Raw genomic sequence first — 72089 nt, 5'->3', positions numbered from 1 at the left:
GACATGATGCTAGAGATAATCACACTCAAGGTCATGAATCTCGTAAGTGCACCCATTGTGGTCGCATTAACCACTCAATAGACTATTATTGGGATCTACATGATAGACCATCTGGGTCCGCTTATCAAGCCACTTTCCAAGATGCTACATCACTGTTAATGAGCTCCAACCTAACTCCAGAGATGATTACCAAATCGAAAGATAATTATGATCAGTTTTTAGGTTGGACACAGGCGGCGGCTTCATCTTCCATAGCTACTTGAGCTCATTCAGGTATTGCGCCCGCATGTCTTATCTCATCTACTCAAGATCTATGGATCATCAATTCAGGAGCCAATGACTGATTTGTCTTATTTCTTATCTAAGTTAGATACTATAACATCTCCAAAGAGTGTTATTCTTGATAATAATTCACTTGCTAAAATTATAAGCATTGGATCCACTAAGCTCATTGATTATTTATCCTTGTCATCTATTTTATATGCTTCTAATTTTCCTTTAATTTGTTATCTATTAGTAAAATCAAAACTCTTGAATGTGCTGCCTACTGACACAAAATCATCCCCCATTTCTTTCTTATGCTTTTGGGGTTCATACAGGAGTTTAATGAGATGTGGGCCAATAATAGGGCCGCGAGTGTCACCTATCACCTGCCGCCAAGATAAATGTGCTACATTTCCGAACAAAATCAAATCTGCACAAACAAATAATACAAAATAATGAAGGTGCCTACTTTTGGTTGTTTAGATATAAAATCATCCGTAGCCTGCAGAACTGACGTGTTGTCAAGTCCGTGCCTTTGTGAATATTCTCCTGGCCAGGCCAACCTCTTGTTCTAGGAGAGCTTTCAATCCTTTCATCAAATGCTCCGATTCCACCACCTGTTGTTTGTTAAGCCGTGCTGCATCAACAGCACCAATAATTCCCTCCCATGCCATCTCGGTGAACTCGGACTGATTAGCCTGATAAAAAACCAAAAGATACATTAAAAAAGGGAAAAGTCTTTCATTGGTAATTTGGTAGCAAGCCATCTGTGACGTCAACTTGTACTAGACAAGAAGAACATAAAGTGACAACAACAAATTAAGAATTGAGTAAAATTTCTTCAATTGCCAGAATTAAAAATAATGTATAAATTAAGAGAAGAGATATTTGTATCTATGAATTATATAATTGTCACGTAATTATTTTGAAAAAAGTGAATAACATGAAATTTATATGAAAAATAATAATTTTTTAATAATAAATGCTACTCTTTTTCAAAATAATTATATGATGTTTACATGTTTCACAATTGCATATAAAATTAATCATAAATTAATAAACTTGACACTACCAAAAAACATATCTATCTATTTAATTATATAAAGCCCAAGTTTTAACGTCTAACTTGACATTTAGATCGCGTTAATCGGTAGTTATCCCACTCCCAAACGTCTACCGTAGTGATATGGCACAGAAATCGCATACGAATAACCGACTTTATGCAAGTTCATACGCCGTTTCAAGAGGATGGGAATAGATAGCTGCTGCGTCGAATGGAGGAGTGCTTTAGAGAAAATGGCGCCGAGTATTCGTACATTAATAGAACCGTAAACCACAATAATCGTCAGCCTCACCAACCCAGGTGAGTTTTCCAACTTATAATCTTGTATTGGAAAGCTTCTACACACACATGAGACATATATATATTGTTTAGTTTTTATTAAAAAGGTTGATGTTGATCAGCAATATTATCCAGTCGTTGCAGGTTTTACTCGTCCTTTTTTTGACTCTCACCATTGACTATGGATCAATGGGAATACTAGGCTACCTTATGTACGGAGAAAACTGCATGTCTCAAGTGACACTAAATCTTCCTCCCAGAAAAATAAGCTCAAAAATAGCAATTTATACCACACTGATGAATGCCCTCACAAAGTATGCAGTCATAACTACACCAATTGCCACCGCCATTGAGGCCAAGCTTCCTGTTCGAACAGCCGATTTATCAGCATCCTCATCAGAACGGCAATTGTGATCAGCACAGTAACTGTGGCCTGCACCGTACCATTTTTCGGCTACGTCATGGCATTTACTGGTGCCTTTTTGGGTGTTACAGTCTCGATACTTTTCCCTTGCTTGTGCTACCTAAAGATGCACAAACTGCTCAGAGTTTTGGGTATGAGTTGATAATAATTGTGGGGATTTCGCTTACGGGATCTTTTATTGGTGTATTTGGGTACCTATACTTCTCTTAAACAAATTGTGAACCATCTCTGATAATTCCTAGAGATGGCATGCATAAATATATGCAGTACCAGAACAATAACTTGTTAGTAAAAATAAAGAGTTTTGAGCAAATAATGAATATTCTTCGATCGATCGATCGATCCTACAAAACAAACGAATACCAGATTTAATTACAAATTAATATGATTAATTTTATGTGATACGCTAGCTAGATTTATTTTATATTAAAAATAACTTTATCATCTAACTTATATACCATATCAAACTACATGATTTTATTAATTTATTTTTATGAAATTTATTTGTGAGTAAAATACTTCGCATGATTCAATTTTTTTGATGAATAATATGAAACAGATTGAAGTAGGACTTATACACAATTCATGAGGAGGTGGGGCCGGCCGACGAAATTATGTCACTCCCCATAATATATATATATATCTATATGTAAGAGTGATCATTGATCACATTAATTGTATAGATGAAGTGTTAGCTAGTAGTGACCACATACTCACATCGCACTTCCTGGACATATATTATGGTATTGGCAATAATGAAGTGATACTATGCAAGCAAAAGTTGGAAAATGAGTGGTATTAATTGCCAATGATCATGTACATATATTCAAACCAAAAATAGTTATAAAAAATAAATAAATAAATAAATAAGGACAAATAAACATTGGCTAGCTTTGACCTTGGTACTGCATGCAAAGTATGATTTTCTAAATTCAAAGGAAGACTGGGGGAAAAGTAGTCTTATGATCATGCATGTCTGCACCTCAGTAGGTGAGTTGAATGTTCTGTCTGCAACATCTGCACCCACCCCGGCCCCAAACTCATTAATTAATGGAATTAGACGACTCCAATTAGTGCAAACACGTATATCGTAACTTTCACCATCCAATTAGACGACTCCCTTTGACCTATTAATTAATGGAATCTATAATTATTTGTTACTGTTTGCTGCCACCCGTTGATTCCTGTATTGTTCCTGTTATTGTCAAAAATGCATAACAAACTCGGAGGAAAAAGTCATCACCAACTTAGGATAATGATTCGGATATCAATATGGTGTTCTTTGTATTCATGTATAAAATAAATAATAAATAAATAATAAATGGAGAGATATAGAAATTTAAGTGGTTCAATATAAAAACTTATATTTACAGGTTGTTTGGGGAGCAAAATCTATTATGATAGGTGATTTCACATATCTCTCGTAACCTTACATGTCTCTCAATACAATAAATAAATTTAGAATTTCGAGTGGTTGAAGATGATGCCTCCCTTGAGAGAAGATTCTTTGGAGTTAATTGTGCGTGGTGAAATCTGTGCATAGAGAAGTTGTAGAGAGTCCCTTGATTTTTAGAGATCTCCTCCTTTTCTAGAGATCTATTTTCTTCTTTAGACTGATTGAGTCCAAGTTGTCTTGTAAACTCCTTTCCTTTTATGAGTCTGAGTTCACTGCCTTATCCCTTATTGGCTTTATCTCTAGGAAAAATTCTTACATTTATCTCTTTCCTTATTATTAGTGATGGACTGGATCCAATTGAATTTATCCCCAACAGATGCATATTCTTAAGGTCGATTTGCTCAACAAGAATACTTTGAGAATTTTTAAGTCAAGCTGTGCTAAAGATAGTCTGCAGGAAAATAAACTCTAGCAACTGGTCCCTGGTTTTCTGTTTGTTTGTAAAAAAACAATTAAGCTTCCTTAGTGAGGAGCTTGGTTTTAAAGATGTAAGCGGGAGATGAGCTCAACTGCGCTAGTTGTAAGTGTGGAGCTCAGCTTGGAGAGTTAGGTGGGAGATATTCTGGACTGCACTAGTCACAATTACGAAGCTCGGCTTGGAATTTTTTTATGAACGTTTGCCTGACATGCTACATGAAACTATTTATTGTTAGCAAAAAATGTGTATTTCTATTATTGTTTTTAGCTATTTGTTTGTAGTAGTATTTTTTTTTTATGCCCCTTGGTGTGAATTGCTGTTTGAAGTTACCTTGGTGTTAATATTAGAATTTATTTGCAGTAACCCATGCTTAAGTATTCAGAAAGCCCTAGACACCCAAGGTCCATCTTATGCAATTGCAAAACTTGTTCCCGAAGGTAACTCGAGAGAGGCAGTTGTGGAGTTTGGAGGCTTGTTCCTGAAGGTAACCCACTGGCGGCGGTTGTGGCACGAGTGTCATCACTCGTCACTTGCTAGAAAAGGCATTATGTTGTCTAAGTGTGAGTGTGGGAATACATGGTTGTAAGCTAAGAACTGAGTAAAATTTCTTCAATTGCCAGAATTAAAAATAATGTATAAATTAAGAGAAGAGATATTTGTATCTATGAATTGTGTAATTGACATGCAATCATTTTGAAAAAAGTGAATAACATGAAACCTAAATGAAAAATAATAATTTTTTAATAATGAATGCTACTTTTTTTCAAAATAATTATACGATGTTTACACGTTTCACAATTGCACATAAAATTAATCATAAATTAACAGACTTGACACGACCAAAAAACATATCTATCTATTTAATTATATAAAGCCCAAGTTTTAACATCTAATTTGACATTTAGATCGCATTAATCAGTAGTTATCCCACTCCCAAACGTCTACCGTAGTGATATGGCATATCACTTTTCACCTACTTTTACTACTATTTATTACTTTTTACCTACTTTTTATTACTATTCATTAATTTATTATTACTTTTCACCTACTTTTTACTATTATTCACAACTCTCTTCAACACTTCTCAACACTCAAACTCACCCAAGCTGCTGCGTCGAATGGAGGAGTGCTTTAGAGAAAATGGCGCCGAGTATTCGTACATTAATAGAATCGTAAACCACAATAATCGTCAGCCTCACCAACCCAGAAAAAGCCCATAATTTTCAACAATCAAGAAAAAAAAATCAAACCATTCTAGAAGAAAGACTGTAATGAACCGTTGTACCAATGGGACAAGACCTAGTTACGGAAACGAACGTACGGCGCGAATTGTTCTTCGTGTTCCAGAGTGAAGTGGAATCCGGGAAGACAGTGGTAAAGAAGAGGGAGAGGCAAATGGAAATCGGCGGGCCATGTGGAGCGGAAGGGAAGATTAATGTGAATGTTAAGGGCTAGGTTAAAGCCCAATAAGCTACTGTGCTTTTGGGAAACTGGGTACAAGTAGACAGGGGTGTAAAAATTAATTGAAAATTCAAAAAATCAGATCGCACCAGTTCGAATCGGTGAAAACGGTCCAGTTTTGGACCCATTCTGTTAGTTTCAAAACTAGCCAGTACCGATCTGATTCCGGTTCTATACTTTTAAATACTAGATTGAATCAGTTCGCTATATTATATATTTTAAATTAATTTTTTAATATTATATATAATATATAATAATATAAATTATAATTATATATAAGATAATGTTATTATAATTTATAACATAAAATTTTAATCTTAAACATAAAAAAATTATTTCATCATATGCTTTAATCATAAAATAATATATTAATAATATTTTATAGCCTAATAAATTCTTAATATATTCTTTTTTATAAGTACATTAGTAAATTAATAATACTAATATACATTAGTATATAATATATATTAATTACAATTTACATTTTATGGCCTAATACTAATAGTCTAATACTATATTACTATTAGTAATTTTAATTTAAGTCTATATATAAATTACTATATAAATCATATAATAAAATTATATATGAAATAATGATATAATAATACTAATACTAATACTAATACTATCACTATCAATGATATGTTATAATAAATTAAAATCATTATAATAAAAACTAATATATAGTTATTCTAATCACTATAACTAATATCAATATATATATTAATACTATTAAAACTAGAAAATCAAACCTAGCTAGAACTGGTAAAACTGGATGTACCAGTTTACGAGAGTAACCTATGCGTAATTGGTTTTTAAAAATGCAAAAACAATGTATACCGGTTCAGTCTCAAATTTTATCCAAAACTGAACCAAACATGACCGGTTACACCTTTAGATACGAGAAGATTGTAGAGGCGAAGTGCGTTGATTGATAGTCTCACAATTTTTTTATTATTCTTTTTTTTTATTGTTATTTCAATTAATAGTTATTTTTAACTTTATCATTTAATTATTACTTAATCATTACAACTAAATTTTCTAATTTTTAAATAAAACACAAAAAATAATTTAATATTTTTAAATTCTAAAATAAAATTATATTAAAATTTCATATTTTAATTTTAGAATATTTTTATTCAAACTTTTCTCTCTTATTATCAAAAATCTTATAAAAATCTTAATTCAATCATTTTTGTATTATTTATAAATTTTTCATTTTATCTCATATTACCCCAACATCCAAACGAGAGTTTTGAATATAAAGCTAGAGGTTTTTTTGGGTTTTTTTTTTTTTTTTCTTGTTTCTAATGTGCGTTCTTAGTTGCGTGTACTTATTAATAACGGCAATGACATTTGATCATTTTTATTGCTAAGACCCAATGCATTGACAACTATTCTTTTGTTGGGATGCCATGTTTCTGTGTTCATTTTGATGTCAAGCTTAATTGTAACAATTTTGCTACGTACAGTCGAGTACTGCAAGCGGCAGGGAGTTGGCTGACACCACATCAAAAAATAATAATAATAAGGAAAAAAAAAAGCAAAACGCTCAAAAAAAGGAAAAAGAAACCAAAACAGTGCATGCCTTGTCAGAGAGAAACTTCATTTCTTTTACAGTTTCATCCATCATATCTTCGTGTAGTTTCTTTTACAAATTTCATCTATCATCAATTCGATTGGTTTTTCACTTAATTTCGTTTCTTTTACACTTTTGTCTCTCTTGGTTTCGACTAAGAAGTTCAAAATTTCCTAGCTCCCAAAGCGAGATCCTCGTCCACCACAACAGCACAAGTGCACATCTCAAGGTTTAGCCTCAGGGACTCATCCGCGGCAATGGAAGGAGCAGCATCAAATTCTGCGATACTACCTCAACAAATCATTATTTCTAGTGGTCTCACCATCAAGATAGCACCTAGTTATAAAAGAGCAAGCGTAGAGACTAATGTTCCCTGTAGTTCTAATTTAGATTTGCCATCTCCAAACATAAAGAACTCCCATTACCCTTCCATCACAAGAAAACCCAACTCCCCTTACCCTTCCATCACCGCCGGTCTCATTTGGGGGCTCGCTGTCTGACGACATTCCAAGCAGCTTGTACACTCCCCCATTCGACCAATATGAGTATTCGGAGGACGCAACTAATGCAAAGCTCAAATTTTTGACCTATACCTAGCTCCCCCTCGCATCTCCTTCTCATTTCCAATCCCTCGAATCTCATTTGCCAAAGGACTCGTCTCTCTTGCTTCTAGTGCCAAACTCAGGAGCTGTGATGTTTTCATTGGCTTCCATGGCCAAAACCCCAACCTGGTGCGCTTCTCTAAGTGGCTTAAGTCGGAGCTTGAGCTTCAGGGAATTGCTTGTTGTGTTGCGAACAAAGTGAAATACTCTGATAATCAGAGCCACGAGATTGCTAACCAGGTTATCTGCTCCGTCACATATGGGGTTGTGGTTGTGACTAATTCTAGTTTTTTTAACCATCTTAGCTTAGAGGAGATGAGATTCTTTGCTCAGAAGAACCTGATCCCACTCTTCTTCCACACGAGACTGGCTCAGATCTGTGTCGCTTTCATCTCTCTTGGTTCTGTGTCGAAGAAAGAGATGGGAGGGAGGCTTCTACTGGGTCATCTTCGAGGAAAATAGAACTCGAGGGCTTTAGAAATGCAGAGAAGAAGGGAAATGGAAACTGAGGGTGGGAGGGAAATTTGGGGGCAAACATTGCGTTTCTATTTTCCAACTAAACGATGCGTTTGGATTTTGCCACATCAGCTACATTTGTCCCGCGCTTACCCCCAGGCGACTGTAAATAACTTTTTTCTAATTTTAATTACTGATTTTTTTGCTAATTTCTTTAAAGTTATAATTTAAGGTCCCATTCGGATAGTGAGATGAAATCAGATGATTTTAAATTAATGAAAGTTGAATAAAATATTATTATAACCAAGACTTTAGTAGGTACTCAATTTCATGCTTTGTTTTTTTTTTTTGAAGATAATTTCATGCTTTGTATGCAAGAAACAAATGCATGTTATTTTAATGCTTTTATTTGAGCTATTATGGTGAAAAAATAGCTCACCTATGGAAAATAGAGTAGGAAGTCATACCAATTCTCACTACTCTGTCTGAACCACTCATTATAGGCTTTTCCTATAGCGCATGATCTCCTATCATCAGCATGTCTCTCTGAATTCGATCTCGAAGGATATGATACACAACTAATTATTAAGTGACGCATATCTCCAATCTGAGCATGACCCTATGATTTTTTATTGGTAGGAGTAGAATTTCTGTTTGATTTACCCTGTCCAATTTTGTTTGCTGTTAAAATGAGTAGATGCATTGTGGATAGTACTATGTTTGCTAGATTTAACTCATGGTAAAGCTTCAATCACCAATATAGATCTTTATCCAAGCTAAGTTTGAATGTTGAGTTAAATTGAATTGAGTTTAGTTTTTTATAAATAGCAGTGAGTTGAGTAGGTAGAGTGATTTATGTGAGACCCATCTAAAATGAGTTTAAATGTATTTGAATATTAAGATGAATTTAATACTATTTATAAAAAATTGAAAAATGTTGTATGTCCCATGTATAAAGATGTGTTGAGTTGAAAAAGATTATAGGCCCCACGTATAATGAAGTTTAGAGTTAAGATGAGTTTAGTAATTTAAGAGTTTAGTATTTAGATGTTAGACTCAACTTAAAATTAGACTGAACTGAATTAATTTCGACTGAATATTGCAACCAAACGGGACCTAAGGCACTAAACGCCTTCCCCTATTGATCTGAGTTTTTTTTTATAGAACTTTAATGAAAGAAGGGAAGATTCTTTTGGAGCTTGAATCCAAACTACATCAGCAAGTCATACTAGCAGAAGTGTTGCTTGCTTCTTGGATCCTTGCCAAAGTTTTAGTTTACTTCTGGTCATTAAGGCCTCGGTATGCTGCTAATTATTGCTGCATTTGCTTAAGTGGCCCAGGTCGATGATGGTTGCATTTCTTCTACTTTTGAAGCTAAGAAATTTCTATCAAACACGTTACACTTTATAGGAGCTTTGTAAATATGACATGTTGTGGGGGTAGCAAAGCAATACCATTTTTGTTGAGGCAGCAAATTTTAATGCACCTGCCTAGGAAACCACCCAAATTCTTCAACAATGAGTTTAGGCACCCAAATTCTGTTATAACAGAAGCTCAAGTTACACTTGCTTTGTTACAAGAAGAGAACAGCAATTCAGTCACCAAGCCCACCCAGGTCTGCCCATCTCTTACTACTTGGAATCATCCCCCCCCCCCCCCCCCCCCCCCGCCGCCCACACACTAGTACAAGATCAACTGGGATTGCTCAATGAATAAGCAGAAAAGTCTAATAGGAGTTGGAGTGGTGTTAAGAGATTGTGAGGGGCATACTATAGCTACTACGAGACATAATAAGCATCTATTCTCAGACCCCTTGCTTGCCGAGTCATATGGGGCACTTCAAGCCATCAAATTTGGCATGGAATTAGGCCTGAGACAAGTCATACTGGAAGGTGGTTCTCTGTAAGTCATCAATACTCTCTATGATGATAAGGAAGGTGTTAGTAGTGGATCGATTTTCTTGTCTGAAACAATAACTTTGATAAAACAGTTTGCTAGATGGGAGGTTTCTCATGTTAGGAGAAATGGCAATATGTTAGCCCATATTTTAGCAAAAAATTATCTTTCCATTTCTAATCTAATTGTAACAATGCAGGATATTCCTCAATATATCTCCTCTTTAATTCAATGAAATGGTCCAAGGGTTTTCTTTTCAAAAAAACATTAAAAAAATGATTTTTTTTCATTAGCTCTTCGATTTAAGCACTTTTACAAGGTTATTATGTCAAATTTGAGACTGCAAATATCATATATACATATATATGTATGTATGTATGTTTACTTATAGACAAGTTCATGTAAAATGTGATGCAATGTTGACCGACTTTAACAATATATAAAAAAATAGAACTAAATCTTTCCTAAATTTTCAAGTACTAAATGAAAGTGACACATTGCAGTCCCCCCCGATACAAGTCACAAGACAAATTTACTCTCCACTTGATGGGAATAAAATAGTGGAGCATGTCTCTATCTAACTTTGCATGTGTGGACAAGAAAACATTTTATATACCTAAATGAATCCTGTTGATGTAGCCCGAATTGCTATTGAAGGAGGCAATTTTTTTTTTTTTAATTTTGTTGATTTTTTTCATTCATTTTTTTTATATATTCTTAAATAATTTTTTTTTTAAAAATTACAACATCATTAAAAAAACACTTCTTTAATCACTTAGAAAAAAAAAAAAAAAAAAAAAAAGCTTTCGGAACACTTTTTGGATCCCAAATTCGGGACCCAAATTATTTCTCTACCTAAATTATGACCACAAGTCTATCCAACTCATGGTCTTGCTTTTTCTTCTACTTTTTTGGTTTATCACTTCACATATTCTATATAATCACTTTGTTATTGGCCTTTGACGTTCCTCGAAGGTTTTCTCAATGGAGTGACAATTGCATAACATGTAAATCGCTTTCTTATTGGCCTTCGATTCTGTTGTCTCTTGAAACCTTTTGCATTATATAGTCTTAATTCTAAAACTGGGGTTGCACTCCGAACCACCGGTTCAGATTCGACTCGACCAGACCTGTAGGGAAAACAAAACGTGATTGCTCCAATCTGATCTGTGAAATTCGCGTCAGGTTGTACCCCTTCACTTTCTCCTCGTTTGTTCTGCCATATATATTGGAGGGCAAAAAGACCCTTTCTGCATCTCATGCCATAGTTTTAGCGAGAGGAAGAAGAATATGGGCTTGTATCTTAATCAATCTCAGAAATGGCTAATAATGCAATAATATATTCTTGAGAAAAAAAATAAAAAATAGAGAAAGGGAAATTGAAATAGAGGGTTTCTATCTCAATCAATCTCATATCTTCTCGTTGGTAGTTTTTATCTTAATCAATCTCAGAAATGGATAATAATGTAATGATATATTCCTGAGAACAAAAAAGAAAACAGAGAAAGGAAAATAGAAATAGAGGGGCAAACTTGTGTTTTAATACAAAAATCTGTGTTTTAATTCTACCATTTCATTGTTCCTTCACAAACCACTCTGATTCCATCAACCAAGTGTCATGCCGAAGAAATCTCTCTTCCTCCGGGAGTAGCAAGCTTGACTCGTTACTCTAGCAACACGATGCCACGTCATGATTTGAGCTAGGGCTAGAGCACAAGCACTCCTTCGCCTCCATGCTGATCGCGAGGCATCTCCATCTTAACTTCAAAAATGACGACGAAGAGGATGATGAAAAGCACTTCAATTCCTCAGTGTGGAGCTTCCTCCTGTTAGTGATGGTTGCTGAGCTCACGGTTGCCGCCGCCATAGCCAGAAATGGTCAAGCTCTGGTCCTCACGCCCACTTGTGCCGCTTCCATCACTCCATCACTGCAATATCTGACATTCCTCTATAGGTTGCTGGGCGTTGTTCTTCTTCTGTGGGTGATCGGTTTCGACCGATGTTATGGGTAATAAACTCAGTAATGGGTTTGACCCTCTGAACCCGATTTTAGGAAGGTGGGGCCATGTCCGCCTTACGGGTTGATCGGGCCAAGCCCTTTTATGCACAAGCCTATCTAAAACAACATGCTTTTTCTTGAGTATTCTAAAATGTTGTTAATCTTCGAGTTGTAACTGTATGTATTCTGTCAAAAATCAAGAAGCAGGATCGAAAAGGTTGACAATTTCAATCCTCATATATGTTGGGAACCAATTTTGTACAGGACTCGTGATATATATACCGCAAGAATATGCTAGGACTCAGCTAAAAGAATAAAATGCATAAAAACAAAAGGATTCTAACTAATTCTATTCTTGCACAACAATGGTGTAGTGGCTATCCACAATAGTCATGTAATGGCAGGTGCACAGTAGTAGTGTAATCGCTACACAGCAACCATGTAATGGTATGTTGTCCTCTTGCCTTTCAAAATAAAACAGGATTGCTACTCTATTCTAAGCTTTTAGGAGAGCTCAGTGCTCTTCTCTTGTCACTGCAATTCTTGAGAATCCCCATCAAGATGGGTTGGTATATTTAGAATGCCCATCTTGGACATAAGAAAGTGTAACACTGGTGCTGATAATGCTTTAGTAAAAATATCTGCTAACTAATACTTTGAAAATACATAGACAAGGTTAATGACTTCAGTTGAAACCTTTTCTCGCAAGAAATAGCAATCCAACTCCACATGCTTTGTTCTTTTATGGAAAATGAGATTTCTTGTGAGATGAATAGCTGAGTAACTATCACAATAGAGAAGTGCAGGTTGTGTATGATTGATATTGAAATCCTTCAAGAATGTCATCAACCATACTATCTCACAACTCGTGTGTGCTAACGCTCAGTATTCTGCTTCAGTGGATGATCGAGATACGGTATGTTGCTTTTCAGACTTTCAACTGATCAAAGAATTCCCAAGAAACACACAATAACCAATAACAGATCTTATTGTTTCAGGACAGCTTCCCAATCTGAGTCACTATAAGCTTTCAAATGTATAGATGACTTTGAAAAGAATAAAATACCTTGTCTAACTAAACTTTTCAAGTATTTGAGTATCCTATATGCTGCATGCAAATGTTCTTGAGATGGATTGTCTATAAATTAACTAAGAACATTTACCACATAGGTTATGCCAGGCCTTGTAATTGTCAAGTAAATTAATCTCCCAATGAGCCTTCAGTAGCTAGTAAAATTAGATAAAACACCCTTGGAAGCATGTGACAGTTTGTGATTCTGCTCTATAGGAGTACTGATAGATTTGCACCCTAGCAGACTAACATCATCAAGAATCTCTAGAGTGTATTTCCTCTTAAAAATATGAATCCCAATAAGCTACAAGACATATAGCAGCATTCTACAATTTTTCAACTGTAGTCTCCATGTTGTGAAGAACAAAAAAGAGCAAGAAGGAAAAAAGTAGAAGATAGTGATAAGAGATTTGTAAGGGGATTTTTCCCCGAGCCTAAGGCCCAAATATAAGGAGCCCGAACCGGCCAGGCAATCCATCAGCCTACAGAGAGCCCCTAGCCTCAAAGGAAAGGGAACAAGAGACACACCACCCTGATTTCTCTGTATGTTGTCTAGCCCTAGAGGGCCTATACAGTTGAGCAGGTGGTAAACGCAAGGAACCCTTGATCCCCTGACAACAAGTAGGGAGAATTAATGGAGCACACCTGCTACCGGGCAGAGGGGACAGAAGGCCACATTGCATTTATGACATCTGACTGAGGATATGGTTGAGATGACATGTAACTCTGACATAAAGAATGGAAAGTTGACCCCCAAAAACAAGGCATATAAGACGATCCTCAGGTACCATGAACTGGTTCTAAACTCTCTACTTACTTACACTAAACTTTAAGACGATACTGACTTTAGTATTGGAGATTCCCTAACCACCATCACGACCCTTGTCTCACAGTATTTTCTTTGTATTAGCAGGCCTAAAATCGAATGCCCGAGTTGCTGAGAGGCCAGCCCAAAGGTGTGCGAAATACGACGTTAACAAGACTGTTTTGTATTTCAGTTGGGCAAGGGGAAAATAAAATCAATTTCTATCATTTTTCTATCACTAGGCAAGTGGAGATGGAGTGTGTTAGTGTGTGAGTAAAAATAATATTGTGCAATGTGTATTAGTGTATGTGTTCATAGATTTAGACTTTTAGCATGTCAAATCTGATTTGGTGTTGGAGTGTTGTGTGGCAATCTCAAATCTTTTTAAAATATTTGAACCTAGAATTATAATTGTACAATGAAAAATTTTATTCCTAAGCTGGTCTAGGGATCACACACCATACACTTATGATGTTGCAAATTTGGTTCATTTTAAGTCCGATCTAGTAGCCGAATCTCTCTCCCCTTGTGTTCCCTCTATCTTCCCTCTCCCCACACGTTCCCTCTCCCCCCCCCCCCCCCACAAATTTTACAAAACACAACATCTCTCTCTCTCTCTCTCTCTCTCTCTCTCTCTCTCTCTCTCTCTCTCTCTCTCTCTCTCTCTCTCTCTCTCTCTCTGTAGATTCTCAATGATATAGAAAATAAAATGTCTATCGTTTGTTTTGCTCTCTTCAGAACAAGAACAGTGGAGATAAATGGCCACTAGCATATGTCCAAGATATGACTTCACTTTGTCTAACTCCTTTGCCACCTTCAGCACCACCTACCCAACCTCGCAAACTCTTCAAATTTTTTCTTCATCTTTGAATAGTTATCTTCTATCACAAGAGGAGCTTTAAATTTCAAATCCCATAGTTATTGTTGTTGGTTTGAAACTAGGAGCCTTTGAAACACAAATAGACAACAAAAAACGGAGATAGAGATTATAATCCACAAGTTGATAAAAATAATAATAATAATAATAATAAGCCAAAAAAATGAAAAGAAAATCTAAAGAAATAAAAAAATAAAAATAAAAAAGGAAAAAAAATACAAAAGAAAGAAAGAAATCACTTGGATGAGGTTCAAGATTGACCTTGGCAAAAGAAATCGGTGAGTCATTGCACCTCCTTGTTCTTCTTCTTTTGTCTTTTTCAGTATTTTTTGGCTTTTTCAAAGTAAATTTGCATTTGAAAGATTTGAGGAATTTTGTGGTGATTCAATGAAGAAAGTTTGGGGATGGATTTCATCGAACAAAGAAAAGTTGGTTTCTAAAGAGAAGAGAGAAGCATGGGGAGAAAGGAATGTAACGGGAGGAGAGAAGCAAGTGAACTTGGGGCGGCCAGACGATAAAGCTGGCAATGGCCCCAGATAGAGGGGTGAAGCGGGGAGGAAGGGGGAAGAGAAAAATTTTGAAATCCCATAAGATCTATTTTGGGTATTTAGGGTGAACCAAAACGCATGCATTTCAAAAATAAATAAATGTCACATGATTAAGTGTGTGGTGTATGTGAAGTAGATAGGGAGATGAGTAGCACACTCTTGTACAATATATATAGTATTAATTGTTAAAACTTCTGGGGTGGCCAATCTTCTACATAGTTCTGCCCTATATATTAAATGCCATCATCTCGGCTCTAGAGCCTGGAGGAGGATTCTTCATGGTCAGGGTTCTGGTTTTCCTTCTGCATTTCTAGAATTAAGGCTGCTAAATGGTGCATGACATTTTCATTTTGTCTTTTCAGGACTATATCTCTATTTCCAGACTATGGTATTGAGCATTAATAGACTTTTGTAGAGCTGTCAAGCCGTCCTGCAGTTGATTTAGCCATGTGCCCTGAGCCATAACAATAAATCTCGTGTTTGCACAAGACCGATATCTCTTTGATGCCAAGATCTAACAAGTCTATGTAATAAAGTTGTATTGAAATGCAAATCTCGCTTGTGTGTACCTCCAGGAAGAAAGTTAGAGAAGAAACAGAAGGTTCTAATACATTTTTTATAAAAAGAAATAACATCTGAGCAGGAGATATTCGTTAAAGAGACTCCCACGTTACCTAGCTAGACGATAGAAAAATTAAATACAAATGATCCGAATGTTATGGGTCCAGACCCTGTGTTTACAGCCCAAAGTAAATAAAAGCAATTAATATCGTAACATGGAAAAAAACGTCGGCCCATGGCCGATGGCTTCTCGATCACAAGTACACTTCAGTTTCAAGTATAGCCCTTCTGCGGACGCTTCCACAGTTCCACACTTCACAGTGCCGGCCATGCCTTGTTACAGGCTACAGCCGAGGTGTTCTGAACCGGATCTGGCTAGGGTGAAAACAGTCCTTTTCATGGCAACGCATCTACGAAATGACAGAATTACAAGTTAGCAAACGCATTGACGATCGGTCCTCTTGACTGGACCTCGTGTTCACCGATCGTCAACGGGGTTTGCAAGGGAGTGGCTCAGAGGTCTCGGTATTAGTAACTTTCGATAAATTCGAAACAATTCACATAGGAAAACTCCGACAAGCATTTCCCCTGTTTATAAACATTTCTTTTTTGATCATAAACGTTTCTTTTATGATGATCAAAAAAGAAATGTTTATGACAGAGGAAAGGATTATCATTATTGATAGACAGTTCTGCCATTGCATTCCCTCCCTTTTCATTTTCCCTCTGGTTTTTTCTCGGAAACCTCTGATCCGCTGCCTTTCTGTGGGCAATCAAAAGGTCACTTGGCACTACTTTCTCAATTTCGCGGCATTTATTTTATCAGGATCATTATTGATGCGAGAGTTTTTGTTATAGTTTCAGTTTTGGATATGAGTGATCACTTGGTGTTGGACGCGGGCAGTCGGATTCCGCCGGCTGTGATGACGGGGACGGAACCGTTGGCTGAGGGTCCTTCTGGGCCGCCCCCAGGCGCAGAAGGTGGAGGCACGTTGTGTTTGGTGGATGAGAATAAGAGGGTTGAACAAAGGGACGGCTCGAATGAGGAAGAATCGCTGATTCAGATGGCGGAGTGTCGCATTTGCCAGAAGGAGGATAGCGTCTCCGTCACGGGCTTGGAGACCTCTTGTGCTTGCAGCGGAAGCCTCAAGGTCTAAGCTTTAAAACCCATTTTTTTGCCTCGCTATCAAATTCGAAGTATATCAAACAATTAATTGTGAAATGAAGTATACTTCATTGGCAATTGTGAGATTAAAGGAAAAAAAAAAAAAAAAAAGAGGAACATTTTGTAAAATAGAAAGACAATTTTTTATTAAAAAGTACATTAATTAATATTGGATAAGAATTATTTAATTACCTTATGAAGAATAGAAAAGAGGCCTAAATAAAAATCAGAGCTGTAATGATTAACTTAATATAAATGGCCATTAATGACTGTTCATTTTTTTCCCAAGAATTGTTAAAGTTTGTTTTCTTTTTGATAAATAAGAAGCAATATTATTAATCGACCTAAATAGGCAAGATCCAAGTACACAGGAGTCTACAAAAGAGCCTAAATACAAGCTATGGGCTGCGAAAAGAAGAATTGTTAAAGCTAAGAAGTCACTTCCTTTGGTATTAAATGAAAATGTTTATTAAGGTGCTTTGTTGTAGGGTGGATTTTTCTAGGAACTACTATAATTTTTTTTTTTTTTTTGTTATTTGGTTTTCCCCAATGTATTATTGATTTCATATAAATATATATATATACATATACATTTTCCAGTATGCGCATAGAAATTGTGTTCAGAATTGGTGCAATGAGAGAGGAGATATAACTTGTGAGATCTATCTTCAGGTATGCTTTTTAAATATATGTTTTTGGTGATATTTTCTAGTTAGCAAACTTGATATTAAAGTTGATTTTCTTTGACACTAGAATGCTTACTCCGTATTTGAAATTTAACCTTTGAAATTTTTTTTTATGGCATCAAGAAAGCATCCCAGCACTCAAGAATGACATGGAGCAACCACACTAGTAGAAACACTTCCCCGGGTTATTAAATGATATTTAATTTTTTATTTTAAATGCCATTCTCGAGTGGGAAATACTATAGCTACAAAAGGATTACACGAAAGCAATTCTACAAACTGATGTGATTTGATGTGATTCATCAGATTGTAAAATTATTTTTATGGAAAACACTAAGGCCACCGCTGGCCCAAATTTTTTTTTTTTTTTAATTTTTTTTTTCCTTAATGATTAAGAATTTTTTTTAATATTATTATAATTTTTTTATATTTTTTTAAAATGTTTAAAAGTATTAAAAAAATGATTAAAACAAAAATTGTTTTTGCCTAACAGTGACTCCCAGCGGGAGCCACCAACGGTGCCTGGAGCCACCAACGGTGCCTGTAGCACCATCCTATTTTTATTGTAAAGTGGATCTAACGGATCAAATAAAGTCACATCAATTTGTGGAATTGCTTTTGTATAATTCCTTTGTGGATGTAGTAGTACTCTTCTTGAGTACTTGTATGCTTGCCCCACCTTTTAACAGGAAATGAGAGTCACAGGTCTCATACATTAACTGACTTTAGATATGTGATGGTTAAGGCTTCTGTGTCTGTGTGTGTGTGTGTGTGTGTGTGTGTGTGTGTTGGGCGCCCGGGGGGGGGGGGGGACCACTAGTTTTCTGTACTCTTTGGAAAAATAAATTTTCACTTAAACAAAAGCCATAGACAAAAACTATTATGCATGGCATTCATAGAATTTTTGTGTTCGTTGCTTGAGTACGTTTTACCTTTAGATGAATAGGCTGTCTATCTGTTTTCCATGAGCATATTTTTGGATCAAACTGAATGTGACCTATTTTGGAATAATTTTGGCTTCATTATTTTATGGTAGTAATTTTATTTAAATACACTTCATTGTCGATTCTTATATTTTTTAATTTTTTATTTTTTATTTTTTGTACAGCCTTACCAATCAGGTTATACTGCTTCAGGTCCTCCACCTCACCCTGACGAGCCTGCCATTGATATTGGGCAAGTTAAATCTTCTCATTTTTTTCCAATTGTCTGGGTTTATTATTTTTGTGAGCTTTCCTATTATGCCTGGTATAGATATAAACTTGAATATACTTTTGAAACCTATGGTGGCACTTTCTTCTTTCAGTGGAAGCTGGACAATCTCTGGGACCAGTTTGGATCTTATTGATCGTCTCAGCTTGGCAACTGCAGGGACAGGACGTATATTTTTGGAAGCTGAATATGATGAGTATGCAGCTTCAAATGATAGAGTAGATGTGTGTAGCGGTGCAGCTGTTCTAATGGTGAGACCATGAATTGTAGATTTTTTGGAAAAGATAACATGGAGACTTTCATGAGTAGTAAAAACCTATATGTACATGCATGCATATAAATATTTGTCACAAACATAGTTCTGTTTATTAGTCTATAACCTCATGTAGTCATTCCAATATCTCATCGGCTGCTTGCGGTATATATCAAAGTGTGAATAAATAGTTTAGCTTTTACTGATGTTTAATATTTGATGGAAGAAAGGCTTGGGGCAAATTGAAAAGAAAAAAAACAAGAGTACATGGCGTGATTTTTAAGCTCTTGAAGGTGTTTCCACTTATCATGGTTGAAAATAACATATGCCAATTACAGTCAATTCATTTGAATGACATTTAACAAAAGGGAAAGAAATGGAGAAAATGTTTCCTATTTCTCATAATCATAGGCATTTAAGAATCTTACTCTAATTCTATTTAGCAGTCAATGGCCATCCTGCTCTTGCATGGTGCTTTGACCATCACAGAGCCTGATGGAGAAGATGGCATGTCTACTTTTTTCTCTGTAAGTGCAATTTGAACACTGTTCTTTTTATTAATTATTTAGCTAAATTATCATTTAATGATAAATAAAAAAATTAATTGATTTATGTGCTGCTGCACTAATAATGTTGAAGGTCATTTAGTTCTCAAGCAAGTTGATGTCTAGTTGTTCTACAGCTCATCTTGCTCCGAGCTGCTGAGTTTCTGTTTCTCTTCAGCATAATGGTTTTGCCCATCAGAACTTTGCAGCATCGACATCAAAGACAGGTCAGTCTTGCTATCTCGGGTTTGCAACTCAAAGAAGTTCTCTTTATCTGTGTACAGTTGCACTATTTATGTTGAAGGTCCTTCAGTTCTCAAGCAAGCTGATTTAGTTGTCCTGCAGCTCTTCTTGCTTCGGGTTGCTGAGTTTCTGTTTGTCTGTGGCATTATGGCTTGGTTCATCAGTACTTTGAAGTGCCGACATCAAATACAGGTCAGTCTCTTTATGTCACTCTTGCTTTTAGTTCTACTCTTAGTCATGAACACTTTTTTTATTGCTACATTCATCGCTTTAAGCAATTCCACCTTTCCTTTTCTCTTCGAGTAATTTTGCTGCCTCTATGACGGCCTTTAGGTACTGGATATCATGCAGAAAACATCCATCCATAATATATTTTCCATTTAATAATTAGAACTGATATTGTACTTCCTTTTGTACTTAAATTGGTGTTTGGATTAGGGATCTTTCTATGATGATTGGGTGAGACAGGAGACTGCAACACAGGTAGCAACACAAAGGTGCTTTCATACTGTAAGGAATGATAACATCAATCCAGATCTAATGATTCTAATGACCAAGAATCAAGCCAACAGATCCGTTGCTCCACTACTAAGAATATTCCATCTCAAGACATCATCTGATCCCTTGTAATCTTGGAAAGTCCAGTTGTACAGCCGTGTGTATAGTCTAATATTTCTCCTTTATTGCAGCTTTATTCGCATGATTGTACAGTTCCCTAAAATAGGTTATACACACCTTGTAACATCAATATATATGAATGATAACACTCTCTATCTCAACCTGTGAGATAGAAATTCTCAAACATCTTTATGGTATCAGAGCCAAAACAGGTTGCTAGAGAGTTGTTTTTTTCTCTTTTTTCCATGGAGTCTCCAGCCTCCTCTATGTCCTCTTTGTCCTTTGTTCCTTACCCATATCTGGTCTCACAAAATGTTGCAAATTGTCTTTCCATCAAACTTACCCCTTCCAATTTCCTACTCTAGAAAACTCAGATGTTAAATATCCTTGAGAGCTATGATCTTCAAGGATTCATCACTGGCGAGACTCAGCCTCCACCACAATTCTTACTGGATGAGTCTTCTACAACTCAGCCAAACCCACTTTATCTGCAATGGCGTCGATCTGATTGGCTGGTTAAAGGTTGGCTTACTGCCACTTTGTCTGAAGCAGTTCTTGGCATTGTTATTGGTTTAAACGCTGCACAGGGGTCTGGAATGCTCTTGTGCATGCCTTTGCTAGAGTTTCTTCTGATTGTAGTCTTGCTCTCAAGCAAAGACTCACATCTATCACCAAAGGACGTGATACCTTGAGTGATCATCTGTGAAAATTCAAGACACTTTGTGATGAGTTTGCTGCTATTTGCAAGCTTGTTTCTAAACACAAAAAGTCTTGGTGGCTCCTCAATGGCCTTGGTAAGGACTTTGAGGTCTTCACAGCTACAATGTTTTGACCTCTTGTTCCTGCCTAATCTAAAGTGGTCAGGTTATGTGATACCCCTATATGATAAGATTAAGGGTAGGTGATGTATGGGATCCTACATTGCTTGAGAATGAGAAGTTCTTGCTCTTTATAAGATTCCAATGGGACTCCAATTGTATCATTGACTAGTCTTTTTGGAATATAGGCCATGTGGTTTGGGCCTTTCATTGGGGTGTTACAAATGGTATCAGAGCCTATCTCAACCAGAAATGCGGGACTTGAGCCGTGCCACTTACAATGGACAGGCCTGACGAAAACGTTGGAAATTTAAAGGGGGTGGATTGTGACACCCCTATATGATAAGATTAAGGGTAGGTGGTGTATGGGATCCCACATTGCTTGGGAAGGAGAAGTTTTTGCTCTTTATAGTGTTCCAATGGACTCTAATTGTATCATTGACAAGTCTTTTTGGAGTATAGGCCATGTGGTTTGGACCTTCCATTGGAGCATTACACGTTATTGGAGAGTTATGCTAATCAGCATAAACTCGATGCTCTTATCTCTTCCATGGGCCCCTATGGACAGAAGTCATTTAAGAACAAGAAACAGCGAAGCAACTCTGGCTCCTTTAATTCCAAAGAACGTGGTTTGTCCAAGGCCAAACAAATGGCTCCAAAACATCTTCTCACTACCATGGCCAATCCTTCAATAATTAGTCTCGTGGTCAACCAAACAGTAAGCCTGCATGCAAAGAAGAAGTTATTTGTCAGATTTGCAATAAACAAAATCAAACTATTCTTAAGTGTTTTAATTGTTTTAATCATTCCTTTAGTTCTGATAATCTTTCTCAAAGTTTTGCAGCCTTAAAAGGTGAAGAACCTCCTGAACCTTCATGGCATCCCGACACTGGTGCAACTGATCACATGACTGGTAATCAAGGTATTTTCACTCATTGATTCCATACTCTAGTTTTGATGGTGTAATGGTGGGAAATAGCAAGGTTTTGCCTATTACACATATTGGTCAGGCCACGGTTGGTCCACCTCACACTCCTATTTAGTTACATGATGTTCTTGTAGTCCCTGACATAAAGAAAGACTTACTGTTTGTTAGTAAGTTAACATCTGATTACCCACTAAAATTTGAGTTTGATAGACATGGCTTTGTGATAAAGGACAGGATAACACAGAAGACAATGGCAACAGGAAGGAAACAGAAGGGTCTATACATTTTTAATGCTTCCTCTACCCATGATGCTGAGAAGACACCCTACTTTTCTTCTAGGTTTCAATCTACAAATAAACAAAGTTGGCATCTAAGGTTGGGACATCCTAACCCCAGAGTTTTAGACTATCTATGTAATCAGCATTTTATTACATTTGATTCTAAGTCCACTTCATCTAAAATTTGTACAAGTTGTCAAATGGAAAAAGCTTGCAAATTACCCTTTCTTTCTCGAGATAGTACTGTCAATGTTCCTTTTTATTAAATCCATTGTGATTTATGGGGACCAGCTCCTACTCTTTCTCAAGAAAAATATAGGTTCTATGCTATCTTTATTGATGAGTTTACAAATTTTTCTTGAATGATTCCACTTAGGCAATCTAGATTTTCTGCTGCATTTGTCCAGTTTTATGTGTTTGTCAATTATCAATTTGATGCCAAAATTCAAATCTTCCAAAGTGATGAAGGGGGTGAATTTAATGCCAAGGATTTCACTACCTATCTACAAACACATGGGATTCTTCATCAATCTTCTTGTCCTAAGACACCAGAACAAAATGGTAAAGTTGAAAGAAAACATCGGAGTATAATAGATTTGGGTTTAACCATGATGTTCCATGCCAAACTTCCTTCTCATTTTTGGTTGGAATATTTTTTCACTGCTGTCTTTTTACTTAATAGGTTGCCATCTCCTATGCTCAACATGGATTCACCATTCTTTAGACTTTATGGCAAACATCCAGATTACAGTTTGCTCCATACTCTTGGTTCTAGATGTTTTCTTTATTTAGGCGACTACACAGGTCTAACAAGCTTGAACCAAAATCATTGCCATGTGTGTTTATTGGCTACAACACCAAACATAAAGGCTACAGATGCCTTTATCCACCCGCTGGCCGCATCTACACATCAAGACATGTTCTGTTTGATGAGTCTGTCATGCCATATTTCCCAGCCAACTATGTTGTATGACTCTCCTCTTATTTAAGTGGAACTTTCCAGCTTTATTGAATGGAACAAGGATACTTTCCCAATCCCTGTAGACGCTGCCTTACCTTCTGCTTTTGCTCCTCCCATGTCATTATCAATCCCAGCAGATCCTACCCCTTCTTCATCTCCCATAGTTCCTGCTCAACCCACTCAAACTGTTCCTTTACCAGCATATTCCTCGCCTCCAGCAGTGCAGATACCATCCACTCATCATCCTATGCAAACAAGGTCTCATAATGGTATGTACAAACCAAATCCTCGTTATGCCAACCTACACACTACCTTGAATAGTCCTGCTGAACCAAGATCAATCAAGTCTGCCAAGAATCATCTTGATTGGTGTGGTGCTATGATTGAAGAATTACAAGCACTTGCTATTAACAAAACTTGGGAGTTAGTACCTAGAACTTCTTATATGAATGTCATTGGATGTAAGTGGGTGTATAAAGCTAAGCTAAGAGAAGATAAAACATTGGAGAGACTTAAAGCTCGGCTAGTTGCCAAGGGATTAAGTCAACTTGATGGTGTGGGATTTTTCTGAGACTCTCACCTGTTGTGAAGCCTACGGGTATCCGAGTTGTCCTCACAGTTGCCACTATTAAGCATTGGGAACTTCGCCAACTGGATGTTAAGAATGTCTTCCTTCACGGTTTTCTCAATACTCCAGTGCATATGCATCAACCACCAGGTTATGTGGACTCAGCTCACCCTCAGCATGTGTGTAAATTGCATCATGCCTTGTATGGCCTAAAATAGGCTCCTTAAGCCTAGTTTGATAGGCTTAGTGATTGTCTCTTACAGCTTGTATTTTACTCCAGCTCTGCAGATCCCAGCTTGTTTATTTGTCATTCTTCACATGGTATTCTCATCCTTCTACTTTATGTAGATGATATGGTTATAACTGGTGATAACTCTAATCGAATTCAATGGTTGATCTATCAACTCAGTACTCAATTCTCCATTAAAGACATTGGTTTCCTCCATCATTTCCTGGGAATCGAGGTTCATCGAATTGGCACAGATTTGTTTCTCTCCCAGCATAGATATATTGTGGATCTTTTGACTCGAGCCCATATGCATGAGTGTAAACCTTTGTCCATTGCTATACCCTCAAAGGGTCACCACCTCTCGGCTTCTACTACTTTGTTCTCTAATCCTACCACTTATAGAAGCATCGTTGATGGATTACAATACTTAACTTTTACAAGACCAAACATCTCTCAGTGTAAACTGTCTGTCAATTCATGCAGGCACCAACTATGGCTCATTTTCAGCTTGTGAAACGAATCTTGAGATACTTGCAAGATACTACTACACTTGGTCAACGTATCTTATCCTTCAACACTCTTGATCTCTGTGGTTTCTCTGATACTGATTGAGCTAGATGCACTACTACACGTCGATCAAATTCAGGATATTGTACCTTCCTTGGTAGTAATTGCATCTCCTGGAGTTCCAAGAAGCAACCCACTGTGGCTCGCTCTAGTGTCAAAGCTGAGTACAGGGCTATGGCTTCTACTGCAGCTGAGTTAACTTGGCTCTCCACTTCTCTGTGACCTTGGAGTCCCATTACCCACAGCACCCTCCTTGCATTGTGATAATATGAGTGCCTTATACATGACTATAAATCATGTTCTACATGCTTGAACTAAGCATATAGAACTTGATTATTATGTTCGAGAAAGAGTTGCCATCGGTTCCTTGGAGACCCGCTATGTTACCTCTTTGAACCAACTTGCTGACATACTTACCAAGCCACTACTCCGAGGTCCTTTCCAGTTGCTGAGAAACAAAATTGGCCTCTGTTGCATCCCACAACCATGTTTGAGGGGGAATGTAAGGAATGATAACATCAATCCAGATCCTAATGACCAAGAATCAAGCCAACAGATCCGTGGCTCTACTACTAAGAATATTCCATATCAAGACATTATCTGATCCCTTGTAATCTTGGAAAGTCTAGCTGTATAGTCGTGTGTATAGACTAGTTTTTCTCCTTTATTGTAGCTCCAAGAACCTGTTTAATTTGACTGTACATGCACTGATACTTCATGGTTTTCTTCTGTGTTCTATTGAAACAAAGATTGTGTAGTAATTATGATTACTCGTCTAAAGATTTTTAATTGAGAAAGGAACAAACAAAGAGGGAAATATATTATGTTGTTGATACAGTTTAGGCTTGTTGGAAAGCCTTGACATCTCCATATTTTGTGTTTTTTTTTTTTTTCCCTTAATCTCTATAAATGTGTATACTAGTTGTGAGTTACCTCAAGTTGCACAGCTCTGGTTGTTATCAGGGATTTGCTGTCTTTTTCATATAAACATGTGTTGTAACTTTATACAGCCATAAGTGGTATATTAACTACCATCTTGTTAGCTTTGCTGGCACAAGTAGATTATTTCTAGGTGGATATTCTGGTGATAATATAGATATAACAATGCATATTCATCTGATGAATATTAAGTTCAATGAGTTGGATATTCTGGTGAGCTTCACATGTTGTCTCTCCGAACTTGAATGAGTACTTTAATCCGATCGACCAAAAAATCATTTCAGTTTGGGTCAACATTTTGGCCTCCAGATAAATAAACGAAGTCGTTTTACCTGTTAAAACTAATCGCACAAGACCGTCAAAAGCCTGAAAATCCGAGGGAACGTGTGTTCCAAGTACTGGTCCACTTTGCCGTCTCTCTGATATTGGTCGTGTGATTTGCTTCTTTAAAATGACTTGGTCTATTCAAATTGATAGACAACGTGGAAGAGGCTTCACTCTTTGTTGGCTTTTAAACGTCTTGTATGGGGATCCTGATACGAAATACCACTTCCATTTTGGCCTTTTGTAGTCCTCTTTATATGTAAAGGTCCAGTTTTAAAATATATAAGTCTCGCACACTTAATTTAAAAAAAATAATTTTTAAATTTACTTTTTCTTATATATGGATTTTAGATTCACTTACTTTTTTATAAAGTGAATATACGAAATTTACATAATCAAATATTGTAAATATTATTTTGATATTTTTCTAATATTTATTGATGCATGAGTGAATTAATAGGATAAAATTATTTTTTCCAACAACTCTAGAATTGATTTTCTCCAGCTGTATGAAATGGATGTTGGAAGCATCAAAATTTATATTCGCATTCAAGGTACCCTCTTCACATTGTTGACCTTTTCCTTTTTTAAAAAAAAAAAAATTAAAAAGGGTTCCACCTGAACCCAATATAATATGGAGTGGGTAATCCCAACAAACAAACAAAAAATGTCAACTTGGAATAAAAAAGAAAAGATTATTATTGTTCGAGTGTTTCTCTTGAACCATTCCAGTATTTTAGAGAAAACTAAATGCAAGGAACCGCATTTTTTGAATCAAGTAAATAGATGTATTTATTGTGTATCAAGGAGATTGCGGATGAATCAAACAACAATCCTTGGAGAATAATTAAAACATCACAACAAACAAAGTAGGAGAAAAAGTAAATTGGAGAGAGAACGTGACAATAATCTTAAGGAATGCCAGCGAAATAAGATGAAATGAGAATTTTATATATAATAATAAGAATTTTATGAGTTGTGATGAAAATTAAATAAATGTTATTAGAATTTTATTTTTTTAATATTATTATTATTTTTTAATTTAAAAAAATTGAATTGTTTGTTATATTTTATGTGAGAATTTAGAAAAATTATAATAATGAGATCAGATAAAGTGAACTACTTTCACTATCCAAATAAGACCTAATTAGCATAATTGAAAACATTATAATTTAAAAAAAATGATTTATATTAACAGAAAAATTTATTTGTAAAATAATATCTACTCAATTTTGTGAGTATAAATAAGATGGATGGGAGGAATTGAGAAATCTTGTAATTGATTAAAATAGATATGAATCCCTTTTTACGTTACGAATAATGTTAAATACAGTTATAAAATATGCAAGTATCACATAATTTTTTAAAAAAATAAAATTTATTATTAAAAATTTAATTATTTTTCATAAGAATTTCGTATTTACCATTTTTTAAAAAATATATATATAATATTTGAATAGTCTACGACTACATATATTATTTAGATAGAAAGCATTCGGATAAAACCCCCCAAAATAACCACCGCCTAATAAATTCTTAAATGGGGAACAAAAAAAACAGAAAATCTGTTGGCTTCCGTGGTGAACCCGACTTTTACGCGGTCGTTTAAGCGGCAATGCATATTCATAAAAGACAAAATTACCCTCACTACCGTTGACGATCGGTAAATCCGAGGTCTAGACCAGTGGGCCCCACACTCGTATAATATATATATACGAGTGGACCCCACATTGTGTAGACATGTAGGGAAAATTCGGAGACTAATCGATTAGGAAACTCAGACAAACATTTTCCTTGGTATATACATTTCCGCCATTGGATCCCCTTTCATTTTCCCCCTCTTGAATCTTCTCGGAAACCTCTAATCCTCTGCCTTTAGGTTCCTAGGCCCTACCTCCTCAATTTCTCTACATTTTTTTTTTTTAACTATTATCATTCTCGAGATTTTCTTTTTAAAGTTTCAGATTTTGAAAGCCACGGCGTGTTTGGTATTTCACAAGGGCTTTGGGCGATATTGTGGTGAATTAGGGGTTCCCCAAGAGAATATGAGTGATCACTTGGTGTTGTATGTGGACTGTCCGATTCCGCCTGCTGCGGTGACCGGGACGGAGCCGTCTTCCGAGGCTCCTTCTGGGCCGCCCCTCTGTGCAGAAGCTGCGGGCCCGTCGTGTTCTGTGGATGAGAGTAAGATGGTTGAAGAAAGCGAGAGCTCGGCTGAGGAGGAGCCGTTGATTCAGATGGCTGAGTGTCGCATTTGCCAGGAGGAGGATAGCGCCCATAACTTGGAGACCCCTTGTGCTTGTAGTGGAAGCCTCAAGGTAAAAGCTTTAAAACCATTTTTGCCTTGCTATCGGATTGGAGGCCTTTGAATATGTTTGTCTCTGTCATGTATTGTCCATATATATGCTGCTGAATTTGTGATATGAACTATAGTTCTTTGGTAATTGTAGGATCGGTACTTATCCAAAACAAAATTAGGATTAAAAAGGATTAAGTCAGCGTGCGATATATAAACAAATTCTAATAATAGGAACGTGTTTGTTCTCGAAGACGTTAGTAATTCGGATTTATGTTTCAATTAACGTGACATATTCTTTCTGAAAATTTGTGGGGTTGGTTGGAATTGAAAGGGTGCTTATATAAAGTTGAAGAGACACATTACGAGACGGAAATGAATCTTCTTTGAAAGAGAGAGAAATAATAAGAACTTTCATTTTTTCCAAAAATTAAATTATTTTATGTTATGTGTTTTTCAAGCTTTTGAATTTCGCTTGTCCATAGTTCGAGTCCCCTCAGAGCCACTGGAGGTTTACCTAGCCATTAACTTCAGGGCCCCATGGGATTAGTCGAGGTGCGCGTAAGCTGGCCCGGACACCCAAGGATATCAAAAAAAAAAATCGCTTGTCCATTTGATGGCTGTAGAGTGGCTCCATTGAGGATCTTAGTTTTGGTGATTATGTTCTGTAATCATGAGGTTACTAATGAGTAGTGGTGGCGATTCAACTAGGTGAGTTTGCTATGCTAATGACAGTCGCTACGAGATTCTTTGCTAGGAGTAAATTGTAATACTGTCATCACTCGTTTCAAATGCAGTCTTCATTCAGTTGATGATTATCTTGAATTTTGCAACACTGCATGTCACACCTCTGACTTCATTAAATGGTGAAATGGGAATTTTATTATTATTATTATTATTATTATTATTTTTTAATTATATGGGCTTTGAAGTAGTGTTAAAAAAGTAGTTTAGGGTCTTGAATTAATTTGTAGAAGGCTCAATTCATGTTCTAATAAGAATAGTCAAAAGAAACCCAGAAAAATTAGGAAGCTTGTTTCGATGAGGGTTTACGTTATATTGAGAGATTGCAAGTGCACTGTGTTGTGACTTATTCAGTCAGGTAGGATTGGCTTTGGTCATGTCCAAAAGAATTGTAAGCCAAGGAATATAGAGTTGGAGTCTTTACCTAGAAAATGCTTTTAGGTAGTGTTTGGAGCACAATGGGGGGTTTTATATTTGATAAAATGTTTTTAGATTGAAGACTAAGTTTGACACTTAAATCTTTTGATGAGTTGTAACGACATGCAACACCATTAAAGTTTATCAATATTAGTTACTTAGGATTTTGGTTTACAGAATTTTCTAGTTTTTACCCTATTATATGAACGATACATATCATCCTATACCTCACTACCAGATGGAGTTACAGTAGCTTAAGAACCATTGTACATCATTGGTCTTTTTTGGAGCTTGTGTGATTAGACAATAGCTGTAATGAGTAACTCAAAAAAAAGGCTGTTAATAACAGCTTTCTTTTTCAATAATTATTTCTGTGGACCACTATTGTTAGAGCTAACAAGTCAATTCCTTTGGCATCAAAATGAAAAATATTTATTAAGATGTTTTATTGTGCCATGGACGTTATTATAAACTACTCTAGGAAGTGACAATTTCCATTTTCTTTTCTAATCTTTTATTTTTCTTTTATGCAGTGAAATTGGTATTATTTTCTGTTTGTTATCTCGGTTTTCCCTGATGTATCCTTGACTTCATTTTTTTTAGTATGCGCATAGAAAGTGTGTTCAGCATTGGTGCAATGAGAAAGGAGATATAACATGTGAGATATGTCATCAGGTATGCTCTTTAAATCTAATTTCTATTTTATGCTATTTCTAAGTAGCAAACATGATATTGAAGTTAATTTTCTGCGACACTAGCATGCTTGCTTCATATTTGGAAGTACACTATCAAAGTTACTATTTTTTATGGCATGGAGAGCATACTGGTGCTCAAGAATGACATTGAACAAGCATTATATTAGAAACATTTCCCCAGGTTATCAAATGATGTTCAAAGTTTTTTTATGCCATTTTCAGATACTAGTATGCTTTCTCATTCCACTCCATGGGAAATGAGAGAGTCACTGGTCTCATACAATAGCTGACTTTAGATATACCACGGTTAGGCTTATATGGAGCATGGGTTGAACTGCCAGTTTCTTGTTCTAATATGAAAAATTAATTTTTAAGTGAAATTGAAGACATACCCAAAAATCATTGTACAAAGGACTCGTAGACTTGGTGTGTTTGTTGCTTATGTACAATTTATCTTTAGATAAGTAGGCTGCCTATGTGTTTTCCATGAGAATGTTTTTTTTTTTGGGGTCAAACTGTATGTGGCTTGTTTTGGAATTATTTTAGCTGCAGTTTATTCTTGTTAAAGTATTGAAGTTTATGTTTATATACACTCCATTCTTATGATAACAGCCTTACCAACCTGGGTATACCGCTCCACCTCCACCACCCCACCCAGAAGAAACTGCCATTAATATTGGGTAAGTTAAATTGTCCCATTTCTTGCCAATTATCTGTTTTTCATGACTATTATTATTATGTGTAGTATAGATGTCAATTGAATCTGTCTTTTGAAATCTTTGGTGGCCCTTGTTGCAGTGGAGGCTGGACAATCTCTGGCACCCCTTTGGATCTTAGTGATCCTCGCATCTTGGCAATTGCAGATGCAGAACGCCAATTTTTGGAAGCTGAATATGATGAGTATGCAGCTTCAAATGCTAGTGGGGCTGCATTTTGCCGTTCGGCTGCTCTAATTGTAAGCCCATGAATTATAAATTCTTTAGACTGGAAATCACATGGTGAATTCCCTGAATAGTCAGGAACAAGAACGCAGACACCTATATGTACATGCATTTATATGAATATGTATATCATGAGCATTCTTCTGTTTGTAAGTCCATAAACCCGGGCAGTCATTCCAATTGCTGATTGGTTGCATACACTTTCAGCCAAAGCATGATTAAAAATTGTTAGCTCTCATCGATATCTCATATTTGATGGAAGAGCGGTATGGGGAGTTTTTCATCTTTAACCAAGGGTACATGGTGTGGTTTTAAGCTCTTGGAATGACTGTTAAAGAGTCATTTATGCCAATTCCTGTCGAGTCAAGTAAATGACATCTACAAAAGGGGGTAATGTTTCCTACTTCAAATTTCATGCATTTAAGACCTGGATTTTCTCTATTTGGCAGTTAATGGCCCTCCTGCTCCTGCGCCATGCATTGACGATCACAGATCCTGATGGAGAAGATGAAACAACTACGTTTTTCTCTGTCAGTGCAATTTGAACTTGAAATTTGTTTTTTTCATTGTCTAGAGCTGCTGCACTCTTTGTTGAAGTTCATTCTGCTGTTAATGAAACTGATATTTTGGTCATGTTTCGCAGCTCTTCTTGCTTCGAGCTGCTGGGTTTCTGTTGCCCTGCTATGTTATGGCTTGGGCCATCAGTATTTTGCAGCGTCGACGTCAAAGACAGGTCAGTCTTACTTTTAGTTCTACTTGTAATCATAAACTTTTTAAGCAATAAACTCTTTAATTGCTTCATTCATCCTTTTACTTAATCCCGCTTTTCTATTCTTTTTTTCTTCCAGTAATTTTTCTACTATGACCTTATGTGAATGTATTATATGTAAAAGTATATTCTTCCTTGAATGTATTTTCCATTTTTTAATAATTAGAACAGCTACTATTGTACTTCCTTCTGTACTTCAATTGGGATTTAGTTTCTGAATTTTTCTGTGACAATGCGGTGAAACAGGAGGCTGCAGCATTGGCAGCGACACAAGTTGCTTTTGTGCTGCAACATGGGCAACGTAGGGGTCTTCAATTTGCGATAGCATCAGGACCCACCGTGACTCCACACCAGGAACCTGTTTAATTTGGTTGTGCATGTGCTGGTGCTAGATGGTTTTCCGTGTTCAATTGAGAGAGTGATTGGGCAAAAACTGGTAACAAATAAATATGAACATTTCCTTCGCCCAGAGATTTCAAATTGAGGAAAGAAAATATTAACAAAAAAAGGGTAAAAGGTGTCTTGGTAAATACTGTTGTGGCTTGTTTGGGGGCCATGACATCTCCATTTCTGTTTTTCGCCGGGGATAACAGGCTGATGACTCCCAAGAGCTATACATGACTTGTGCGTCTCAAATTGCTGTGTACCGGTCGCTTGTCATCTGAAATTTACTTCTTGTTCGCATAAACATGATTTGTTGCAACTTATTTTCTAATGATTATACGCTTAGTTCCTTTATCCTTGATCATCTAATCCTTTCTCGGACATTGGTGTTTCATTATCTGATGACGCTCTGGCAAGCAATAGAAGCCAAGCCTGCTTTTCTAATTGGTCTGACGATGCTTTGCTTTCGATGTCGGTCACCCTATGGGGATTAGTTGTAAGCCATGAGTGGTATATAGACTACCCTTATGTTAGCTCTGCTCACACAAGTATATTATTTCTGTTAGCGCAGGTAATAGTGGTACCATTTTGGTGGTGGAAGAAATATCCAATGATGTTATGAACTCAATAAAAAATAGAGAGAGTTTTAAGAGATTGAGAGAGAGCGAGAGAGGAGATTCTCTTATTGATCTGTATCAAACTTATGAATTCTTTAAATGATTCAACGATATATATAGGAGTACAAATGGGACTATACTTTTGACGGTTAGCTCATTTTTGTAACCCTATATATATGGGTATATTAATGTTATATGATATACAGATCAATAAGAGAATCTCCTCTCTCGCTCTCTCTCAATCTCTTGAAACTCTTTCCCTTTTCATTAAGTTCATAACACGTTATCAGCACGATGCGATTTTTTCCACCGCCTAACAGGCCAATTCCACCTACTCTATTTTCCTCGGTTGCTGTGGGTATCCTTGGGTTTTCTGGCATCAACATCGATCTCTTCAAACCCAAACAACAAGAGCACTCGGTCTGATCTTGAGATGGCACCAAAAATCTATAGTAAATTTTCAAAGTGTGGAGGGAACAAACTCTTCGAGAAATTCTCCTCCGATCTTGTTAGCGAAGGCGTGAAATTCTCCGAGAAGATTCTATTCGTCTATGGTGCAAGGATCTGAGAAAGAATTATCAGATTACTTCCAATACAGATGCGATAACAGTTTCTGCACAAGGAGAGTCTCAGAACGATTGGAACTGTCCGCGAATGGGATCTCTGGTCCCGATTCGGCGTTCCTAACCAAGCTGCAGGACCACCTCTGGCCAGGTCCGGCGACGACACCACCACGAGGTTACGCTGGCCCATACGGAACTAAAATATATGGGAGCGTGAAATATACCTCTGACAAATCTACCCAATTCTCTCGAGCTCCTCTGTTTGTCCAAAAACCGACCATTTGAAACCAGGACTCGACGAACTGGAGGAAACCGATTTCAGTAATCAAAGCTCTCACCGGAGCAAAGTTAAACTCTCACGGTGAACCCAGAAAGTTCTCGTCCATGATGACCATAAGCTTAAGCCGAATCTCCTCGAGCCAAGGATCAAGCAGATAACGGCCGAGTTGGAGGCGGTCGGTTCGAAGCAGTTTGATCCAGTCGATAGGATCAAAACCAGGTTCGTCCACTTCAAGAGAGAGAAATAGAATGAGCAGTGAACCGAGCCAGGGGGAGAGTGACCGCAGAAGAAACACCGAGCGCACCACCTAATTCGAAGACGCTTTCTTTTGAGGCGCTGAAGGATATCATTTCTGGCTATCCATCACAGCTTACAATCGAAGGACACCTATCGAAAATGGAATAAAGAAATCTTTCCGATTCTTCATCTGGGTTCATAGTTGGGAGCCATGTAACTTGATTTCCCGCGTTTCGGATTTTCACGAGGACGCACGAGCGAAGGTGTTGCAAACCAGGATTCGATACTTTAAATCCGTGGGAATCTGTAGGATCCCGAGGGAGGAGGAACTTTGTGCTATGCAAGAAGCAGAGGCAGCCACAGATGACAGAAGGGCGTCTATGCCAAGATCGGAGGCCAGCTTTTTCCAACTGCAAGCTGGCATGCAAAAGTGAAAATGACCACCTGTCATTATTGTCCAGACCCACCTTGGACTATTGAAACTTGGCGTGCCAGGTAAAGTCAAAAAATGGCTTGAGGTACGTACGTTTCTTTCATCTCAGGCACTATGAAATTTGTTGAAATATTGCTATGTATTATTGTCTTTATTCCTTGTGTTCTAAAACTTTGGGAAGTTCAACACGTTACGCACGCTTTTAACACATGTGGGGGCATAAATTTGTTAGGCATCAATATTAAAATCAAGACGAGGACAACATAAATATTAAAGAAAGATAAAAGTAGAGACAAAACTTAAGACTTTTGAAAGGATGACATGAGAGATGACGTCATCTTCTCCTATTTGTCAGCCTAGGTGTCAGATTTCTTCACAATTTATCATATGGTGGTACTATCAACTATGTTAGCCTCTGAATATGCTTGTCCATATAGGAATGATACACCTTAGTGGCAAAACACAAGCTTCAAAGCTGTGATCAGATTCATTAGTCAAATATAGTATGATAAAATTTTATATTTATTAACATAGTTTACATATTAATTATATTTGGCGAATTAAAATTTAGATAATTTATATTTTAATTATATCTGTACTAAATTTTATTCTCATAGTTTATATACAAGTTCTATTTACTTTTATACTTGTTATAAATTATTTATGATATGATTTATCTGAGAATGGAAATGGAGCATCCCTGAAGGATCGCCCTAAATCAATAATAGCTTTTGAGTATCTTATAGTTTAAATGATTGATACTTGTACCAAAAGCTTATTATGATTTATGCACCTGAAGTTGCATAATTGAAATTGTGGAAAGAATATATATTTGAATGAACGTCTCGAATGTACTCTTGAAGTAGCAATATCGAGTATGCTCCTGAAGTAGCAATACGAAATGCAAACGTTCACAATATATTCTAAATTTATATATGGTCTTTCAATGACTGAGCAAAATAATGAGCTTTTGATAAGAATCATTAGTCACGTCTTACTAGATCTACATCATTATCTGAAATGAATGATAATGAATTTATATCATTCTATTTCCTGAAGTGAAAAGAATGATGCGTTTTATTCAAAAAAACTAAGAGATTGGACGTGATAATGAATATTTTTTCAGGCCAAAAGCTCGTATTGGAAAAGCTGTAAGCTTTCTCTTTGAGATGATATTATACAAATTATTGAATCAAATATTATGATGCATCAAAATGTGATATGATTCAAAATATTTGTATCTTTTAATGGTTATCTTAATCATCCAAAATCAATTACGATAAGTCGAATGATTTTCATATGGGCGTCCATAAAAGAACCAGAAGATTCTTTTACTATAAAGTCTTACCACCAGAAGTGGAAAGAAAAATTTGCCAGAAGCAAATAAGATGAAATAATTCGACGTTATCTTGATGTGAACCAGAAGTTCAGATGATAATTAAATTTTGGATGCAATAAGATAAAAATGTCTCATATTCTAGCTGCTAAAATCCCAGCGAGGATTGAAGTCCCTGTAGGACAATTAAGAAATTCAGCAGTCTAAAGACATGTCTAAAGGCATGTGAGATGTATTGATACAAAAGATAGAGCATCTCAAAAGAGAAAGACACAAATAATTGGTGCTCATGAAGAGGCCATACCCACAGAACAAGCAATAAAGTCCATCCAAATTTTCTGTATAAAATTCTCTTATATAAACTCTTGAAGAGTATAAATCTCCTGAAGAGTGCCTCCTGAAGAGGTTTTTCATGAAAATGTCTTCCCTTAAATAGGGACAGGTACCTGAAAATAACGAGATCTCAATATATTTCATGAATATTGGAGAAATTATGGATAGAAATAAAATCGTTGTCGACAACGTATATCCATATGAGATGGCAATTGACATTACCAGAAGTAATGGAGAAAGTGAATCAAGAACTGTCGAAGAATACGATATAAAATATTGGCCAAATTTGAAAGAAACAATTCCTGCAGAATTGATTCACTAGTAAAATATGATGCATCGGGACTTATAGTCCAAACACCTAAAGAGGTGATACTTGTTGAATATCAGTGGGTATTTATATAAAGGAAACAAAAATGTGATATATAAATCACGAGTCAATTTCTCAATATCTGAAGAATTGATATCACTAGTAAAATGTGATAAATATGGACCTGAAGTCCAAACACCTAAAGAGGTGATTTTTGTTAAATATCAGTGGATATTTATATACATGATATAAAAAGTCTGAAACTTTTAATATGAAAATGTGATATAGAAATCACAAATTAGTTTCTTGAAGAAACAATATTGATACGCTTTTAAAGTGGTTGAAATCATATTGAGATTTTTATTAGCTTGAAAGTTACCGAGAGTTTGGATATGCATGATTAACTGCATATTTATATGAATCATTGGACTATGATATATATATATATATGAAAATCCCTGAAGGGTAGAAAATGCTTAAAACTTCTAATATGAATACATCTGGAAATATGTATTCTATCAAGTTTCAAAGATCCTTATATGATCTAAAGCAATCTAAACGCAAATGAAAACAAGCTATTATTGCAGTTTATATATATGATTTAAATGTCATTGAGGCTCCAGAAGAACTCATGAAAACTGCACATATTTGAAATATAAATCTGAAACCCTTGCGGCTTCAAGGGGAAGATGGATGATATTATTAGTTCTGAAATACCATCTTTTAAATACAATTAGTATTTCAGATTCATATTATGGGTTTGATAAGAAGTGTGCATTATTAAAGAAGAAATAAAAGGGAGCACACAGAATATCTACCAAATGATAGATACACAAATATGAATATTTGTGAAATATTATTTTATTATCTTGTAGAAAAAATTACAGAAATTTGAGGCACTTTGCCTCATTCTTCCAACACCCTTGTTCTTCAAAAATCTGCATAGCATCCTTATCTAAAGGGGTGGGCAATCGAAAAGAATATTTAAGCAAGGATTTTAAATTCTTATTCTCTTACTTTATTGCTCCTATTTTCATGTTGGACTCTAGAAGAAGTCGCTGAAGTATAGCAATATTCTCGTGGAGATTGTCAACTCCACAAGTTCTAGATTGCAGTCGCTGAGAAAATGCGATAATGGATGATGAGTATCAGGTACCGAGACTCACAAGCTCATAGATATCTTCATTATCTGACCTATGAGTCAGATCATTATATTGCATGATAGCACCTGTGGTAGAAGCAGGAACAGCTGATGAACGAGGTGCAGAGTACCTCATATATTAACCCTGAGAAGATTGCTGAGCCATTGCAGAAAGAGATTACAGGATAAGAATGCAGAAAGAGATTGCAGAGTAAAAATGCAGTATGATTACAGAAAAGTGAAGAAGATGAGATGCGAATGAAGATGAGTTGAATATCTCTTTTATAGAAAAAATTATGATATAGCATCTCTCGTGAAGCAAGAGAAAAGAAACGAAATATAGCTTCATAGCTCTGTGGCGCCTGACAGCTGCGGCGCCTGACAGCACGCCTAACACCTACAGAAGAGTTGAAAATCCGCAGTGCTTGTCTGATCTAAAAAGGCTAGCCACCGTTTTTATTAAAAAATGAGGTTAGCGGTTTAATGTTGATGAATTCTCCACTAACTGTGTTATTTACAAGAACTCCAGAAGAGTACAACTCCAGAAGAGTAGTGATGAGCAGAAAGATCCAGTTGTGATTATTTTATCAACATGGATCAAGTCCACAGTTAGTTGGATGTACAGATGCGAGTTATCTTTCAGATACACACAAGAAGAGTTTGGTTATCATGCAATCTCTTTCTGCAATGGCTCAACAATCTTCTCAGGGTCAATATATGAGGTATTATGCACCTCGTTCATCAGCTGTTCCTGTTTCTACCACAGGAGCTATCATGCAATATAATGATCTGACTCATAAGTCAGATAATGAAGCTATTTATGAGCTTGTGAGTCTCGGTACCCGATACTCATCATCCATTGTCGCATTTTCTCAGCGACTGCAATCTAGAACTTGTGGAGTTGACAAACTCCACGAGAATATTGCTATCCTTCAGCGACTTCTTCTGGAGTCCAACATGAAGATAGGAGCAATAAAGTAAGAGAATAAGAATTTAAAATCCTTGCTTAAATCTTCTTTTCGATTGCCCACCCCTTTAGATAAGGATGCCATGCAGATTCTTGAAGAACAATAGCGTTTGAAGAATGAGGCAAAGTGCCTCAAATTTCTGTAATTCTTGCTTCAAGATAATAATATTTCACAAATATTTATATTTTTGTTTCTATCTTTTGGTAGATGTTCTATGTGCTCCCTTTTATTTCTTCTTTAATAATGCACACTTCATATCAAACCCATAATATGAATCTGAAATACTAATTGTTTTAAAAGATGGTATTTCATGACAAATAACATCATCCATCTTCCCCTTAAAGTCGCAAAGGTTTCAGTTTTCATGAGCTCTTCTGGAGCTTTAATGACATTTAAATCATATATATAAACTGCAATAATAGCTTGTTTCCATTTGCATTTGAATTGCTTTAGATCATATAAGGATCTTTGAAACTTGATAGAATACATATTTCTAGATGTATTCAGATTAGAAGTTTCAAGCATTTTCTATCCTTCAGGGATTTTCATATATATATATATATATATATATCATGATCCAATGATTCATATAAATATGAAGTTAATCATGTATATCCAAACTCTCGGTAACTTTCAAGCTAATAAAAATTTCAATATGATTTCAACCACTTTAAAATCATATCAATATTGTTTCTTCAAGAAACTCACTTGTAATTTCTATATCACATTTTCATATTAAAAACTTCAGGCTTTTTATATCATGTATATAAATATCCACTGATATTTAACAAAAATCACCTCTTTAAGTGTTTGGACTTCAAGTCCATATTTATCACATTTTACTTTGTGATATCAATTCTACAGGAATTGAGAAACTGATTCGTGATTTATATATCATACTTTTATTTCATTTCTATAAATACCCACTGACATTCAACAAGCATCACCTCTTTAGGTGTTTGGACTATAAGTCCCGATGCATCATATTTTACTAGTGAATCAATTCTGCAGGAATTGTTTCTTTCAAATTTGGCCAATATTTTACGTCGTATTCTTCGACGATTCCTGATTCACTTTCATCATTACTTCTGATAATATCAATTGCCATCTCATATGGAAATACGTTGTCGACAACGATTTTATTTATATCCATAATTTTTCTATTATTCATGAAATATAACGAGATCTCGTTATTTTCAGGTACCTGTCCCTCTTCAAGGGAAGACATTTTTATGAAAAACCTCTTTAGGAGGCACTCTTCAAGAGTTTATATAAGAGAATTTTATACAGAGAATTTGGATGGACTTTATTACTTATTTTGTGGGTATGGCCTCTTCAGGAGCACCAAATTATTTGTGTCTTTCTCTTTTGAGATGCTCTATCTTTTGTATCAATACGTCTCACATGCCTTTAAAATTGTCTTTAGACTGCTGAATTTCTTAATTGTCCTACAGGGACTTCAATTCTCGCTGGGATTTTAGCAGCTAGAATATGAGACATTTTTATCTTATTGAATCCAAAATTTAATTATCATCTGAACTTCTGGTTCACATATGATAATCAAGATAACGTCGAATTATTTCATCTTATTTGCTTCTGACAAATTTTTCTTTCCACTTCTGGTGGTAAGACTTTATAGTAAAAGAATCTTCTGGTTCTTTTATGGACGTCCATATGAAAATCATTCGACTTATCGTAATTGATTTTGGATTATCAAGATAACCATGAAAAGATACAAATATTTTGAATCATATCACCTTTTGATGCATCATAATATTTGATTCAATAATTTGTATAATATCATCTCAAAGAGAAAGCTTACAGCTTTTCCAATACGAGCTTCTGGCCCGAAAAGATATTCATTATCACGTCCAATCTCTTAGTTTCTTTGAATAAAACGCATCATTCTTTTCACTTCAGGAAATAGAATGATATAAATTCATTATCATTCACTTCAGGGAATGATGTAGATCTAGTAAGACATGACTAATGATTCTTATCAAAAGCTCATTATTTTGCTCAGTCATTGAAAGACCATATATAAATTTAGAATATATTGTGAACGTTTGCATTTCGTATTGCTACTTCAGGAGCATACTCGATATTGCTACTTCAAGAGTACATTCGAGATGTTCATTCAAATATATATTCTTTCCACAATTTCAATTATGCAACTTCAGGTGCATAAATCATAATGAGCTTTTGGTACAAGTATCAATCATTTAAACTATAAGATACTCAAAAGCTATTATTGATTTAGGGCGATCCTTCAGAGATGCTCCATTTCTATTCTCAGATAAATCATATCATCAATAAATAAAACTTGTATCTAAACAATATGAATAAAATTAATCACATTAAAATGTGAATTATAAAAATTTTAATTCATCAAATATAATTAATATGTAAACTATGTTAATAAATATAAAATTTTATCATACTATATTTGACTAATGAATCTGATCACAGCTTTGAAGCTCGTGTTTTGCCACTAAGGTGTATCATTCCTATATGGACAAGCATATATGATAAATTCTGAAGAAATTTGACACCTAGGCTGACAAATAGGAGAAGATGATGTCATCTCTCATGTCATCCTTTCAAAAGTCTTTAGTTTTGTCTCTACTTTTATTTTCTTTAATATTTATGTTGTCCTCATCTTGATTTTAATATTGATGCCTAACAAATTTATGCCCCCACATGTGTTAAAAGCATGCGTAACGTGTTGAACTTCCCAAAGTTTTAGAACACAAGGAATAAAGACAATAATACATAGTAATATTTCAACAAATTTCATAGTGCCTGAGATGAAAGAAACGTACGTACCTCAAGCCATTTTTTGACTTTACCTGGCACGCCAAGTTTCAATAGTCCAAGGTGGGTCTGGACAATAATGACAGGTGGTCATTTTCACTTTTGCGTGCCAGCTTGCAGTTGAAAAAAGCTGGACTCCAATCTTGGCATAGACGCCCTGGTACCAGAAGATTCTGGTGCATGATCGCACATAAAACGCTCTTGAAACTAGAGCCTCTCGTAAGAGAGTAGATCCTGCAATTATGACAAAACGTAGAGGTTTAATGAGATAATATGTTCTTGCCAAAGGGCTTGTTAAGCCATGCTTTCCAGCTGATAGTTTCCTGGATTTATTGGCTACAACGTCGATCGAGTTTGAGGGATGCGCCGGTGTACTTCGATGTATTGAAGGATGACGTCGTACTCGGCTATAGGTCTGACGACAACCGGATCCAGACAGTCGGTTACTCAAAGCAGGACTTGCCATGTCAGCAGGCATGGTAGCACCGACGGCGTGAACATGAGCCGCACGTGCTTCTCCAGAAACGCTCCAGCGACCGCGACCGCGCCCACAACCAATCCAGTCCCCAAACCCATTTTTGAGGACTTCGGCTTCTGATCATACGGCAACTGGACACTGGGAGTTTCTAAAATTGTCGACTGCATCGGCGATGTGTTGTGCTTGGAGACATGGTACTTTTCAGATATTGGTGTTGATTGTTGGGTTGCTGGAAAACCTTGAGCTTGTTTTGTATTCTCTTGTCGTGTGAAACCGAGCACACAACGGTAGAGCACGGAGATGCGAGATTTATTGTCAGATCGATACTCATGGATTGCAACAAGAATCGTGCTGATAACGTGTTATGAACTCAATAAAAAAGAGAGAGAGTTTTAAGAGATTGAGAGAGAGCGAGAGAGGAGATTCTCTTATTGATCTGTATCAAACTTATGAATTCCTTAAAGAATTCAACGATATATATAGGAGTACAAAGGGGACAATGTTTTTGACGGCTAGCTCACTATGCTAGTACTATGCACTATGCATTATGCATTTGACGACTAGCACTATGCATTTGACGGCTAGCTAAATGTGGTCATACAATTCAAGATAGTTTATAACAAATGAATATTTTTCTGATATATCGAGCAATCTTAATTACAAGTCTCAAATAGATATCTTGCATTGAGAAAGTCTACTCATCTGCCCGCTCAAGTCTCCAACACCACGCACTAGTGACGTCGTTTTATTTTTTTCTCTCTCTCTACAGTAAAACGTGTGTTTTCTCTTCTTCCTGATTCTCTACTTCCCACGTTTTCACTTTTTCCCCAAAGCATCTGATTTGAATTTCTCCTCCCTACGTTTCCACGATTCAGTACCCCTCCGACGGTGTTGCAGTACGTCTCTACAGTCTTTCACAGAACTCCAATCGACCAAGGAAAGTCAAATGGCATTTTTACTTTGATGAAGCAGCGGCTATAAAAACTCTCTAAACCAAAAAAATACGATCTAGGAGAATACAAGCCCCTAGAATTAAAATAAATAAATAACAAATTAAAGCAAGGGAAAGCACACCAAGGAGTTAAAAAACTGGAAAAAGTTGCCCAGAGTGATGATTACGTGTTAGATCTAGTGCGGTCATCAGCTTTTTTAAATCCCTTTACTTGTTGGAATCCCTTCAACACCGGGATATTTTTCACTCTTTCGATTAGAATTTCCTTCTGTTTTGTTTTTTACCGGATTCCATATTTTCCTGTGTATTTCATTTAATTTTTCTTTCTGTTTCTTCCACCGATTGCTATCATATTTTTTGGGTCTGAGATTGCGACTTTATTGTCACTGGGTTTGCACAACTTCTCTTTGCAGCGAATGTTCTCGCTTAAGCCGACGGAGGAGAGCAGAGTTGACTAGGAGAGAAAAATGATTCGGTTTTGGGAGGGGAGAAAAAGAATTCGGAAGAGGAAGGGAGGAGAGCAAAGAAACTCACAGAGGAGGAGGGAGGGGAGGGGGGAGTAGAGGAACTCGATTCTCTTTTGGGATTAGACCGTTTTCAAATAAATCGGGTTTGCCACATCGTTAAAGTGTGTGGTGTATGTGCCCAAACTGGCCTAAGAGTAGAATTTCTCTCTTGCATTGGCCCTTTATAAAGAAGTGGTCCCATTAAGAAAAATAATTTTTTATACTTTTTTAAGGTTGGATCTATTTTTTATAAAATTTTACATGAAATTTGTATATTGACTTGTCTATTAGATGCTTGTACAAATCGCAAATAAATAGTGTTAGAGATATCTGTGCCTAGAATGCACTTCTTAGAGACTTGCTTCTGAGGTTCGGTATGGTTTTCAAGATATGACCATGTCTCCCCCTGACCAAGGGACATGGAGTTAATGAATTTGGAAGAACTGGCGAGCATTAATATCATGGGTCATCTTAACTTCATCAGTTGTATCCGATTCGTTCAATCTGAGATGGATCCTATCTTGAAGTGTGGAGAGTTGCAACTTACGAGGTTATCATAGAGAAAAGGTTACGTGAACAAGTCAAAAAGTCTCATCTAGCAACATCGCCATTATTGTAGGTTTGAAGTCAATTTCCTATCCCAACCCATACGGTGTATAATGGGTTGATATGCCCTATATATATATATATATATAGCTATGAAGGAATGATGTCATGTCTTTATTCGGATTCTTGAATACAGGGATAAGATATGGTGTGACGGTTGTTCCCATGGATGTGCGTCATGTCATCTTGGATAGGTCATGGCATTTCGACTTGGATTTCACAATTTATGCTTGCTCAAGCTTGTCCTTTTAAGTTCAAGAGTAAACAAATCTAACTTAACCTTTTACCTTTGAAACCTATTAAGGGTATTGGTTTAGCTAAATGTCAGTGCATTTTCAAAATTTGAAAGAATATAAATAGAATGAATTGCATTAGAATAGTCAAATAGTAGGAACTTCAAATATGAGCTATAGTATTTTCAAAGCTTTCTTCATATTTGGAGATGCACGGTTTATATTCAAAAGTAATATTTTATTTCACAATATCATACCCAACTATTCCATAACATTTCTCACATTTTTCATCTTCAAGAGTGATATTTTAAATTATTAATTTAAGTAAAAATTAAATTATTAATTAACATATAGTTAATGTAGTTGTAAAATATGAAAAAAAAATTAAAAATATTATTTTTAAAAAATTAATATTATATTATTATTTTGATTAATCCAACACGAGGTTATGGCTTGACTGGTTTTTGTACTTTTAGCTAAAGTTTAGAGATGATTTTGATGAAACTAATGTCAATACTCTAACAAGTATGCGATATAGATAGAGATAAATTATGAAATATAGTCACAGATATTTATGTACATGCATGTTGTGATCTTGTACGGGAGTTCATTCCCTGCGTAGAATATAAACCAATAGATGTGTGGTCTATAAATAGAGATAAATACACTTGATATTTTTTTTTTTTTTTTTTTTTTTTTTTTTTGCAAGAACTTGATATTGTTTTATACTTTACCTCTTAATCTGCAAGAAGACTGGCACATTGAATATTTCTCTAAGCCTGAATAACGCGCAGCTAGCATGTTTGTCTCCCTTTTACACACGTGACCGAAACCATACCTGTTCAACTGTTGATCAGGTCCGAGGATAGTCATGATTGCTGCCAGGCCAGCCTCATTCCATATATTGAGGTCATACTTACTAATGGATATGACAAGGATGATATAGAGGTTAAACAATATATATTTGTTACGAAGTGGCTTGGATATATTCTCACAAGTCTTGATATGATTAGATTCGATAAGAACAATGTAAAGGTAGAGCACCAACAACTCTTTAACAGATAGTTCGATTACCCTCTGTTTGTTGCTCCCACTTTTGTCTTTGTTATCCCAATTATAGCACTTGCTATCTATGGTATGTTCTTTTCTCAAGTACTGAACAATGTTAGAAACTGCTCAACGCTGGTTGTTTAGCATGACCCAATGCACCAAAACTTAACACTCAAGTTCAGTCACAAGATTCTTAGTTTTTCTTTGTTTTTTCTCCCTTCTTCTGAATAATCAAGAACAACAACCTTTGAAAAAGTAATGAAACAGGGGAATGCTCAAAGATAGCCTGGTAACAAATACCAACTCCATTTGCTTTTTTCTTCTTTAACTTGCCTTGTTGTGATCCTTTTCCTCTCCTTTCTTCGGTGCCTTGGTCAGTAGATCACCATGCATGATGTGAGCCACTGTGCTGAGACAGTTAACGTGGGTGAGCTAAACCTCACGAGGTCCTCCGATCTAAACCAAAATTAAGGAAAAGCCACAACTTTAAGATTTGCCTCGAGAATCGGGAAAGCCCTGGCTAATTTATTTCTTGTATTGTGGTGCTGATTATGTTATAAGAGGGAGTGGGATCCACCAAAATTATATGGAAGATTCTAATAGTAACAAACTTTGAAAGAAAAAGTACAAAGGGGTATCTAACAAGTACATCAAGCCATGAACATTAGCAAGCATAGTACTCAGCAGGACCCCAAGCTGGGTTATATACATGTGTTTTGCTATTTGTAAGCTTGATGCGTCGACAAATACTAATAAGATCCCTTTCAATAATATGTTGGATGCATTTAGAGGCTTACAGATACATTTTTTCTATACCCATTTCACTAGGAGCCAAGGTGCGCATTGGCACTTGCAGCCACCCAAGATCACAGCTGATTTAGCACACATCTTTGAACTTGGCATACATTTAGTATCAGCATGCGGTTCTACTTCAGTGTCCCTTGAATTTGCTACTAAAGCCACTGTTGGAATCTTGGCAGGATCCCATTAGGCTTAAACAAAACACGAATGAAAGATAAGTGTTGAATTTACAAAGGGATTTTATAAACATTTAAAAATTGGCATGCTATAATATAATACACCAGACATACTTTATAACAAAAAGTGTTTTACAATCTTATATACTGTAGAAATCAACCCAAGTGTGAGTGTGAAATGAGTTTGGGTTTGCAGCCACCAACTCATGCTCACCCACCATCACCCATCACCACCTACCATTGTTAGGCCACCCACCCTCTCCCAAGTCAGAAAAAGCTGCAACAGGTGGGCTGCTCTTCTCCTATAAATAGGAGAGAGTTCTGATGAAAAAAATGCAGTGGGTGAAGAGAGAAAGAGGGACGTGAGAGAGAAATAGAATTTTGTAGAGTATTTTGTAAATCTCGTACAAATTCTATAAAAGAGACTCCAGTGGACGTAAGCAATTTGCTGAACCACTTTAAATTATTTTGTGTGATTTTTGGACAGACCTGAGGTACAACAATTGGTATCAGAGCTCTGGTTCGAGCTGTCTGAAAATTAAAGTTGCTCAAAATCAATTTTTGACAACTCCAGGGTGTTCCTCGCGTCGAGACTAATCCGTTGCCGCAAACGGAATCGAAAACGGAGGTCAAAGGAGCCCACACGCACCCCTAGAAGGTCAGCGCGTGCATCGTCTGTCATCCACGCGCCCCCACGTGCACCGGAGGAGGAAGACGACTGAGTCACACGCGCCCACGCTCCCTCACGCGCTCCAGAGGTTGAAGATGCGTGACGAACACGCACCTCACGCGCCCACACGCGCCCTACAGAGGTTCAGCGCGTGAAAGGCACGTGCCTCACGCGCTCCCCACGCGCACACAGTGCTGAAGCGCGTGTAATCCACGCGCCAACTCGCACTGTGCAGCGCGTACGTCCCACGCGCCAGACAGATCACAACAGTCCATTTTTCAGATCCATTTTCAGCTTGATCTAAGTCATTCGGAGTCCGATTTCAGCAATCAAATAGTGCTTTCCTACTATTTGGATCGTTCCGGGCTCATCCGTATGGTTAGAATTTTAAAATTTTGAGTCTAAATTTTCTAAATTCAAATGGAAGGATCTAGAAGAGACAGGAGCTCTGAACATGCCAGTAGCTCGAGACGTCGGTCCACTGTGTCAAATGCCAGGTTTGAAGTTGAAAATTTTGATGGAACAAGTAACTTCGGCATGTGGCAATGTGAAGTCATGGATGTGTTGATCCAACAAGAGTTGGATATTGCGTTGGGAGGAAAGCCAGATGATATGACTGATCAGGGTTGGAAGAAGTTTAATACTCAAACTTGTAGTACAATCCGATTATGCATTACCAAAGAACAAAAGTATTTTGTCATTAGAGAGACAGATGCTAGGGTACTATGGCAGAAATTGGAAGATAAGTTCATGAAGAAGAGCATTGAGAGCCGTTTGCACTTAAAGAAGAAGCTCTTCAGATTCCAATTTCGTGAAGGTATTTCAATGTCTGAACATCTGAATAATTATAATCAAATTCTTGCTGATTTGTTAAACTTGGATGTTAAAATCGAAGATGAAGATAAGGCTTTACTACTGTTGAATTCCTTGCCTGATACATATGAGCATTTAATTACTACTCCATTGTATGGGAAGGAAAAGATTAGTTTTGAAGATGTATCTAGCTCTTTAATTAGCAATGAGTACCGGAGAAAAGATAAACAGGTACACCAAGATACATCAAGTGAAGCGCTAACAGCAAGGGGGAGACTACAGTCAAGGTATCCCGGAAGGAGGAAAGGTTTTCATTCGAAAACCCGGGCCACATCACGTGGTTCATCAGTCGGCATAAAACTCGCTAGAGACGAGTGTTCCTTTTGTCACAACAAAGGACACTGGAGGAAGGATTGTCCCAACCGGAAGGGACAATAGCAGAATCAACCCAACACAACCAATGTCGTGGACAGAGATGACGAGTCAGATTTTGCCTTGGCAAGTTCATCATCCATTTATCGTTTCGATGAATGGATTATGGATTCCGAATGTACCTATCATATGTGTCCCAATCGGGACTGGTTTACTGACTTCACAAAAATTGATGGTAGAGCAGTACTTATGGGCAATGATAGTGCCTGTAAGACTCAGGGAATAGGTAGCATTCGGTTAAAGCTGCATGATGGCAGCGTCAAGACTCTGACAGAAGTTCGGTACGTTCTGGACTTGCGGAAGAATCTCATCTCACTGGGATCTCTGGATTCAAAGGGATTCATAATCGCCATTGAAGACGGAACTCTCAAAGTACTAATGGGAATTCAGGTGGCAATGAAGGGTTTGAGGCGAGGAAACTTGTACTTCTTGCAAGGAAGTACTGTTGATGGAAAAGCTTCCACAAGTTGTGAGAAGCTAGATGAGACTGATGCCGACACCACCAGTCTTTGGCATATGCGTATGGGACACGTAGGAGAAAAAGCTTTGCAAACACTGGTGAAGCAAGGCTTACTCAAAGGTGCCAAGACAGGTAAACTGTCTTTCTGTGAGCACTGTGTATTGGGAAAGCAGAGGCGGATCAAGTTTGGAACCGCAGTACACAATACACAGGGAATTCTTGACTATGTGCATTCCGATGTTTGGAGACCTACCCAAAATGCATCTTTGGAAGGTAAACATTGGTTTGTAACTTTTGTTAATGATTATTCTCGTCGTGTGTGGGTGTATACGATGAAGAATAAAGATGAAGTGCTGAAAATCTTCCTTGATTGGAAGAAAATGGTTGAGACTCAGACCTGCAGGAAGATCAAGCGGCTCAGATCTGATAATGGAGGTGAGTACACTTCAGATCCTTTCATGGAAGTATGCCGGAGAGAGGGAATTGTCAGACACTTCACGGTACGAGGTACACCGCAGCAGAACGGTGTGGCAGAACAAATGAATCGTACTTTATTAGAGAAAGTGCGATGTATGTTGTTGAATGCTGGATTCAGTAAACAATTTTGGGCTGAAACTGTGACCTATGCCTGCCACCTCATCAACCGACTACCAGCAGCTGCCAATAATGGGAAGACACCCATTGAAATGTGGAGAGGTAAACATGCTACTGATTATGATTTTTTACACATTTTCGGATGTCCTGCTTACTATCATGCTAAAGAAAGTAAGCTTGATCCTAGAGCCAAGAAAGCAAAATTCTTGGGCTTTAGTACGGGTGTAAAAGGGTAGAGACTCTGGTGTATAGAGTCTAAAAAGGTAATCATCAGTAGAGATGTTACATTCAATGAATCTGAGATGCTCAAGTCACATAAGCATAAAGATTCCAGTGAAGGCAGCAGTGATGGTGAAACATCAGATGATTCACAGAGTGTGAAGTTTATTTCAAAGAAGTTGGGAAAGCATGGACAAGATGAGATTGATAATCCAGTCACAGTACCTCCAAGTCAACCTGAGTCAATAGCAACCAACAGATTGAGACGAGAGAAACGTGTACCAATACGTTATTCAGACTATGTGACATATGCATTACTAGCTGAAGGGGGTGAGATCCCAACCACTTACAGAGAAGCCGTACAGTCCAGTAAACAAGTTGAATGGACAAAGGCGATGAATGAAGAGATGCAGTCTCTTCACTAGAACCAGACTTGGGAGCTTGTGCCGCTTCCAAAAGGAAAGAAGACAATTGGTTGTAAGTGGATCTTCAATCAGAAAGATGATCAAGCTGCTAAAAATGGAGTGCGATACAAAGCTAGGTTGGTAGCCAAGGGCTACGCTCAGACAGAGGGAATTGACTACAATGAAGTATTCTCTCCTGTTGTGAAGCATTCATCCATTCGGATATTGCTAGCTTTGGTTGCACAATATGATCTTGAGTTAGCACAGCTTGATGTAAAGACAGCTTTCTTACATGGTGATCTGGAAGAGGAGATTTATCTGTCTCAACCAGAAGGATTCAAAGAAGCTGGCAAAGAAAATTGGGTATGAAATCTGAAGAAGTCTCTCTATGGCTTGAAGCAGTCACCTCGGCAATGGTACAAGCAAGGGGGAGATAGATCGCTTAAAAACTCAGTTAAGTAATGAGTTTGAAATGAAAGATCTGGGAGAAGTATGAAGAATACTGGGGATGGAGATCAGCAGAGATAGGGTGAAAGGTACAGTTCACCTTACTAAGAAGCAGTATTTGAAGAGAATATTGCAACAATTCAACATCGACTCAAAGACGAAGCCGGTGAGTACTCCTATGGCCCCATATTTCAAGCTCAGTGCATTGCAGTCTCCTAAAACCGATGAAGAGCGGGACTACATGAGGAATGTCCCATATGCAAGTGTTGTTGGAAGCTTAATGTATGCCATGGTGTGTACACGACCTGATATCTCCCAGGCCGTTAGCTTAGTTAGTCGCTATATGCATAATCCTGGAAATGATCATTGGCATGCGGCTAAGTGGATTCTACGGTATATTGCAGGGACCGTAGATGTTGGTTTGAGGTTCGAGAAGAGTGAAGATAGTCTAGTAACTGGATATGTTGACTCAGACTATGCAGGTGATCTTGACAAACGCCGATCGACAACTGGTTATGTGTTCACTATGGCTGGAGGACCAGTTAGTTGGCGATCAACTTTACAGTCAACAATTGCACTATCATCAACTGAGGCTGAATACATGGCTGCAACAGAAGCCGTGAAAGAAGCTATTTGGTTATAGGGATTGGTAACAGATTTGGGCTTTGAGCAGCAAGAGGTTACCATTTACTGTGACAGTCAGAGTGCAATTCATTTGGCCAAGAATCAAGTATATCACTCTCGAACAAAACATATAAATGTCCGATTTCACTTTGTACGTGAAATATTAGAAGAAGATGACATCAAATTTCAGAAGATTGGCACTGAAGATAATCCAGCAGATATGTTGACGAAGGTCGTCACAGGGATCAAGTTCCAACACTGTTTGGACTTGATCAGTATTGAACACTGCTGAGCACCCTCGGGTGCATTGGAGCACATTCAACAACGGAAGTCTCTCATGTCAAAGAATGTGGTGCATTCATTTAAAGAATGAATCAGTTTGTAAGCATCCTGGTATGGCACACTTGGGTGGAGGGGGTGATTGTTGAAATCAACCCAAGTGTGAGTGTGAAATAAGTTTGGGTTTGCAGCCACCAACTCATGCTCACCCACCACCACCTACCATTGTTAGGCCACCCACCCTCTCCCAAGTCAGAAGAAGCTGCAACAGGCGGGTTGCTCTTCTCGTATAAATAGGAGAGAGCTCTGATGAAAAAAATGCAGTGGATGAAGAGAGAAAGAGGGACGTGAGAGAGAAATAGAATTTTGTAGAGTGTTTTGTAAATCTCGTACAAATTCTATAAAAGAGGCTCCAGTGAACGTAAGCAATTTGCTGAACCACTTTAAAATTGTTTTGTGTGATTTTTGGACAGGCCGGAGGCACAACATATACTATATCATGTTACATCAATTTATAAATCATTTTTGTAAGATGTAGATCGTTCTATAAGGATGATGGCAAAGAAGTCTAGTGTCCCCGTCCCCTCCTCACTAAATAAACAAATAAAAATTCTATAGGTTATATCTCAAAAAACAAAAATGGGATCAAAGAAAAAATACTCAGCATCCTTTAATTGAAAAGATGCAAAATTTTGGTGTCTGGGATTCATGGGAACTCAATGTAGTTTTCAATCTATCTTGTAAAACACACAAGGACTGCAGTTCACATCACTTCATGAATCATGCAAACTGCCTAAAAACCCCAAAAGAAAATTCAAACCTCATGGAGGAAAACATAGACCAGAAAGCAACAACTCATTCTAAATCTTTTTACTTTTATTGGAGGATAAAAAGCAAAGAATCAGCACATTAACAAAACACCCAAGCTCAGCTTGTATTGATGACCATGACCAGTCATCCTTCAGTATAAGGCACCGAGCAGCGTGATCTTGATAAAGTGAAGAAACTTATGCTTTAGAATGGTCCGAGTTGCATGTGATATTGTATACTGTTTTAATATGCATTATAAAATAATAAAGAAAAAGATGGCATGAATAAACGAGAAAAATATCAAACAGTGTTTGTCTGTGTCTGTATCATATCTGAGATATTCAATTGGGGGGATTTAGAGATATGCAAACCAAAGAAAAGTGTAAAGAAAGACGCTTAGCACAGAAACCAAGTGCTGTAAATTTTGTTGCATGGGGAATAGAGCTTGGAATTCTAAAGTGGAGAGGAGATCTAATTAGAATGGCATAAAGCAATGCTTTGTTTCTTTTGGAGCCTGTTCTATTCCCTCTCATTTCCCTTTTGCCCTCCATTCTTTATATGATTCAGTTACCACTACAGCAATATGGTGGTTTCTGGTGGCCCATTGCCTCTTTCTACCTGGCTTAAAAACAAAAACCTGCTTTCTTAATTACAAAAGATCTGTGTTTATGTGTCTTTACCAGAATGCCTGTGCATACCAGTCTTCATTTTGTGAGATAAACCCAGACCTGCCCTCCTTTCTTATGGGCAAAAGGGAAAAAAAACCCCTCATATCCGCCCATATCCATCCTGTTATCCTGAAATATATCCAGCATGCTGGACCTAAAAGTACAAATTTGATGGCATCCACATGAGCTGAAACCACACTGAGCATGATCCATTGGCTTAGTGAGAATATAATCAGTCTCAAGTGAATGTACACGCAAGCATGGTCGGGTGATGTGGCAAGAGGGTAGGGCCCAAGAGACAGGGTTGCGCTTTTCTTAGTGGACAAAAGCATAGCAAATGATATGGATGTTTTGGGGGGTGATGAAAAAAGATACTTGGCTTCTCAAGGGTATCTTGTTCCAACCCCTTTATTTGTCCTGATCAGATTCTTAATTGTTCAACGGCCTTAATTTGCTTAGATTTCATTGTGAATCTAAAATTCCTTTTAGTTGTTTTGGGTCCCTCTCTGCTTTATGCTATCAACTTATCAAGCTCCCTCCAAATCGAATAAGAGATATATAACAAGCTTATCCACAGGAATGGAGCATAAGAATAGAGGGTTTACAAACTCAGACCTGTTTGTTTCCTGTCATTACCCTAAACAAAAGGAAGATTTTTCCGTTCTTCTTCTTTGTAAGAGGGTAGAGAAAACATGGTTTTCCGTGCTCATAGGGGGCTCATCCTTCTAATCTGCATTGGGTTCTTAGCTATTCAACCAGACAAAATTTCTGGCTTGAGAAGCATAGACCTTGCCCTCAAACAAGGCCATGAAGATTGTGGGATAATGGCAAGGAACCCACGCGGTCTTGAGTCTCTGGCCATGGAGGAAAGAAACACAGAGAAGATGTCAGCACATGCAAACAAGAAGTTCGATGCAAATGAATCGAGCAAAAGGAGAGTGCAAAGAGGATCAGATCCTATCCACAATAGGTCTTGATACATTCCTGTAACTCTGACTAGAAAAGAGGAAGAGCAAGTTTACATATACAGAGAGAATTAGCTTCTAGCAAAGAAGACGAAAGTAGAAGGTAGTGGATTCTTTCCTAGGCCAAAGAACTTTGAAGAGGTCTGTTTGTTGGGTTTCTTTTCTATCTTTCTATCTTTCTTTCTTTTCGTTCAATCTTGTTTCAATAGTTCTCCATTAGAGACAGATATGTATAGTCAATTAAGCATCATCTCTGGATTTTAAGATGAAATCATAATCAATGACAGACACAAATTAAAGGCAGTATACATGATGGTGCAGGCTCCCAGAGGAGTAAAATTTATAGCTGTTTTCCTTTATTTTCTTTTACGAGAGATCATTTTATATTTTTCTTTTGTTTTTCGTCAGTGCTAAAGCTTCAAGCAGATTACACTGAAATTCTTTTGTAAATTTGTAAATTCCTATGTCATCGCGGAGAAAGAGTTAAAAATACAAACAACAGAGAGTAAATAAAGGATCCATAATTAGGCCACGAGGCCATGCAAACAAGACATTAGAATATATGTTATCATCAATAATTTTAAACTTTCATCTTTGTATCCTCTGATGTTGAGTAGTTCAGGATGTTCTTCTTCACAAATTTCACTTAAAAAAAATGATTGCTTGGTTAATATTAAGATATAAAATAAATAATAAAATTTACATCTTTCCATTGGCTTAAGCTTTTGGGATTAGTGATAATTTCACATAGTATCAAAGCATAGGTCCTGATTTCAAACCCTAACTCTATAGTTTATCCTATTTAATAAATATTCTATGTATTTGGCCACTTATTGAAAGAGAGTCTGACTCACTCATAAGAAAGAGTGTTAAGATATAAAATAAATAATAAAACCTATATTTTTTTCATCAATTTATGCTTTTGGAAATAATGATAATTTCACAGAGAAAATAATAATTTGGAACCATTTTATCAACTAGACTTGTTCTGAAGGGAAAAGAAATTAAAAAGTGAATAAAATCATCAAGATTTATTAATTTAATGCAGAAAAGACCCGATTTCAAAGGATGCATGGATTTTGTACGTACATATGAACTAAGCGACGACGTATTTAACAGCCAGCCTGATCTCGTGGTGCAACTGCAACATGTTCAACCCGAACATAAAAACGATGACGTTTTCTTTCACTTCATCATCCCAAGAAAGAGAAATCGACTTATCAGGCTCTGTTTCGGTTTAGCAAATGGGCCGTCATGCCAATCTTGGGACATATTCGGGATGGTCCGAGCTGGCTCACTTGCATAAATTATAAAAGGAAAAATATAATTGTAAATATAATTATGTATTAATCTATATATTAATTTGATGTGATTAATTAAAAAATAGATTTTATTAAAAATAGTGTCAATTTAAATTTTAAGTATGAATAAATCAGTATTAATATGTAGATTAGTACGCGACTTTATTTGTATATAGCAAAACTCATTATAAAATAATAACTTATTCACAACTTTTATATAATTATTTAATAAAATAATATTTTTTTAAAATTTGTTTTTAACTTTTACTTTGACTTGATGTGTATTATTTTTTTTAAAGAGTATTGTATTAAGAATCTGTGGTTGGATTATAATTGCATCGTTATCGTAATATCACTGCTCTTTACGTAGTACTAGATGATAAGATTAGAGAGTGTTAAGAGTTTTTAATTAGGATCGAAATCCTCTCATATTTTTAATTTGAGTTTAGAGTGAAAGAATGATTGACATGATACGAAGTGGGTCATAGAATAAATTATTAATTTAATAGGACCTATTAAATAATAGATGATATATTCGTTATATATATATTTTGGAATGATATATATTCGTTAAAATTATTAGTGTTCCAACACGTGCTTTTTTATGTTCTTAACTTATATATATATATGCTATTTTACTGTATATAATATGTTATATACATAGAGTAATGATTTGTATAGACTCTAAATATACAAGTTTTACATAATTTTTTTATAAAATAGTGGAGAACCGCATTATGAGAAAGTATAAAAATAAAAATAAAAAAAAATTATTTTTTTCAATAGGACAAACTCCCGCCTTCTTTGAAATATCATGAACAGTTCCCGTCGGTTGAGCGCCCTTTTCAAGGAAATATAGAATAGCGGGAACATTTAAATAAATTTGACTCTTTATCGGATCATAAAAAACCACTCTCCAAAGATCTCTTCCTTCTCTTCGGGATCGAACATCAATTGCAACGATTCGATAAACCACCCATTGGGATAGATGTAGATGAATAATAGTACCTAACATTACCCATATTATAATATAAATAATCATTCCAGGCGCCCTCTATACACTTAAAACAAAATTTGCTAAATCAGATTCCTCCATTTAATTGCTTGTTAATGTTCACAACATGCACTAACGTTAAAATACTATAAAAACGCAATATTCTATTCTCTGATCTTATGGTAAAATAAATCTAATTAATTACATGTGCATGTAATATTTTGCTAGCTTTAAAGATACTGACGTAGGATAGAATAGCGATTATTTTTCAGACAAGTTATAACAGATAATTCATAGGGAAAAATACAAGAGAATCATCCAAAAATATAGAAAAACACATCTGATATTCAATTCAAAATTATCCAATAAATAATGTCAAAAATTAGTCCACAAGCTGAGTTGTATAGCTGAAAATCATCATCATCAAAATTTTACCAAAAATAACAAAATCTCAATAATCATGCTAAAATTAAATACTTAATAAAAGAAATAATCTTCCAAAAATCTGGCACAAATCGAGTTCAGAATCACTTCTTAAACAATAAATGAAATATTTTTATAAATAAATAAACTAAAAATGGGGATTCAGAAGGAAAAATAATAGATTTTGACCTCAAAAAAGATGCACATTCAGTATAGCTAGGTGGCCATGACTTGCGCACCAAAAAATTAGGATCATATGTGCGATTCTAAAACATATAGTCAAAATTATGGCCAACATATCGAAACTATAAATCTATTCTAATTAAATAAAGATCATGATTACTTGTCATCTTTGAACTGATCTATCAATTCAAAATATCTTAACGCCATCAATATATTATCTGACAACTTATTATCATACGACTCAAATTCTCGTGCATTAGATACACATATTTACAATTACAGGAGGCAATATATATATAAACTGCATGCAGGTATAGGAATATTAATGCCGCATTTAGGTGTATTAGGCAATTGCCTGAGCCCTAGTGGAAAAAAGGGTCCCTTTCAAAAAAAAAATCTAAAGTAGAATTTTTTTTAAAAAAATATTTAATTAAAAAATTAATTAATTCAATAAGATAATATCAAAAGTATTAAATAGATGTTATGTCATTATTATATTAATTTTAAAAATATTTCACATAGTAATTATTTCAAGTATTCTTTTTTTAAGAATACACTTCTCTTTTATCATTATTAGTTTAATGTATAATGTAAAAATTATAAACAACAAAATCTAATTTTTGAGTGTTGATAAAAAATTTAGTATGATCTTTGAAAAGGCAGGGGCCTACTTTTTTTTCCAAATGTGTAGGTTATTTATAGAACTTTATTGACAATTATAATTATAATTGTTTTTAGGGCTTGTTTATATACTAAGAATATATGTAAATAGTAATAAAATAGTTTGACTTAAAGATGTTTTATTTAGTTTTAAGAAATAAGAGAGAAAAATTTGAATTTGAGAATATCTTAAAATACCTAAGAGTAGAGAAAAATATGTGTTCCCAAAGAGCCTTAGAGTCTAAAGCACGCCTTGTTAAACTAAATTTGATAAAAAAATATTTTTAAATTAAAAATTTTCTAATAAAAATTAAATCGATTATTAGTTGAAAAGATAGTATAAAATCTTAAACAATAATTTTACTTTACAAATGATTGAAATTATTTAAAAATTAAAATATAATATAAAAATTAAAATAATTTTATTTTTTGAAATTAAAAAAAAAAAATTCAATAAAAATGTTAACCTTAGGCTCATTCTTATTGAGCCGGCCCTGACATAACACTGATCTAGGGCATGCAGGCAGCAGTAGTAGTGCTGCTAACTCTATCATCTGCAGGTGGGCAGGGTGGTGGAACCTGGTAATTTTTTATTCACATTATAACAAAAATAAATTTTTACAATTAATTTATAGTAAAGAAAAGATTATTAACAATTAAAATTAATTATTAATAATTTTATTATTATTATAAATTAATCACAAAAATTCATCTTTCTTACTGTGACAATTAGATGGTTGATGGCCAGCTTAGTCATCTGATCTCCCTGCCATATATGTATATACATACATACTGATACACACATATATTATATTATATTGCTGCTCATCATTAAAGGCCATTGCATTTAGCCTACTTTCAGTGCCCTAACCACACTTAGCTAGCTGTAGGACGACATGAGTCACCTACATCTTTCGATTCTTTCCCTCATATAACAAGACCTCAATTATTGCAGAGAAGCCACGTTCTGTTGACCATGTCTGCTACTGATCAAAATATATATCTTAATTAATATTAAAGGATATTATAATAAAGGAATAATATCTTTCTTTTCTTTTTTTCTCCTTATTTAATAGCAAGCTGTATCAGTATCGATCGACATGCATCGATTTTTTTCTTTCTTTTATATATATACATATATATATATATGTATGTATATATATAATATCGATCCTTTTTGTTTCTAACACGCCCATTAATTGATCGATCAATGATCACACCTAGCCTTCTGCAATGACACAGCTAGCACTGATCTAATGTTTGATCTTATGATCATAGATCTGCATGCTAAATATTGTTCATTACAATGATCAATGTATATATATAGTGATCATCAAGGGAAAGGATATCCCCAATAAATATTATTGTCCATTATTAATACATGAGCTGACCCATCTAAATAAATCACGTTTATTATATCATGTTAATTAAGGTTAAATTGACGGGAAATCAACAGCTCATGCATGTAACTAATTAAGGACTAATATATATATATATGACTGTAAAAAATAAGTATTATACTGGTAACTTATAAATAGCAAGACGTGGGATTTTAAAATTGAAAAAAAAAAGAAAAAAATAAAAAAGACGAACAAGCATGATCACAAATTCATCGATCTTGATGCGCGCATGCATTGCATGTATAGGTCCAGATAAGTTGGTGCATGGGCAATCATATGGATCGTTGTTCATGGATTTGGCCGATCCACACGATGTAGCTAGGTAGTGTCTTTGTTATACTAGGTCAATTTGGACCAAGCATGCTGCGCGTGCATCCTAGCTAGCTTGACGATGACGTTGCTCTAGTATCATTGCTTTAAGTAAGTAAAGTTAGATACATGTGTGATGTAAATATTATACATTTAAAAAAAATTAACTAAAAAAAAATTACTTATTTACGATTAATTATTTCTAATAAATAATTATTTTTAATTAAAATAAGTCGTAAATAATCTTTTAGTTGTAAAAAAATTAATCACAAATATCTATTTTTCTTATAGTATAGATTCTATAATTAAAAAATTAATTTTTTTATTTAAGTCCTATATTAGTTTTTTTCATTTTTGGGGGATTTGCAATATGCCAACGGGATTTGTACAAGTTTCTCTGGCCTATTACGGCAAAAATAATCATCTCAAATACATTAAGCATTGTCGCAATTATATAGTTATAATTTTGTGACGGACTTGAGTCGGCGCTTATCGTACAATGATGATGTAAATAGTATTTTGTGTCGAGATAGACTAAAATGATGCAAAGGACTAAATTGTGGATGCAAAAAAAGAAAAAAAAAAATTGTTCATTGTCCTAGCTAGTCTCACCTTTAGCGACACTAGCTTGTGATGAGTTTAAATATGACATAAAAAATAATAATTAGCGTCAATTTATGTAGGGGTGAAAATGATATAGTAGCAACAACCCTACAATCATATTGCATCGGAAAAATTGCTCTAAAAAAATATGTATCGTCGCAATTGTATAGTATATTATTGTGACAGATTCAAATCATCACTTATGGTACAATGATGAGACTTATTTTCTGCGTCAAAGGAAAAAAACGTAATAGGATCAAATTGTAGACACAAAATTGTAGAACTATTCATTTTCCAAAAATCACTTTTAGCGGCATAAATTTGCGACAAGTATAAGTTGGACGCAAATGATAATTTTTAGCACCAATTTCAGTGGAGACGGAAATAAATTAGCTACAAAAACTCTATATTTTTGTAGTGATTTATTCCTTTTAAAAATATATATATATATTTGACGCTTAAGTAATACTCTAAGACGGCAAATATATAGAATTTATCTTTTTTACTTGACTCCAAAATGCAAATAAGGCTCCTATATATATATACACAATATATAGGCCCAGACACTGGTAATTAATTTGTACTAGCGTACTTAATTTGTCGTAAATTACTCAAATATATATATATATGGATCGTTGACTACATTAATGAATGTCACCCATTTCCCATTAAAAAGTTTCCTTTTCTTTGACAAATTGCTCTAACCTTTTATAAATAATATTAATTTAGAGTATATTATGAATTAGCTAGCTAATAACTTGCTAGAACAATATATTAATTAATAGAGCTATAGATATATAGCTAGCTAGGACAAAAGCATCGATCACATCACACTTGTCTTGTACCTTTCATTGATTATTGGTATATCAATCTATATTTTCAAATATTACCACTACTGTGACATTATATATATATATATATTATCACTGGTCCGCAAATGTAGATCTTCCAATATATTATATATAATAATATTTTAGTAATTTAAAAATGATAAATATATATATCTATTTTATTATAATAAGTAAATATCTAACTAATATTACAGTAAACTTTTTTATTTTATTTTTGTTAACTTTTATTTTACCATTAATTTTCTGTTAATTTTTATTTATTTGTTGTATTGAGAGAAGAAAAAAATGGATGTATTCACATTATTAAAATTGAGAAAAGTTCACTGTTCATTTAAGCTAGCTAGCTAGGATGAGGGGATCGCCAATTCATCCAACGAATTACTTGTTGTTTAATGTTGGAAAACACCATCCACGCAAAGTGTGTAATACCTTAGAAATTAATCATATAGATTGTCTCGTTTTCCACGTGCCTTTTGCATAATTGGGATTTATTCCTACCCGTAAAGGAACAACTACGTTCAGAGAACCAAGAAGAATAGAACCAAATTTTCTGGCCGGGAGTACTTATAATTAGATTGGAGCATTCATATTATATTCATATTTGAATACAGTTTATTCGTATTAACATATATATTATTTATCTCTTACAGTACTTTTTATTTGTAGAGATTGACTTTTTGAGTCTTAATTTATAGACATAATGATTAAAAGAAGTTGATGTGTTTTGATTTTAAAGCCAATGAGTATCTCTCTTTTATATATTTTGTTTAGAAATAAGAGAAAATTAGGGTGTGAGATAATTTGATCTCACCGTCCATAATTTGTATTGATTGACCATATTTTGATTTTTTTTTCATTTATATTCTTTACTTTTCTATTAATCATACATAAATATTAAATTCATATCATGTAATTAAGAGTATTTGTCATATTTGGAGAACATTGCAACACAAATTTCACAAAGAGGTAATTTAACTTGGTACATTAATTAATTTTTTTTGTAAGAAATCATATTATTTTTATTAAAAATTTTATCTCATCCAACTAGGTAAACATACTTTGTACGTTGCTCCGACTTAGTGTGTGTATATATATATGACAATAATTACTTCATGTTGTCTTTATTTATATATTCAATAATATTGTGATCATTTCATGATTCACGTTTAGATTCACGTTTATATGTATCTTTATTTATATATTCAATAATATTATGATCATTTCATGATTCACGTTTAGATTCACGTTTATATAGATATATATATATATATATATATGACAATAATTACTTCATGTTGTCTTTATTTATATATTCAATAACATTATGATCATTTCATGATTCACGTTTGCAACACAATATAATTACTTAATTAGGCTTTATCAAATATTCAAACAAAAGATAAATTGAAGGTCGATTGGCTAGTTTTAATTGTTCGATCCGATGCAAATTCAGCAGAGTATAAAATATATAAAGGGATTTCAAAACAAAAATGAGAAAAGTTTATTGAAAAATTGACAAGCAAAATTAGGAGGAGTTCCAACATATGGAGGCATGCATGAATATTTGCAGATAGATAATGTGCAATATGGTACAATAAATTATAAGGCCAGACATATTGATGAGGGGACATAAATAGGAATGGATGGTGGACAGGATTCGATTTTAGGTATAGATGATGACAATCCAATATATATATTATAGAGTAATATTACATACAGTTACTTTTATATATTTTTTGCGCACTCCACTGATATGATTGGTTGGATTCATTTTTTTTTTAATATCCAACCAATCATATCATTAGAGTGCACAAAAAAATACACAAAAAGGACTGCACATATAATTTTTATATATTATATGCATCCATCTGTTTTGGAAAATCATATTAATGCAGAATGTCCCCGGTAGGGGCTAGCTACCTAACTTCATGTACGTACTACTTTTTGTATTAATGTACATGATCATCATCATCTTGTGCATCATGATCAGCCTGTTCCTCATGCCTAGCTATGATCAATTAATTAGTTAATTCCGGATTTAACTCGTCTCTTAATCTAACATTATTCAATATCGTAACTTGAATTTTGTTGTTTTTAAAAGGCAAGAGTTTGACATAATGGTTTAGTGGTAATATTGTTACGTGTTAGATCATAATCTGGATTATTCTAGAGTTCAGTAAATTGACAAAGAGATAGACTAAAGTAGAGGCGATTATTAATTATAATTATAATAATCAACAAATCTACTGTAAGTCTCTATCTTTTATAAAATTATTTTATGCGTCTATCTCTCTAGTAATTTCATTCTCTCACGTTATGACAAAAGTGAATGAGAATTATGCACTTAATATATGGAGCAAAAGTCTAATTTGTAAGAGAAATGATATTTACAGTTGTGGTTATGCAAGCGGCGTGTAGTCATTTTGAAAAAAATGAATTAATATGAGACCCACATGAAAAAAAAACTAACTTTTTAATCGTGGACCTCCACTCTTTTTCAAAACGATTGTGCAGCGTTTGTAATTCCACGACTGTATTTAGCATTGCTCAATTCGTTTATATATAATAATTAAGTACTCCCAAATACCGATCGATATGCTCGGAAGAGAATTGAGCCACATCCCATCATGCATTTATATAATATCTATGTAGTATATGTATAGAAAAATTCTATACACCATATTACCATCTTATTTTTATCCTATTAAGTAAGATGTGACATATTTATCATCATTAAATGATCATTTATTATATATTTTTTTATCATCTAATAGTTATAAATATGTCGCATCTTACTTAGTAAGATAAGAGTTGATAGTATTACTCATTCATTCATACATATATGTATGTATGAAAATACACTCGGCGGAGAAGGGCCCCCCTGTCTAAAAACTCTCTCCCTTCTCTCTAAACTCCCCCAAGTTTCAAATCTGGCTAAAGGGGGTGGGACATTCGGCTTCCCCTCACTTTCCTTCCCCCTCCCTTCTCCTTTGTAGTTTCTCATTTCTATGTAGTGTTTTTGGTTTTGTTTTTGTGTGTTTTCAGACAAATAAGAAAAGATCGCCGATCGAATCTTTCCAGTCGCCAACCGTCAATTATTGCACCCCACCTGGATGCTGCCCAGCCATCGATCTTCAAGACCATCAAACCCGATGCCATTCAGAGTGGAGCGTGGCTCACACGCACATGAAGAAGTTTTAGAGTTCATCAGCGTGTGGCCCTCACGCGCCACCGAGGAGCATTCTGCCGATGTAACGCTTGGTTTTCCTGGGACCTCTGACTCTGGGGCTTCAAAGATTGACCATTAGCTTTACTCCAAGAGTAGTACGTGTTTTGCACGTGCCATTGCCGCTGGTTTTGTGGTCCGTTCCTCCGATTTCGGAGTGTTTCTACTTTTTCTCTTCATGTTTTGACCTAAGTGAGGTGATGAGCTCCTAGATTGGACGCAATCTAAGACAAGAGCTGGTAGAGAGTGGCGAGCGATATTACGACCGATGGTCGTACGACTAGCCTCTACAGTGGAGGCTACTGGTGGTCCGTGCGCATACTGGGTGCTCGTACCATCTAGGCTCGTGAGGCCGATGCTTGCGGTGGACGTGCTGTCTTAGCTCATGCCGGTGCTTGTGACTCTAGTTTTTTTTTTTTTTTGTCCGTTATTAATAATGTAGAAATAGGTTATTGGACTTGGTGTCCATATCAGCAGTGTTCCATACTCTACCTCCCTGGAAGGATGGAGGGGCCATCCAGTTCTGTTTATACAAAATGCTCTCTCTGTGTTAAGAGAGAATTATTGAGAAGTAAAGACAACATCTATCATTATGTGTGCGTGGATGCCTCAAAGCATATGCATAATTTAACTTATAGTTTAAATTTTTTTTATAATGATACGTTATAGTTGTAATTTTAATTATTTAAACGAAATGAAGTCAATTTTCATAAAAAATATATATATATATATATTATTTGTGATAAATATTAAATATTATAGAGTTTACCAACTGATATTTGGAACAGCTAGCTATAGCTATCATCTTGATTGAGTCCAGGCAATTCAATTGGCCAATTGTCATTTTGCATAATAATCATGATCAGCAGCAACATCATGTGATGTTCTGCTATTATCATCATTATCATTGGCTCTCAAACAGTCCACTACTTATTCCACTTCTACATTCATTTTCTTAAGAAATACCTCTCTCAACTTAAATGAAACCCTAACACCACCACCAAGTCCCCCCCCCAAAAAAAAACCTCAAGCTAGCTAGCTTCTATACATGCCTGTCGACTGAGCCATGGACTCGAACCCCACCACCACCACGCCGCTCCCCACCCAAACCCCAGCTACAGATACCGAAACCCCACCACAAACCAAACCCTTCAATTCCTTATCCTTTTCCAACGGTTCCCTCAAGCCCCACAACCACCAATCCACAGTCCGACCTCCAGCATCAGCTCCACTACCAATCATGGTGGTGAGCTCCTACAAGGAATGCCTCAAGAACCACGCGGCCAGCATAGGTGGCCTCGCCCTCGACGGCTGTGGTGAGTTCTTGCCCTCCCCCTCCGTCACCCACTCCGACCCTACCTCTCTCAAATGCGGCGCTTGTGGCTGTCACCGCAACTTCCACCGCCGCAGCACTGAAGATCCCACTCCCAAAGTCCTCAGCATCCACCGCCTTTCCTCCCCCAGCCCAAGTCCAAGCCCAAATACAGTATGCTCACCACCGCCGCTCTCACACTTACCCCCATCCCAGTACTACTACTCGTCCGTCCCGCAAATGCTGATGTCTCTTAGCACAGCCTCTCCCCAGCCGTCCAATGAGCACCGGCAAGACTCCAACCCACCGGTGACGAGGGCGGAGAACCCACTTGGGAGAAAGAGATTCAGAACAAAATTTACACAGGAACAGAAGCAGAAGATGTTTCTGTTTTGTGAGAGACTGGGTTGGAAGATGCCGAAGAGCAATGAGATGTTGGTGGAGTTCTGCAATGAGGTCGGGGTTAATAGAAGGGTCCTTAAGGTTTGGATGCATAACAACAAGAACCCTTTGAGGAAGAAAGAAATGGGTTTCGGTCACAATAGTGGTGTCAATGATGATAACGGGAATGTTGGTGGTGTCAGCTTCGAGACCAATGCTTATAGCTGTAAGAAAGAGATTGATAACAATGAGGATGCTAGTCCTAATCTTCATGTTTCTGCCAATGGGTCTCCTTCTTAACCTCGATCATCTGAGGAGACCGGAGGTAGAATATAGAGAAGATGTTCTTTTTTCCTTCTTTTTTTCGGCTTCGCAGATTAATGGTTAATGATTACTTACCGTTGATGTTGGAGGGGAAGTCATCAAGAGAGGTTAAAAGCTAAATGGAAGTAATTTTACTTAGTTATGAATGTATGTGATTGACATTTAGTTTCGTTGAAGTGGTATGAAGGTTAACAGCCAGAATATTGATTTCATTGTCGCTGATATGTTCTTCACTTTCCTTCTTTCTTTCTTTCTTTTCTTTTTTTTTTTCTTTTGTTTTTTTGGTGGGCATGTTCTTCACTTTCTTGCTTGCTTAGTTTCTGCCTCCGTTAGTTCAAGTTGATTACAATTCTGGGTTATGAATATCATTGCGGAATTTGGTGGGTTACTGCTCATGATTTGATTAATCTTATCCGTTTTCTTATCTTGGTGGTTAAGACAATAATATAATCCGTTTGATAAACCAAAATTATGCTCCCAGATAGGTCAGATGATCCCATGCTTATTTGTCCAAAACTGGAGCTTATCAGTTTCCGGGTGCAATTTGTTATGAATTGTCATCTGCCAACCCTGTCCTCATTCATTTATAGAGCATTCCTACTTTTGCAGAAACGTGCACTCATTGTCATGTTGGACAATGTCACTGATGGTGATGGGGTTTGGTGTACCCTGGAATGGGGCAGAAAAAACCTCTAAAATGGGGGACCTTATCTCACTATAATTATTTCACTCAAATCATTTTCTGAGATTAAAAAACAGATAAATACACACACGTCATGAGTTATATAGAATCTTAGTTACTAAACACTTCATGTCTCATCATCATCCTTTTCCCAATGGTTTTACTCCTCGTGTTTTGTTTGGCAATTAGCATTCTTTAGTCCAGGCTTTGTGATGAGACATTTTTGTACGTTGTGTTTGGTTTTACCTGTGTCAAGACAGGAAGGTTTTGGTCTTAGTAATATATGAAAGGTGACGGAAGGAGACAATGCAGGTACCGGCCTGCATCCCTGCCACCTTTCCTTATTTGGCTTGTAGATTAAAGTGGCAAGTCTCGTTTTTCTTTTGCCGCTAATGATAAGTTTGAGGAGATAAGTAGGGAGACAGAGCCATAACCTCGAGGTTCTTTTTTAATAATTGATTAATTAATCATTTCTGAAACACCATCTATAAGGGTACCGGTGCCTTAATATCATGCCACGTGGTGTCCTTTTCATTTCTTTATATTTCCTGCTCTGGCTTTTAATTTGTGGCAGCCTTTTGGACGGTGGTGGACCAAACTTATAAATTAGTGTTTTTTTGGTCGAGTTGTCGTACCGGGGCCACTTAAGGCCTTGTTTGGAGAAAGAATTCCATTTCAAAATTTTGTCTCATCTCAATTTATCTTTCTTAAATATTATAAAAATATAAATACTTTTAAATTAATTATTATATCTCATTTTGTTACAAATAAGATAAAAATTAAATGTTAAATAAAATAATTTTTTAATAATCTTTTTATTTTAAAATTTGAAAATATTAAATTATTTATTATATTTTGTATCAAAATTTTAAAAAATTATAATGATTAGATGAGATAAGATTAGATGAGATAGTTTTATCTGTGTAACCAAATCAGGCCGAAACTTTTTCAAACTTTTAAACAAAAAATAAAAAACGATTCAACTTTTTTAAATTTCAGAATAAAAATAACATTAAAAATTTATATTTTAACAATATTTTAATTTTATAATATTTTTTATTCGACTTTTTTTTCTTTACTTTCCCAAAATTTCATAAAATATTAACTCAAACTATCTTATTACTATTTAAAAACTACCTTATAGTACCTATTGATCTTTAGCAAATTTAGAGTTTTTTGTATATAATAACAAGCTCCTCTTATTTCATTTCATTTAATTATTATAATTTTTTCAAACTTCCACGCAAATACAATAAATAATTTAAAATTTTCAAATCTTAAAACAAAAATAATATTTTAACAATATTTTATTCAATTTTCAACTTTCATTTTATTTCATCTCAACTCACTATTAAAGACACATGATATTTGTAGTCTATGTGTAAGTCGTGTATCATTTTTAAAAAATTTGTAAAAATTTAAAATTCATATAAAAAAATTTTATTTTAATGGAATTCTATTTTTTCTTTTTTCAAAAAAAAAAAAAAGGGTGGGCTAGGTTTATATCCAATAATTATATCTAACATATTGGGTTGAGAAATTATTTTTTTATGTGGTCTATCATGTGGTTGAGTTGATGCATGTTTATATGATCAACATGCCAAGAGAGGAAGATCTGGACAACAAATTATTAGGATACAGTGATGAATTACAGTGACTACAAATAAAGATTATTGGAGCCCTTATCAGGCCTAAAAGTATAGAGTTTACATGAAAATGTTCATGAAGAAATTCATTATTATTTTGCAATTAGTGGTGAAAATGTTTTTTTCCGGGAGGAGTTGGAATAAATTGAACATTAATTATTAATGTAAGAGAACTTTTAAATTGACTATTAACCCTGAAAATAAATTAATATATATATATATACACATATATGTGTATGCACGTACACATTTATATACTAGGAAATAGAAGAAATGGGTGTTTTGTAATGATGAAGTTATTATTGGATTGTTTTAATTTCCTTCTTTGTAAAAAAGTAATTGGGCCCTCCATTATGATATTACTAATACTTCTTAGTTTTTGCTCTCTGAAAGTTTGGGCTGACAAATCTGCACATTGCATCGAAAATGGCCGAAGAGATTTGGACCTCGCATGAGCTGCCTTCGAAGCTCAAAAGCTGGGCCTATCCTTTACAATAATGGGCTGAAAAAAGTTCCATAAAATTGACCTTTTAAACATCCTCATAATCATGGAATCTACTCAGCCATTTATTAGAGATTATAAAAGCAAAAATTTAGTTATAAGCGTACCTGCATATTAATATGTGTATAAATTTAATGTGATTAATTAAAAAATATATTTTATTAAAAATATTATTAATTTAAATTTTGAATATAAATGAATCAGTATTAGTATGCAAATTAGTACACGGTTTTGCTTATACATAATAAAACTCATTATAAAATGATATTTGGATATTGAGTTAAGATGAAATGAATTAAAATAAAAGTTAAAAGTTAAATAAAATATTATTAAAATATTATTTTTTAATATTATTATTATTTTAAGAATTAAAAAAATTGAATTGTTTATTATATTTTGTGTAGATATTTAGAAAAATTGTAATGATGGGATAAACACTTTTACCATCTAAACGGAGCCAAGTCTATACTCCCTAGTCCCATCTCATTTTTTATGAAAAAGGAAACGATTCCAACTGTATCTAAAAATAAAGACGTATGGCACATGCTCGAGAGTTCATCTATATATATATATCAAATTAGAAAGCAAGTGATGGAACATTTCCTCCAATAGGTAGCCCTTTTCTGGTTCTTGTATACTAAAATAATTGAAACATTAAGCCAATCATTTTAATGCAAAAATAACTTGAAAACATTATAAAGAGAAAGAACATTTAGCCAACTTGCTCTCTTTGTTTTTGAGGTTTTCAAACCAAATTTTAAGATATTACTTGGATTGGAAAAACATTGTTTATCATCTTAGATTATGTCCCCCCAATTATAGTTGCAGAACAATAAAGAGTAGCATTGCTCATTGTACTTATAACAGTACTTGTTACTTTTACACTACATGTATTTGGATTGCAAAATAACCAAGAAAAAATTATTGATGAATCACAGGTACATAGCTGGAGAAGAAAAAGCTTATAATGACCAGGACAAAGTTTATATGTTGTATCCAATGTTTATGGGTGCTTGTAAGGATCCCCATACCCACACACATTTCTTGATTAATGCTTCTTCTTGGCTATCTGAAATTTCCTGTTCAGATGATCCTCTTGATGCAGCATCATCATGTGATGCTGCTAAAATCTTTTAAAAAACAAAAACACAAAAGGGATATAGAAAATCTATACTTTTAGTCTTCATCTTTTTTGTATTTTCAGACACCTTTCAATTTGAATATATTTTTTGTATTTTTTTTTTAATAACCAGTCGCACTATATGGTAATGCCATGTCAAGATTGTTATTTGAGCAGTAGAGTTTAGATAGCCTAATAGCAATACGCATATTTCTATTTTTTTTCTTAGAAATGAAATGTCTTTTCTTAACCATAAAAATATTACAAGTAGGGGTATAAGTTATACAGTTTGGATCGGAAAACCTAACTGGACTAGTTCATATATATCTTAGAATTTCCATTTTTGGTCATGCCCAAGTATGTAGTTTTTTCTAACTGGACCGAACCAACCAAAGTATCTATATGTTTTTTACAATGATTTTATACATATTATTTTATATAGTATTTATATAACTTAATTATATAATTTTCATATAACCTATTGCCATTGACCATATGTGTTTGGAGTTTGGAAGATATTGTATTTTTTAATTTCATTTTCTCTATTTTTTGTTTTTAACTTTATTATGATGATTGCTAATTCTCATGGATGGACATGGATAATTTTTTTAATTTTTCAAATAGAAAATATGCAAATAAAGATAAATAGTTGATATTCATAAGTATAAACAATGTGGACTTTTTTATATTGATGGGCTTAAAATAGTTAAAATATACATTAGAAGTGATTTTAGACCTTTTGTATGTTTGCTCATTTTATGCTGATCATAAGTGAAATGGATCAAATGTACCGATTGGACTTAGCTAATGATCTTGATCTAGAAAAAGGATTGACTAAAATTTCCGATCCGTGACCTCCCGGACTAGAATAAACTGATTATACTCTTAATTACTAGGTTTAAATACAAAATTGATATGATTTGAGCAGAGCCATTTAAATCAACAATTTTTTAAAAAGAAAGTGCTAATATAAATTTTATAAATCCAGTATAAATGGTGTAAATAGTTACGAAGAAAAGGTCATTGGGATTCTTGATTCTATATTGTGTCCTTTAGGTTTCCTACTTTCTTTTTGCTCTCTTTATATTCTTAAATAAAAATATTTTAATAAATAATTGTATAAAAGTTGTGATTGGATTGCGTGCATATCTAAGACTTCAGGGCAGAATTAATTTTATTTGTTTTGTTTTGGCACGGCACGAAAGAATATACATGGATTTCCTCGCATTCTTTTCTTTCCATACGAATAAAAACATCTCAGTTGTCACGTAATCACGTTGACTCCTTCGTCACAAAGACTGAGTCAGTCGTCACACGTTATTCTGGAAGCGAAGGAGAAGGTAGAGTGGTGGACTTCATTGTCTCTCTCAAGTTGATTGCCGTATTTCATGGAGGGGATTTGACACCGACACTCTTTTAACTCTCTGCCATTAGGATTGCCTCTCTCTCCTCTCCTCCATTTGTTTAAGCTATGTTTGGTGCATTGTACCAAACCACCTATTACTTTCCTCTTTTTTATTTGGAAGCAGGTTAAACATATTTCAATATATTTCCTAAATTTATATATATTTTTATACATTTTATAAAATATTATTATTTATAGATTAATTTAAATTATTTAAAATCATATCAATATTCAAATCAGCCTAAATCAACATCTAATTCATATAGACTCTTTACTGTAAGAAAACGAAAAATTGGCGACATAGGCTACAAGCCTACATGTACATGTAATGTACAATGGTATATATCTTAACTAGGGTCTCTATGCCAATTCTGTATTTTGTGTGTATTTTTAATATTAAAAAATACACATAATGCATAATTGGTACATATCATAGATTCACTTAACATTTTCTATCTTATCTAATGTTAATTATAAGTTTTGGATGTCAAATGACTGTGGCTCGATTGATATAACTTCTTAACTTCCAAAATGGAAGTTTGGAATTCGAAAACTCCCTCCCCTAAATGTATAAAAAGAAAAAAAAGTTTTATAAAAAAAAAAACCATAAGTTTTGGACATGTAAGTGTAGACGTTTCGTATAAATCTTTTGAAAAAATGGGATTTACCGAAAAAAAAAAACTCATATTCTTTTATAGTGAACTCAATTTATTTTCAAACAACTTGCACCAAATTTGTACATCATGAATTTATATATAGAAGTAATGCTAGATATAGTTTTAAAGTGTACAAACTCTACACACTCTTAAAATAATAGGAATCTGTTATTAAAAAATAATTTTTTATGTAAGTATCAAGTTTTCTAACTTTTTCAAAAGGAGTGTGCGAGCATTATACTCCTTATGACTTTTATCATTTATTTATATCTAAAAATATTTATTAGGTACTATTTGGATGTTGAGATATTAATTTTATAATATTTTTATTTAATTTTTTTCTCTCATTTTTTCAAAACCTCATAAAATATCTTAATTCAAACTATTTCACTACTATTTACAAATTTTTCATTACATTTCAACATCTAAATGAGATAATAAAGATCTCTAATATCACAATAAAATTATATATAATTAAACAAACCCCAAGTTTACGTGCTCCATCTCATATGACAATAATATCAGTACTTGGTAATCTAATCAATTATTATTATA

The 72089-nt window shown here is 35.2% G+C and overlaps 4 protein-coding genes and 1 pseudogene across 33 annotated transcripts; 4 read left to right on the top strand and 1 right to left on the bottom strand.

Annotated features, from left to right (window-relative positions):
* The window catches only part of LOC122312722, a 5918-nt pseudogene extending 3662 nt beyond the window's left edge, over positions 1 to 2256 (bottom strand).
* A 13465-nt stretch (positions 2257 to 15721) lies between these two features.
* LOC122313609 lies at positions 15722 to 25592 on the top strand. Of its 30 annotated transcripts, none has more exons than XR_006243451.1 (11): positions 15734 to 16540; positions 16619 to 16911; positions 17526 to 17597; positions 18720 to 18787; positions 18918 to 19074; positions 19520 to 19603; positions 19759 to 19848; positions 19967 to 20056; positions 20303 to 22018; positions 22145 to 22222; positions 24748 to 25592. XR_006243451.1 is itself a non-coding variant. In XM_043128763.1 (9 exons), the coding sequence occupies exons 2-9, from the start codon at positions 16633 to 16635 to the stop codon at positions 22155 to 22157; spliced, it is 861 nt and encodes a 286-aa protein (XP_042984697.1). In that variant the 5' UTR covers positions 15722 to 16540; positions 16619 to 16632; the 3' UTR covers positions 22158 to 25592. The 30 variants fall into 30 exon arrangements, 7 of the variants coding, with proteins under 7 accessions (XP_042984697.1, XP_042984698.1, XP_042984693.1 ...); XR_006243447.1 differs by having other exon boundaries at positions 22463 to 25592; XR_006243448.1 differs by having other exon boundaries at positions 22458 to 25592.
* A 2254-nt stretch (positions 25593 to 27846) lies between these two features.
* LOC122314117 lies at positions 27847 to 32694 on the top strand. Its single transcript, XM_043129525.1, has 7 exons — positions 27847 to 28412; positions 30155 to 30226; positions 30859 to 30926; positions 31045 to 31201; positions 31637 to 31717; positions 31831 to 31920; positions 32203 to 32694. Exons 1-7 carry the CDS (start codon positions 28140 to 28142, stop codon positions 32320 to 32322), a joined length of 861 nt encoding a protein of 286 aa, XP_042985459.1. The 5' UTR covers positions 27847 to 28139; the 3' UTR covers positions 32323 to 32694.
* A 20589-nt stretch (positions 32695 to 53283) lies between these two features.
* LOC122312721 (CLAVATA3/ESR (CLE)-related protein 45) lies at positions 53284 to 53568 on the top strand. The gene has a single exon (XM_043127392.1). The coding sequence runs from the start codon at positions 53284 to 53286 to the stop codon at positions 53566 to 53568; it is 285 nt and encodes a 94-aa protein (XP_042983326.1).
* A 10913-nt stretch (positions 53569 to 64481) lies between these two features.
* On the top strand, positions 64482 to 65735 carry LOC122312994 (zinc-finger homeodomain protein 11-like). Its single transcript, XM_043127682.1, has one exon. The coding sequence runs from the start codon at positions 64573 to 64575 to the stop codon at positions 65497 to 65499; it is 927 nt and encodes a 308-aa protein (XP_042983616.1). The 5' UTR covers positions 64482 to 64572; the 3' UTR covers positions 65500 to 65735.
* Positions 65736 to 72089: the final 6354 nt, after the last annotated feature.

The sequence above is a fragment of the Carya illinoinensis genome, chromosome 6, assembly GCF_018687715.1.
Source record: "Carya illinoinensis cultivar Pawnee chromosome 6, C.illinoinensisPawnee_v1, whole genome shotgun sequence".
NCBI classification, from domain to species: Eukaryota; Viridiplantae; Streptophyta; class Magnoliopsida; order Fagales; family Juglandaceae; genus Carya; species Carya illinoinensis.
This window is presented reverse-complemented; position numbering and strand designations above follow the sequence as displayed.

Bases quoted from the DNA above. Each gene is read 5' to 3' on its own strand.
- LOC122313609 (XM_043128759.1), top strand. From the start codon at position 16,633: ATGAGTGATCACTTGGTGTTGGACGCGGGCAGTCGGATTCCGCCGGCT. The intron at 19,604-19,758 runs GTAAGTGCAATT...GTTGTTCTACAG, and splicing joins GCATGTCTACTTTTTTCTCT to CTCATCTTGCTCCGAGCTGC. The intron at 19,849-19,966 runs GTCAGTCTTGCT...GTTGTCCTGCAG, and splicing joins AGCATCGACATCAAAGACAG to CTCTTCTTGCTTCGGGTTGC.
- LOC122314117 (XM_043129525.1), top strand. From the start codon at position 28,140: ATGAGTGATCACTTGGTGTTGTATGTGGACTGTCCGATTCCGCCTGCT. The intron at 30,227-30,858 runs GTATGCTCTTTA...TTATGATAACAG, and splicing joins CATGTGAGATATGTCATCAG to CCTTACCAACCTGGGTATAC. The intron at 31,202-31,636 runs GTAAGCCCATGA...TCTATTTGGCAG, and splicing joins GCCGTTCGGCTGCTCTAATT to TTAATGGCCCTCCTGCTCCT.
- LOC122312721 (XM_043127392.1), top strand. From the start codon at position 53,284: ATGGTTTTCCGTGCTCATAGGGGGCTCATCCTTCTAATCTGCATTGGG.
- LOC122312994 (XM_043127682.1), top strand. From the start codon at position 64,573: ATGGACTCGAACCCCACCACCACCACGCCGCTCCCCACCCAAACCCCA.